Source organism: Impatiens glandulifera, chromosome 5 (genome assembly GCF_907164915.1).
Source record: "Impatiens glandulifera chromosome 5, dImpGla2.1, whole genome shotgun sequence".
NCBI lineage: Eukaryota > Viridiplantae > Streptophyta > Magnoliopsida > Ericales > Balsaminaceae > Impatiens > Impatiens glandulifera.
In genome coordinates, this window is record NC_061866.1 from 33,801,245 (window position 1) to 33,873,333 (window position 72,089).

Genomic DNA, 72,089 nt, shown 5'->3' on the forward strand with positions numbered 1-72,089 from the left:
AGGTGAAATATTGGTAATATTGGTATGTTTGGTAATATTGGTATGTTTTCAGGACATGACCATGTACAGGACTAATTGGTCTCAAACATCCCGAATATGGCCATGTACAAGACCAATTGGTCCCGAACATGCCCATGTACAGGACCAATTGGTCCCAAACATGGCCATATTAGGGACCATTTTGGATTCCAACATGGATTGGTCATTATTCTTTTTATTAATACAGTTTGTCTCTTATTCTTTAGCTCCATGGATCCCGAAGTTGAAATACACGATGTTTAAATCCCCAGTATTTGAATGACTTTTCCTTCTGAAAAGGAGCTTCGCAAATTTTACAACGCATATGCCCAATCAAAGGGTTTTGGCATTTCTAAGTTAAGAGCAAGGAACGGTCCAAATGACAAACAAAAGTGGTTCTCCATCGCTTGTTCCAAAAGTTGTGCATGTTCTACAAATGGAAAAAACATTTTACAATGCAGACCTTCCACCAAGATGAACTTTATGGCTAAGATAAATATTGAAGTTTAGAATGAAGGTGTCGTTGAAATAACTAGTGTCATCCATGACCATAACCATATCTTGAGTCCTGGAAAGTCTAGACATCTTAGATCTCACAAGGTTTTAGATCCAAGTGCGAAGAAAAAATTGGATTTAAACGACGAAGCTGAAATTACTTTGTCAAAAACATATCAATCACTTGTAGTTGAAGCTGGTGAATATGATAATATGACTTTTAATGAAAGAAGCTACAAAAACTATATTTCAAAAGCTAAGCGGTTGAGGTTAGGAAATGGTGATGTTGAAGCGCTATATCAGTATTTCTACCAAATACAAAGTAGATGTTTAAATTTTGTATGTATATGATGTGAACGAGGAAAATCAGATAAAGAATGTCTTTTAGGCTGATGGAAGATGAAGGGCTGCATACAAGTACTTCTCGGATGTCATCATATTTGACACAACATATTTGACAAACCGCTATGATATATCATTTGTTCCTTTTGTTGGTGTTAATCATCATGGACAATTAATTTTGTTAGGATGTGGCTTACTATTCAGTGAGGTTTCAGAGTTGTTTATCTAGCTTTTCAAAGCATGGTTGACATGTATTAACGGATGTGCTCTAAAGGCAATAATCACTGACCAATGTCGATCAATTGCATTGCAATTGAAAATTTATTTCCGAACACCCATCATCGATTTTGTCTTTGGCATATAATGAAAAAACTCCCACCAAATTGTTTGCACATGCTCATTATAAAAGTATAAAAAAGACATTCAAGAACTTTGTTTACAACTCAATCACAATCCAGTATTGTGAAGATATATATAGTTGGCTGAAAATGATAGATGAGTTTTAGTTGCAAGACAATAATTGGTTGAAGTCCTTGCACGTAGAACGTACAAAATGGATTCCTATGTATGTTAAATGCTACTTATGGACATGCATCTCAACATCTCAAAAAAGTGAATCTATGAATGATTTTTTTTTTATGATTTTGTTCATTCTAAAACATCCCTAAAATAATTTGTAGAGAAATATGACAGGGCCCTTAAGAGGAACATAGAGAAGGAAAAAAATGGATTTTCATTCTTATAATTCTACTATTCCAATTGTGAGTGGGTATTCATTGGAAAATCAATATCCGAGTGTATATACAAACAATATTTTTAAGTTGTTCCAGAATGAGGTGAAAGGGTTAATGTTTTGTAACACCTCCATACTTGAAGACGACCGGACAACAACTAGACCATATAAGGTCATGATGGAGAACATTTGAGAGATATTTTTGTAAAGGTAAGCTTCAACCAGACGGGGGTTTCTGTAAACTGTCAATAGAAAATGTTTGAGTACAAAGGACTTATGTGTGGACATATTTTGGCGGTTTTGAGAAGAATGAAGGTGAATATGGTGTCGGGTAATTATATCTTCGACCACTAGCGTAAAGATTTGAAAAGAGGTTATCAAAATATCAATAATATTTATAATTCTAATATGGGTGACATTGAAAGAAAGCGGTATAACTATCTTACTCCAATGGTGCAAGAGATCCAACATATTGCAGCTCAATCTGATCATAAAACTTCTTTTTTTGGCTAAAGTGGTCAAGGTAGTGAAGGAAAAGTTCATTGCATATTCAACAACATCCGCTTCTACACCAACAACTTCTACACATACACCTTATGCACCAACACCTTCTACACATACACCTTCTTTACATACACTTTCTGCACCAACACCTTATGCACCATCACAATTGTTTCACTCTCCCGTGAGAGTGAGAGCTAGAGGTCGACAATTAACCAAACGTAAACAATCTATAATCGAAAGAGTTATGAACAAAAGGGGTCGAAATAAGGAAAATGAGACAACAACAACAATAGTAAAGGATTCAACACAACAATAACAATGGAATGATCTAGTCTCGACTCAATATTCTTTCGCATAACTTTTGTCCTCTCAAACATATCCAGAAGATAATACTCGTGGGGACAACATTCAACAAAATTAGTAATTGTATGAAAATGTTGTATGTTGTAATATAATACTTGTGGGGATAACATTCAACGTTAATGTTTTAATGTAAAAAAAATATAGTTTAATATAGATATAAATTAGTCTTGTACATGACCATGTTTGAGACCAATTGGTCTTGTACATGGTCATGTTCTGGACCAATTGGTCTTGTACATAGCCATGTTTTGGACCAATTGGTCTTGTACATGGTCATGTACTGGACCAATTAGTCTTGTACATGGTCATGTTCTTGACCAATTGGTCTTGTACATAGCAATGTTTTGGACCAATTGGTCTTGTACATGGCCATGTATTAGACCAATTAGTCTTATATATGGTTATGTTTGAGACCAATTGATCTTGTACATGATCATGTTCAGGACCAATTATTCTTGTACATGGCCATGTTCGGAACCAATTAGTCTTGTACATGGCCATGTTCAATACCAATTGGTCGTGTACATGTTCATGTACTAGACCAATTGGTCTTGTACATGTCCATGTACTGGACCAATTGGCCTTGTACATGGCCATGTATGAGACCAATTGGTCTTGTACATGGCCATGTTCATGACCAATTGGTCTTGTACATGGTCATGTTCATGACCAATTGGTCTTGTACATGGCCATGTTCATGACCAATTGGTCTTGTACATGGCCATGTTCGGGACCAATAAGTCTTGTACATGGCCATGTTCAGGTAGGGTTGGCCAAAAAATTCGATCCGTTGATCTGGCCGATCCGATCCGAAAAAATCTAAATCCAATGGATCAGATTTAGATATCGATCCGATCTGCTATTTTTACCAGATTTCTGGATCGGATACGGATCGGGAAAAAAATATTCAGATATCGGAAGTCGATCTGATGTGTTTTAAAATTTAAAAATAAAATAACATATTTATAAACAAAAGTTTGTCTATTTTTAATATTTGTCTAAAATAACATTTTGGTAATTTTCAACCAACAACCTTTGTCAATTAAAATAATTCTTTATTTACCCAAACAAAAATATTATTAAATAATTAATTATCAAACAAGACCTAGCTAATCTCCTTTCCTTTTTATATATATATTACAATTATGAGTTGAATTCATAACTGAGATCCTTAATAGAACATTTTCTATTTTTTAGCAAATGAAAAAAAATAGAAATATGAAAAATATCGGATCAGCGAGTATCCGGTTGGCTGATCTGATCCGGTATTTTCGAATCGAATAGTGGTCGGATACAGATCGCAATTTTTTTTAAATAGAGGCGGATATCCGATCTGAAATACCAGATCAGATCGGTAGGTTTGTCCATCCCTATATTTAGGATCAATTAGTTTTGTACATGGCCGTGTTCGGGACCAATTAATCTTGTACATGGTCATGTCAAATATTTTTCCTCACATGGAAAATTTTCTAGCAATGGTAGGTTGTCAAATAATTGGATTTATTTTTGTTTCATGTTGATGCAGTACAATTAATAATGAGAATGTTCTAAAATAGGGAATAGCTTGCATGTGATGTTTGGACATAGAATCGAGTCCTTGTAAATGGGCGGAGCCAGGTGCTCTTATTTTTCGGACCATTTTTTCATATGGTTAGGTAGTCGAAAAATGAGATTATTCTAAAATATTGGAGATGTTACTTACAAGGTTAACCTTCTTTAAGTTTTCAACAGATATATGAAATAAATTCATTTCTTCTTTAATTATACCGATAAAATTTTCAACATCACAATGATGTGAACTCTACAAATGAACATCATATTTAAAAAATATATAATAACCATGGCATGTTAGGGAACCAATTCAATTGCTCCCGAACATGGCCATGTTAGGGAGTTTTCATATAAAAAAAACTTCCATATGTAAAAGTAGAGAAGGAAATTTTCTGGATGCCTTTGTCAGTTTTCTTAAAAAGGTAATTGATTAATTGACTCTAAGAATCAATTATTCTAGATTCTAAATATGTATCAGTTTTGAAGTTTTGAATGTAAGTATGTGTTCTCTGGTCAGCGTGATTCGGTCACTCTGGAATAACACTTCACTGCAAAGACAAGTGAAGAAAACACATCCTAATAAGAGTTAAGAAAACATTAAAATGACTATAAATAGTTGTAAAGATGTTACCTTAAGTAGGATTCTGCAAAAATTAGATCGACAACATTACGATCAAAATGTGAAATTCTGAAAAAATGGAAGACATGGGATAATTTCATCGTAGTTATTACCATGTAAGGAGAGCAAAGAATCGACCTAGGTTTTTTAATCCTCTACAACCTCTGGTAGAGTAGGGAATGCACATGAGCTTCTACTTTAACAGCCGAATGTGGTAGTGTTTCAACTCGAACCGATGGCTCATCCACATCCGAATTGTTAATAATTAATTCCCTCTTCCTCTTCGGTTGCTCTTCCTCCACCACCACTTCGGGTGGTACCACTTTGGTTGGTACCACTTGGGGTGGTGTTTCAACTCAAACATTTGATGTTTGATTATCTTTGTCAACATTCACATCATTATCCACCATCACTTGGGGTGGTGTTTCAAATCGAACATCTGAGGGTTAATTATTTTTGGCAACATCCGTAACATCCATAGGGGGTGACTTTGTGAAATAATTAATTTGTGTTCATAGCCTCGTAGAAGACATGGATGGATGAATGAAATAGGACAGATGGGTTGACTTCCTATTGTTGTGATGATGTTATTATATCTGCCAACACCAATGTTGTTTTTGCTATATTTTTTGCATATCTAGTCATGTTCTTTGAAGATCTAGCCATGTTTTGTGCAGATCTAACAATAGTATTTAATGCATTTTTAACAATGAAGGAGGTTAATATTTGAGGCTCATCCTCTCCAATTTGAGCCCCCTCCACATTATCTATCACACCATCACCAACATCAACATCCACATTATCATCCAAATCATCATCCACATGATATGCCTGATGATGATCCACGTGATCATCCAACTAATTTAACACCCGATCTCGCACCCCATCTGGAAGTGAAAGGCGTCCAACATCTCTTCCATATTTAAATCCTCCTCATTTAATTTATATCTGAATCCTACTAAACAACATATTCTCATACCAGCATGACAATATCAAAAATTTGTGTTCGTAAGTCAGTTGCAGTTTAGGGTTCACAATTCTATCCATGTAAACAATAAACAATATGTTAGAACATTTATATTGAAATTTGAATAAAACACTAAATTAAAATACTGACAAAAATTACTTACAATGAGAAATGAATGTGGTCCAATGAAATGACACCTTTCAGTCGCCTCCCACTTCTGGTAGCCTTCAACTAAGTTTTTCACTGTGAATTTGCACCATTTTAAGTTTCGGATATTATCGACATCAAATAAAGATTTCAGGATTTTAAACATGTAGTGTATATTCTATGTGGTCTAGAGAAAAATGCTGACAACATAGACACCAAAGTTTATCTTTAAATTATTGTCAACTACTCTGTTGTTAAGAATCATCTTTGACATTACAGTTGTTCTTGGACCGGAACTATTTTTTATTTCCCATTGTCTCCTCCATTCCCATAACCGTTGATCATATTCGCGCACTCTTTATCGTTTCCAATGGACTCACCAATTTAAATTTCTCCTCTCGAGATGCCCAGTACGCACTAAACATTCTCTTCTTCAATTTTGACTTTTTGACCATTCCATAGGCTGATTGTACAATTATCGCTTTTGATGTCGAATTTGAATGACCTGACAAGGTGTCAAGAGATTTCGCTTGAACATTTTTAAAGATCAAGTGTAAGAAGCCCTCCGAAGTCTATGGCCTTCATGACCTTTTTTTGTTCTTTTGTCAATTGTTGAATTAGTTTGAAAAGGTCATTTGACGAGGTCCTAGTGAAGAAAATGTTGTGTTCATATATTCTTGGGGAGAAGTGAGGTGAGGGAGCGGGAGATGAGGGAGTTGAGAGAGTTGAGGAGGCTTGAGATGAGTGAGCGAGAGATGAGGGAGTTGAGGAATCTGGAGATGAGTGAGCGGGAGATGAGGGAGTTCAGGAAGCTGAAGATGACGAAGTTTAACATGAGGAAGCTGGAGATGAGGAAGCTAAAAATGAGGAAGTTATAGCAATAATGGCAAGCAATGAAAAATCTGTTGTCGAGGGCCGACGACATTTCCTTTTATATACTCTACAAAATAAACAGATAAATGAAGCACGATTAACATGTATAAAAGTGTTGAGCCTGAAAATTCAAGTTTTATTTACCATGTTCAAGACCAATTGGTCTTGTACATGGCCATGTTCAGGATCAATTGGTTATGTACACGGCCATGTTCGGGATGTTCGGGACCAAATGGTCCCTAACATAATTCAACTAATTCAAGTTCCTAATTAACAAGGAGGTTTCATCTTTTCCAAACATAATTCAGCTAAGTTTTCAATTTTTGAATTTTCATTACTGTATGTATTTACTATACCATGTTATCAAATCTCCTAACTCAAAAACAGAAAACAGAAAACATAAACATGAATAAAAATAGTTTTAAAAATTAAAATCAAGTTCCCAAACTTAGTCATGTTCAGGATCAATCCCTAACATGAAATTCAAGTTTTGTCATGTATCTTCTACAACTGTTATTGATAGTTTTCTGAATTCATTCATAACAGTTTCCAGAAACTAATAAACTAATAACCTAATAACCTAATAAACTAATAACCTAATAACTCATATTTTCTAACTCAAATACAAAAATCAGAAACACAATTAAATACTGTTTCCAAATATTAAATAAACCATAACTACAGGTAATCATGTTCGGGAACTTACCTTCCGTAAATTTTGGACTTGAATGTAATTAAAGAAATCTGATTCTCCTGAAAAGTATAAGTAAAACGATTATAGGGTTTTAGTTGTTCGTTAATATTGTTGTTTGACATTAATTTTAGGGTTTACCATTTTCGAAGCTCGAAAGAAAGAAGAAATTGCCGAAGTTCGAAGTCGCGGAAGAAGGAAGAAAAAATCGCCGAAGTTCGAAGTCGTGGAAGAAGGAAGAAGAAATCGCCGAAATTCGAAGTCGCCGAAGAAAGAAAAGAAATCGTCGAAGTTCCAAGTCGCGAAAGAATGCACGGTTCGAAAATGGAGAAAAAATCACCGAAGTGGGGGAGGGGAAAAAAGAAGACGAACAGTTCAAAAATGGAGAGAGAGTGAGAAAGAGAGAGGGATTAAAAACAATTTTTTTTCTCAGAGTCATACATCCACCGTGACTTTTTTTTCCACCGTGGCAGTCAAGTGGAGCGTCGCTGCCCCAACCTCGCTCTACCTAACATTTTTTCTTTATTTAAATATTTAATTTTTTATTTTTAACTTATATTTTTTTACATATAATAAATTTACAATAATGAATTACATTAATAAAAAGGCTAAAAAACATAATTGTTTTTTCCATTAAAGTACCAGATAAATAATAAAAGTGAACTAAAAACAAGAAAAATATAATTAATAATCTGATAAACTATCACCACTTCTTCCAAGATTATTGAAATATTGCAAAAACATATTTAGTTGTGAATGAATTTGATTGGCTTGCTGTGTAATTTGGATTTATTTAATGATATTAAATTTATTTTTTTAATATATACAAATAATTGATTTATAATTAATTTTATCATAATTTTCTCTAATTAAATAAGAAAGATATTAGAGTTTAATTTGTAAAGTTGATAAATATAAAATTAGTATTGAAAACATTAAAAAATTTGTATAAAAAATATATATCAAGAATATTGTTTTGAGTTTAAAAATGAGTTTTTAAATTTTAAGAAAAATATTATATGATGTGAAATGTAAAAATAATAGTATTTTGAGTTTGAGAGGGTCTTAATATAATGTTTTGTTTGTTTGATTTTCTTTTTTTATTTACAATTATTTGGATTCGGAATTAAATTTTCATATTAGATTACAAAATGTGAATAAAATTATAAATATACCATAGTTCAATAATAATCTCTCATTTAAATTAATATTTAAATTAAAGACATAATAAAAAAAATGTTTTTTAAGATATGTATGTCTCAAAATTTGAATAAAATACTTAAATAAATGGAAGTGTATTAATATTGATTTTTTATTTCTTAACAAACATTTAAATTACGTTTAAAAAATTCATATAAAATTTGTTTAATAATTTATAACTAATATTATTTAAAGAGATAATTAAAAGTTTTCTAGATTTGTATAAGCAATAATCTAAAAATATATTACAATACTTAATTATTGGTAACTGTGCATAATTAAGAAAGATGCTCATTTTATGGTACTCGCATGGTTGGCTCTCGTTCCTCACATCGATTCATTTGGATATTTGTTTTATATATTTATTTTGTCATAAATAGATTGATAAATATACTGATTTATAATTAGTTATATTCATTAATATATTCAAATACAAAATTTAAATAAAAATCAACCCATTTAAATAAAAATCAACCCATCTTAAATAATTTAATGATTATGTCGAGAGGAGGATGACCATGATGGTGGAAGAAGTGTTGTATAGGAGAATCATTTGTCAAATGCCAATTTAGAGAAATTAATGGTTTTATATATGAGAAAAGACATGAGATAGATAACAAGGAAAACTTACTATTCAATGTGAAAAAATAAATAAATTGAATTAGTATTCCTTTTGTGTGAACAAATATTTAAATTGAATGTGTATTAAAACCCAATTTTATATTTATTAAAACAGTATATTTCAATATTCTTACTTTGTGAAAATTGTTATGTCATATTTTATGTTAAATTATTCAATCTCAATTGTAGGTTATATTATTCAATCTCAAATGTGGACCTAGTTTTTATTTATTTATGGGGATAACTAACAAGTGATAACATTATCTCTTGAAATTCAAATAAACAAATCAGAGATTATCTAATTTGAGTTAAGAGGGGCATCTTAAATCAATTATTATTCAATACATTATAGGAAATGTAAGCAAATTAGACAAGGATAGATCCTTCCATTACAGAAATAGCCTTTCCTCGAAGAAGTACCCTTTGGTTTATCTCATCGAAATGCAAGTTTAGAATGCCTCCTCTAGACGATGCCTAAAAAATAAGGTTAAAAAACAAATAAGAAACATAGAACAAAAAAACACAATCAAGATTCAAGAATATGAAAAGGGTACTGAAATTTCTTACTTGGTAAGCAACAAAATCACATTTCCCAAGTTTTTTTGACCAATATGATGCTAAAACACAATGTGCACTTCCACAAACAGGATCCTACAAACAAAAACAATACAAATTCATGTTAACATAAGTAAAGATCATACTCGGAGAAAGATGGTTACATTAATTGGATTAAGAACCAGATCGAGACCTCATTCATCCCCAACTTGGGGCAGAAGAATCGACTAATGAAATCAAACCCTGATTCGGTAGGAGCAACACCAGTTATAAGTAAACCTCTACCAGGACATTTTTGTATTTCATCAAATTGAGGCTCAAATTCTGATACATTCTTTCCTGATGGAAGAACAACTAAGAAATCATCTGCTGCAGTCTTCTTTATTTCAATTACAGAAGAAACATTCATGGCTTTGCGAACTGTAACTTCACCAATATGATCATTTTCAACCAATAGAACTACTGGGAAATCCATTTCAATTGAGAAGTTATCATCTGTTTCATAAACCTTTTTAGCAGTTAGAATTCCAGAAAGGGTTAGAAATTCGATTTTATCAGTGTGGGATAAACTAGTTGTAAAGAGAAAGTGTGCAGATGCTAGTGTCCCATGTCCACAAAGTTTAACCTGTAATTAAGTAGAAATTGTTACCACCATACAAAATCAGTAAATCTGAAATGATTTCAAACCTAGTTAGATTCTAGCCTTGTTGTTCTACGCAAACAAACCTCTGCAACGGGAGTGAACCATCGGAGATGAAAACGAGGAGTTGTGTCTGAATTAGGTATTGGAATCAGGTAAGCTGTTTGGGAAATGTTGAACTCAGTTGCTACAGATTGCAACCATTCGTCATCTTTCTCTTCCTCGAGCAGGCAAACGGCAGCCGGATTCCCCTTGAATGGCGATTCAGTGAAGGCATCAACCTGAACGATGATTGCTCAAGGTCATACACAAACTTGAATCAAGAACAGGTAAAACAGCGAAAAAGAAACTGATTCAATCAATCAATCGATCGATCATCGATGAATGAATGAAGATACAACAAGAGATTGATTATTACCACTGTATACTTGATCGGCTTCTTTCCCATTTGATTTTTGAATTCTGATCAGAGATCTTCTGTAAGAACAAGATGAACTTTGATTGTGTTTTAAGCCGTTGACATTGATATTATAATATTTAAATTATATTTCATATTCAATTTAAATGATAAACATATCTACATATTTGAAGTTTAATTATTATTTTATTATATGAACTCAATTATAATATATCAAAAAAATTATAATGCATAAATTAAAAAAGAGAGCATTATTTTAACTTAATTCTTAAATAATATAGTACCTTATAATATCATGCAGATTAGTCTATAATTATACTAATTTTTTAAATTTACTCTATTTACTACATTTCAATAATTTAATTAATTACTTTTGATAAAAAAAAACAAACAAATAATCTTACGAGTTTAGTGAAGCCTAATTTTAAAGAGACGACTCACGTGAAATTGTTGTAGAGTGTAAAGCTAATTTTGTAAAAAAAAATAATAATAAAAATAATATTTTTTTTTTTTTTTAACATGGAGAAGGAGAATACACTATTTTAATTTTTCATGCTTTTAATTTTAAATCATAATAACAACCTTAATTATTTAGTCTAAAACATAATAAACCTAAACACATATATCATCTCAAAATCTCAAAAGTGGAAATAAATTACCTGAGAGGATAGAGAATTTAGAATCTGAAAGAAGTACTCCAAGAGCTTCAAGAGTGAAATCAACTATGAAATTGAAAAAGGAAATAAGAGTTTTTTTTTAGGAAAAGAAGAGCTTATCATAAAAAGAAATACTATTTCACTTAAATAGCCAAATAACACTAATTTGGTATGGACTTTCTAGGAAAGGGGAGAAATGAATTTAGATTAGCTGTTCCCTCTCATGGGCAAAACAGTAAAATATATATATTTAATTATATTAATATATATAATAACAAAACATATTTATATATATAATTTAAAAGTATATTTAAATAATATTTTTATAATTTTAAAAGGTCATATACATGTTTTTAATTTAATTATATATATAATTAAAAAAATTAAAAATAGAATTAAAGTTTAAAATAGTTTTTTTTTTAATTAAAATATTAAATAATTTAATAACATAAATTGAGAAGAGACATGTAGTAACTCATTTTGGGATGAGTTCATGTTTTTAATAATTTCACTTTAACTCGTGATATTTTTAAGGAAAATAAGATAGGACATATTTTTTAAATTTTTAAACAACATTAAATAAATCAAATTATATAAAAAAATTCACAAATTTTGTTTTTGATATATAAATAATTTATTAATTGATAAACTACATCATTTTATATATATTTATGTTATTTTTCAAGACAAGATTTCTAACACCACGCATATGATTTTACTTGAGCACCTCAAGTATAAGGACAATTCACTATAGAATTTACGAGACGCATCATTGACACATAATTATATATATATATATATATATATATATATATATATATATATATATATATATATATATATATATATATATATATATATATATATTACCATGAGTGGTCTCGTGCAAGACATTCCAATGCGTTTTTAACTCATTAGACAGTTCACTATAGAATCTACGAGACGCATCATTGACACATAATTATATATATATATATTACCATGAGTGGTCTCGTGCAAGACACTCCAATGCGTTTTTAACTCATTAACAATCACTTGTATGTTCAATCAAATTTATTAACTATAATCTCAAGTTATAGGGACTCGCTTGATCAAATCAAGTAATGTAACACACACTAGTCTTACTGGTTTAATGATGTCATATCTCAATAAACCTACGACCATTGATTATTTTGATATGAACGTTATGCAGCATAATAAGAGACCTATATTTATGATTGCTATCATAAATACCTTTATACTAGTAACATATCAGGGACTTCACTTGATTCATATGCTCGTTAAAGACAAAAGTATAAAACAAGGAAGATGCCTTTATCAACTGAAATTAATAATATTAGATTACAATACCTTAAATATCAAAGTGATGGCCATTGAGCACTCTTATCTAATGTATCATTTGTATCGTTTGCAGATTAAGGCTTCTACTTTGATTTCTTTGTTATTGTTCGACATTATTCATAGTGATGTATGGACGTCTCCTGTGTTAAGTTCTTTGGCCATATATATTATATTTTGTTTCTCGATGATTTTTCATCTTTTTGTGGATATTCCCTTTATCTCATAAATCCTAAGTGTTTAGTGTTTTCTTGCAATTTTGACACTCGTCAAAACCCAATTTGAGAGGGATATAAAATCTTTTCAATGTGATAATAGGAGGGAATTCTATAATCATTCGTTTAGAGAATTTGCGTCCACGCATGGGATGCCCTTTTCTTCTCATGTCCTCACACTTCATCTTAGAACGACAAGGTCAAGAGACAATTTCGTACTATCAATAATATGATTCATACATTACTCACTCATGCCAAAATATCCACCTCATTTTGGCATCATACTCACCAAATGGCCACATACCTCCTAAATATTCTTCTATGTAAACACATGACATATGTTACTCCGTTACAACGTTTTTACTGCAATGTATGACCATTTACGCGTGTTTGAGTGTTTGTGTTACCCTCTATTTCCATCCACAATGATTCATAAACTTCTTCCACGCTCTACTCTATGTGTCTTTCTTGGATACCCACTGAATCACTAGGGCTATAAGTGTTTGACATATCAAATGATAAAATCAATATTTGTCGTCATGTCATCTTTGATGAGTCTCATTTTTCTTTTGTTAAAATTCAGTCCCCTCCACTCTTGTATGATTTTCTCGATGATCCTCCATCATCATATGTGATTCATCATCAGTCTACACTTTCATCTCCACCTCCAACTCCTCCCCCTCCCGTCCATCCTCCCTCTTCTCTTCGACCGGTCACTCGAAGTCAATAGGGGGTGTTTCAGCCCCAAAATATTTTTAACTTTCTTTTTACTGGGTTTAAATCTCATTTACCTCGTAACCCTGTAGATGTCCTACAGGATCCAAACTGGAAGTTAGCCATGCAGGAAGAGTTAATTCTTTAATTACTAATAAGACAGAGGAGTTAGTTCCTTGTCCAAGTGATGTTAATATTATTCATTCTTTATGGGTTTTTACTAAAAAAGATTGTGATGATGGTTCTTTCGAGAGGCATAAAGTCCGTCTTGTAGGTGATAAAAAAACTCAACATGTTGATATTGAATGTGGGGAGACTTTCAGTCCTATTATCAAAGCGACCACTATTTGATTGCTCCTCAGTCTTTCCCTATCGAAGAAATGGTCAATTCACCGACTTGATGTAAAAAATGTTTTTCTCCATGGCGCTATTGATGATGTTGTATACATGCATCAGCCCCATGGGTTTAAAGATTCCTTATTTCCTAATCATGTCTACCGCTTGAAGAAATCATTGTATGGTTTGAAACAGACTCCTCGAGTTTGGAACAAACGCTTTACAAATTTTTTTCTCCACACTTGATTTTTCCCGAACTATTTCAGACCACTCATTATTTGTGTTTCGTCAGGGTGAGCACTTGACATACTTCTTATTGTATGTTGATGATATAATATTGATAACATCCTCTAACTCTCTCCGTCGATTCTTCATCTCCAGCTTGAGTACGAAATTTGCTATGAAAGATTTGGGTCTCTTGCATTATTTTTTGAGCATTTTGGTAAGGCCTCTACAAATGGTATGTTCCTCTCTCAACGATAGTATACATCTGAGATTATCGACTGTGCAAGTATGTCATCTTGTAAGTCGTCGACTACACCAGTTGATACCACACCGAAACTTGGGGCTTCAGTCTTTTCTCCTTTGTCAGATTTTTCTTTGTACCGCAACTTGGCTGGTGCTCTACAATATTTAATATTTTCTCATCCTGATATCACGTATGCGGTTCAACGGGTTTGTCTATCATGCATGATCCCTATGAGGTACACATAGAGACTCTAAAGAGAATTATCCGGTATATTCAGGAAACTCTTGATTTTGGCCTCTCTAGTAATCTCATTCAGCACCAACGAACTAAACACATTGAGATGGATATTCACTTTGTTCGCGAGAAACTCTCACACGGTTAGGTTCAAGTTCTTCATGTTCCATCTCGCTTTCAACTTGCAGATATCTTCACGAAAGGGTTTCCAAGAGTTCTTTTTGAAGAATTTCGATCCAATCTCAGTATACATCGCCCACCTACTTCGATTGTGGGGTGTAATAAATGTAATCAATTAATAGTTATATTAGATTTTCTATATATGGTTGGCCTACTTAATATATTGAAGATCTCTAAATTAATGGCTAGATTAGTGGATACATTAATTGATCTCAATGATATAATCTTGTATATATATAGTTTACATTTTGGAATGAACAGAACAACGTATTGTATTCTTTTATGTATGTTTTCATAGTCTACATTTACCACTTTTATTTTATTTTATATTTATTTAAATTTAAGGATGTAAATAAATCTACCAAATAGTTCAAACTGAATCGAAACTGTTTAAAATTTGTTTACCACTAAAACTGTTAAGCTTGCCAAATATTTAAAAAATAATATTTAAATAAGACATAAACAAACTTTGAATTTTAAATTGACAATGATGAGTAATGTATTATCACTATTAGGTTCTAACACATTTAAACTAATAATAATTAGTGAATATTACTTAATATAAATTTAATTTCAAAATTTTGACTTATTTTTAGTATAATGTTTAGTAAAAAAAATCATAATATAATGTATTTATTTTTTAAAAATTATGCTAATAATTTAAGAATAATGTTATAGAATCTTATTTTTATATATATAATTTATTTTAATAAATTTGTCACCGGATAAAATTGACCAAACCAATTTTCTAACTTTTCAAACTGAACTGATCAAACCGACGATTTGAAATTTAATAAACCGACGGCAACTTGAATTTGCATTTCTGTAATAAATTGATAAAACTGAATCACCTATATGTTAATTTTTTTTATTCATAATGTGAGATGTCTCATTTAAAAGATCTCTTTTTTTTTTCTTCTTTATTAATGTAACTCTATCTTATTTATTCTATAACATCATTATTTTCTTAGGAAAATAAAAATGACAAGGAGCAAAATTCAATTTGAATATTAGTTCTACTTGTTTATTGTTTATTGTTTAAGTGCCTTATGGATCAACCACATAGTCAAACCTATCACTTTCTCTCTCTTCTCCAGGTATTCTTGATCTCGACAGGTAATAGAAAAGATTGCAAAATTTAGTCTTATTTAATCTTTCATTAATTTATTAGACTATCTCTACCTAAAAAATCAATTATTAAATTAAAAAAATGGCACGTCAAACATTAATTTATTTTCAATCCAATAAATATTTTTAAATTAAAAATAATACTTTACAAATATTCTTTTTTATATTAACATTTTAATATTTTAATAACTGTTATATATTTATCAAATTTATAAATTAAATTTCAACATTTTTTCAAACTAACATCTATTAAAAGAAATTTATGATAAATTAAACATGATTAAATAAACGTAATATTAATAATTTAAATACTTTTAAGAAATGTAATTATTATATTTTTTTATTTTTTTATCAATATTATTTATTATTATAAGTTTATGATATGTAGAAAATATTAACAAAAATATATAAGATAAAAATACAAAATTAAACATATAAATAAATTATATATAAAATTAAATATAAAAATTCAGTTAAATTAAAAGTTAAATGACCAAATTAAAACATTGAAATAAATTATATAAAAAGTTAAATATCTAAATCAAAATATCTAAAAGTTTGAAGGACCTATTTGTAATTTTGTTAAATTTTGAATTTATGGGAATGGGTTATTAGTAGAAGAGCTTCACGAAGAAAGTCTAGGAGATGGTCTTAACAATATATAAATATACATATTTATATGGTAAATTGTAATAGATGATTCCTATACCAAATGGGCATGAAATATTTTACAGCAAATGATCAGTAAAATTATAATAATGGTAAATGTTTAGTTAATACTCAATATTAAAATCAAATTTCTTTTGAAATAAAGTTGATGTAGTCAAACATAGAGAGCAAAGTTCAATTTGATGAACATTTCTAGTTCTTTATTGTTTTGGGTCTTATTTAAATCTTTAATCAACTACGGTCTAGTCAATAGTAATAAATTATTAACCAATTAATTCATTTGGTTGTTGAGTTGTCAATAAAAAAAAAAGAGAATATTGAATTTTATTTTTATATAATCTTGATTGAATGAAATAAATTAAACAAAAGAAAAAGGTGATATTTTGTTAGGATAACATAACTAGAAAAAAGTATTGTGACAATATTTTGATTTTTTTTTTAAATATTAGTATTGATCTATTTGATGCTTATTTAAAGGTATAGTCGGACACTTAAAAAATTCGAAGTCTTTGCAAAGCATTGCTTTCAGTCTCAGTTTTGTAACGGTTAGGGTTTCAAAGGACCGAGTGTTATATAAACTTGTATCATAACCCTAGTCTGTCATGAAGTAATATATGTTATGATCTCATAATAATATTATCTCTTTTTAGTGGACGTAACTAAGTTTTATCTTTGTGAACCACGTTAAATCAATGTCTTTATTTATTGTTTACTACATCTCATGTATTTCAATTACAACAAAATGGTATCAAAGCTTCAGGTTATTCAATTATTTGTTCTTTCAATTGAGATGACAATAGTAAGCATTAAGATCGACAAGTTCTGAAGGAGAAGGCAACGTGGAAGATCAAAATGCGGGTTTTGCTAAAACAACAAGGCTTATGGGATCACTAAAGTTATCGACAGAAGCATAAATAGCACTAAGATGACCACTTTGAGGAGAACATGATGTGGAAGATCGAGGTGCGGGCTCTACTGAAATAATAGGACTTATGGAGTCACTAAAGTTGTCGGTAGGAGCAGAACTAGCCGTTGAAATGGTCATTCTAGAGGAACAAAATGACAGATCAAGATACGAGCTCTACTGAAACAACAAAGCTTATAAGGGTCGCTGGTATTTATGGTAGGAGCATGAATAACCGCTGAGATGGTCATTCTAGAGAGAAAGCACATTTAACAATTATGTTGTATCATATAGATAATGTTATCATTGGGGTATCAGAAAAGGAGACTAATACATATAAGACATCTTATAGTATTCAAGTCAAGGTGAAGATTTGTTGAGTAAACTTGAATTTGGGTTAACAAAGAAGTTGATAAGTTGTCTTAGAGATAACTCTGGATCTAGAAAAGACAATAGATCATTTGGGTCATCTCGTATTGAATAATGCATCTCGGTTATTTTTGGCATTGACTAATGCATCTCGGTCATCTCTAGCATTGACTAATATGTCTAGGCCACCTTTGGCATTGGCTACTGCATATGAGTCACCTCTGACATTGACGAATACATTTGGGCCATCTCTAGCATTGAATAATACGATTGGGCCACCTCTAACATTAACTAATGCGTTAGAGCCACCTCTACCATTAACTAAAGCGTTTGGGTCACATTTGGCATTGACTAATGTATATGGGCCATCTCTAGCATTGACTAATGCATATGGACAACATCCGGCATCGACGAGTGCATCTGGGCAATCCGACATCGACGAGTGCTTCCAGGCCATTCGGCATCGATAAGTGCTTCTAGACAATCTAACATCGACGAGTGCATTTGGGCCATCCAACATCGACGAGTGCATCTGGGCAATCCGACAAGCATCTACGCCATCCGATATCAACAAATGCATATGGGCCATTCGGCATCGGCGAATGCATCTAGGTCATCCAACATTGAAGAGTTCATATAGGTCATTCGGGATCGGCGAGTGCATATGGGCTATCCGGGATCGACGAGTGCATCTGGGCCATCTAGGATCGGCGAATGCATCTGGGCCATCCAACACCGATGGGTACATCTAGACCATCTGACATCAGCAAGTTCATCTATGCCATACAACATCGAAAAGTGCACGAGCCATCCAACATTGACAAATGCATCTAGGTCATCCAACATTAATGAATTCATCTATTAATTTGTCTTAAGGTAACTCCGGATTAAAGAGAGAGTGATCAAATATATGGGCATTTAATAATGTATTTGGGACATTTGGGAGAATTTAAGTCAATGTGGAGATTTGTTGAGTTATCTTGAATTGTTGAAGCAAGAAAAGAGAATATTGAACAAAAAGAAAATATATCTTTTTTAAGGAAATAAGATTAACACAAAAAAAAAAATGTGTTATTTTGTTAGGGTAATATAACTAGGAAAGTACTATGACAATATTTTAGAAATTCTTTGCAAAGATATTAGTGTTGATCTAGTTGATGCTTATTTAAAGATGAAGTCAAGCACTTAAGAAAATCGAAGTTTTTGTTTTGAGAGCATCACTTTTAGTCCAAGTTTTGTATCTATTAAGATTTTAGAAGACTGAGTATTATATAAAGTCGTATCATAACTTAATCTGTCATATGACATAATCTATGTTTTGATCTCCTATAATAATATTTTCTTTTTTGATAGACGTAACTATGTTTTATCTTGATGAACCACGTTAAATCAATGTTTTTCTTAATTGCTTTATGTCGTCTCTCGTATTTTTGTTACAACACTAGTAATAATTTATCAGCTCATTGATAGCTCAAGTTTAAAAAAAACAAATTTATTTATGAAAATAAGAATAAGAATTAAGAACACGAATAAAAATTACTTAATTTCTTTTACTATTATATTTAATATATATTGGTGTTAAGGTCGACCACTCGTTTTGTTTTCCGACGGAATCCCGTCGAGGCCTTTGTCGAGTGATCGACAACCACGAGTGGTGCCATAACATTATCCGCATCGCAAGAATTATTATTCTTTCATAGGTCAGACACTAAGATCAATTTAGAAATCCAAAAAAAATAAATGAATAAAAATAAGTGTAAAATATTTATAAAAATGACTAAAAGTATAAACTATTTCTAAAAAGGCACTTTCTCATTTACACGGGAGAAAAATATTCACAATATAAACCTTTTTTTTTATGAAGGCGTTATTTTCACACATCAAAATATTTTTTTCTAATATTGTGAGAAAAATTAAATGACTACTATTAAGTTACAAACTAGTTTTAACTAATTCTCCAATTTAATTTAATTCAAATTTTCAAAAAAAGATTTGCATTTTATATTAAATTTTTTGGGATGAATGTCTTAAACGATGAAAAAAATATCACTAAGACAATCGATTTCTAGTCATCAAAGACTAAGAATATTATTTATAGTATAAGAATCCGAAAATATAAATTCAACCTAATTAAGATGACGCATATAATAAGATACGGTGAAGAAAAACCATTGAAATAGTGAAAAGAATATATAATTTTTCTATAAGCTTCTCAAAGTTTATACTTTGCTCTCAAGATCATCTACCAAAATTTCACATAAAGTTGTTCCAATGTGTATGCTACCATTTATGTATCTATTTTCACAAGTCACTCTTCTAATTCTCACGCCCATCTCAAATAGTCTATTTTCATGCCACTTCTTATTTTCAGGCACATCTCATGTAGAACTTTCTTGCCTTCGTTACAAACAATTAACAAGTTGTATACCAAAAGAGTCATTTGGTATATAATAACACATTTTATAATTTATAAATTGAAGATCCATTGAAAATAATCAATGACACAAATATATGTAAATTGAAGAAGATGCATTTATCAATTGAAAATAATCAATTATAATAACCCTGGTATCAATTTGAGCACCCTACTCTTAACATAATATATATTTGGCAGTTATGTTCCCTAGCTAGCAAAACCCGGAAAAATCAAAATCTATCTTTCAATACACGACTCATTTGACACTTCAAATTCAATGTTCAACGTTCAACCCTTGATCTTCTACCAAATTTTATATTACACAATCACACAAGAATACCTCATTATGATTCTACTTAGGTTAGAGAAAGCCAAATCTATCTCAATATGCACTAAAACACACAAAGTTAGATACTTCCTTTAACTACTGAAATGGTGAGATTTTATTTCACAAGACAATAAACAATTTCACAAAACCAATTTTGCACAGCCAAAACAATCTGACAAATACCATTCAAAGGATGTGTTTGAGTTGTAGAACTAAATTACACATTTATGTACAATGACAAGAACATATAATCTTTACACAGTAATCAATCCCCAAGGCAAGTAATTCACATTGGAAGGATACAAATTCCTGTCAGGCAAACCAAAACAAAATCTATATTGTGGGCTCTTCTGACAACAAATTCTAAAAAATGGTAAGACTCTCTCGATGCGCATAAGTCATTGTACTAAAGCACAGTTCCGCAACTGCATTTGCAGAGGGAGAAATAGAGAACACATATATGTACAATTCCCGCAACCAGCTTATTGTTTTGACATCATACCTTACAACTTACAAGACAGGAGAATTGAACAAGCTGCAGCAGATGGGTTTCACACCTTCAATCATAGAAAATGGTGCAAGTGTAATCAATTCAATAATATGTTTTTTTAACCGTTATTCAATATATTATTGAGGAAAGAAGTTCATTTTGCTTCCTTGCATCAAAAGCTCATTTTGTTTCATCATCGTGATAGGCTTGTTAAGTTTTCTGAACTTTTAAAAATGGCTCAAATTACAATGTGGCATAATTTTTTGGTTAACTCCATTACTGTCTTGATATGGAGTTAAGAAAAAAGATAATTGAGCCAATAAGTGAGATTAATGAGCTGCAAAAAGCATGATTTAAGAACTCAACGGAACAAGCTTTTGATTCAGAGCAAGCAAATTGAACATTCGTCGTATCATTTAGAACCTAACATAGGGAGAGAGAAGTATACCACATAAGTTCAACATGGTAGCTCATCTAGGTTGCCAAAAGCATGGAGCTGAAACACACAAAAAAAAAAACATAAGAACCTAACATTTGAACTTTTAAACAAAAGTTGAAAGAAAAAGGAAATGTTTTATGAACTAAGGTCTGATCAAAACTTATGGAAAAATAAGAGGATTCAACGACAAACCTCTGATTGCAACAGACATGGGTCCTTCGGCTGGTGGCCTATGAGGAGTGAATTCTCGATGGTTTGTATTCCATTGAGGAAAACCCCATCCATGGCTGTTAGGCATTTGTGGAGATGGATCACAAGGAGGATAAGGTGGTGCATAAGATCCTCCTCCTGAACAATCAGGATAATATGTACCTGGAGGAACAGCTTATAGTAAAAATAATAGAGCATATATAGAAACTAGAGTTTTGTTACAATCCAATTGTAGTTTGTATTCTTGTATTTTTTTCAACTTTGTGTGGTTTGTATGCTTGAATGCATCGTAACAATAGGACTTTTGAGGATGATACCATTTTATTTATAGGACTGTTTTTTACAGTTTCTCTAGACAGGATCTTGTAAGGGGTTTCATTTTTCATCTGATTGTAAAAGTTCATCATTGTGCGTAAAAGAAGTCATTTTATTAACGCGTAAGCAGATTATTTAAGACGAATAATTCGGTTTTTTTCAACAACAAAAATATACTTTGTTACAATCACATTAGAAAAAGTGACAGTAATATTTTTTGTGTTTGGTATGAAAAATGTGATTGAATAAGATAGAAACATCATTTACTGGTATAAACATTTTTAGCTACTTCTTTATGACATTTCACCATATCAATTTCATTTCTTTTACTTTGGAGCATTTGGAACACTAGGCCAAAAGCTGAGACAAATTTTTTCTTGGTTCAAGTGTTTATGTCAAATGTATAATTTATTGTATTTTTAGCAAGTTGACGAAACACCATACCAAAACAGGTACACCATATAAAGATCAATGCATAACCCTGTCTAAAATAGTCAAAGCAAAAGCGTACCTGAAATAGGGGGCGGCCCTGGAAGCCTCCAGTTACTTCCACCACCACCATGCTCATGCAAGCCCATGTTCCTCCTATCAAAGTCATTACAGAAATTCCCCCCAACAACTCCAGGATAGGAAGGATGTGGAACCTCCCTTTGAGATTGCAACAGAATATAAGAGAATTGATTCGATGGTGCAGGCTGTGGTGGGCGCATTGGATAAGCTGCATTATGCAAACTGGTTTCATTATTCTCTTGTATCCCAATTGCAGGCTGCACTGTGTGATGGGGAACTGGTTGACTGTTAAATACACCAGAGTTACAGGGATCTGGTACAGACGGCCGAAGGGGCACTACTTCTGGGTTCACTAATGCCATACTCTGCCCAATTGCCTGCAAGGAGGCTTGCATTAGTATTTTAGACTATTTTTCACCTTAATACATTGTTGTTTCATTCAAGATTTCACAAGGACACATTCATGAGAGCAAGATATAACTATGATGAAACTTAGTTTTTAGTGTATTATATAGTAAAATTACATAGAATTTACTTTTTCTTTAAGACCATGATTTTTCCCTGGATAGTGAGAATCGAACTTGAGACCACAACTTCATAAGCTCAGGACTCTTATCTCACTTGAGCTAACTTGGGTTACACTGAATATTTTTTGTATCAATAGGAAATATGTTCTTTGGGAAGTTTTTGATAAAATGACATATGTATCACTTAAGAAAGAAGGCAAAAGAAAATGACAATGGTCTCATCAAAAGTGGGGAAAGACTTACATGAGCATCCACATAGACATTAGAATCAAAGGGGACTAGGCTTGCGCCAGTTGGAGGTAGAGGCGGAGGCGGTGATATAGGCAAGGGAGGAGATGATGGTGGCATGTCTACAGGTAGGGGAGGGAGAAAAGGCAGGGAAGCTGGTTTGTCAAACTGATGTAAGACATTAGAAGGACCCAAGCCAGCATTGCTAATGGAAGCCGTCTCAGCATCACAACTGGGAGCGACATCCTCCATTTCAAGCTCACCATCAACTTCTTCCAAGACACGAGTATGTTTTTCAGCCATTGGCAAGACAATTTCTTTTTCTTCATGAGATTGGCATTCATGCTCAGGTGTAACTGCTTCAAAATTGTCACCATCAGAGTCACTCCCTTCTTCTTCCACATCCTTGAGCATAGGAGGCATATAAAGTCCCACAAGCTTTAAACTTGAATTGCTACAGAACAAAAAAACAGGCTCAGCAAGAAGATTTGGGGTGATGTGACTAATAAAAGGCAAACGAAGTCTCACCTGCCGTATTCATCAACAAGCATTCCCGCCATTTCTCTAATGGGGTCGTCAAAAGGCCTTTCTGTTCTCAGAGAACGCCGAGAGAAAGCACTACCAGAAGAGGAACAACAGAGGGACTCAAGCTCACGAATATGGTGACGTATAATGGGTTCTGGAAGGATTCTTCTTTCAAGCCATAGCCTCAAAACCTATATAGTGCAATGAAAACTAATTAAACATGTCCAGAAAGGAATAACTTAGACAATTCAAAAAAGGAGAACAAATAGATGAATTAAGATTCAATGCCTTCAAACATTGTCTGCGATTTTCAAGGGCACTACTTCCAGGTGGAGCTGCAGCTAACAATAAGCGTTGTAACAATTCTTGGATTACTGAAGGATATGTATCACCAACTTCACCTGTACAAATCAAATTTCAACATATTCACAAGTGTACTAAAGCTAAGTCAATCTCAACAGAAATTAATAGTGTTAAAAATGCAACATAAAGTAAAATAGAAAAATTATAAAGATTAAAGACGTGAACATGGTGATGGAAAATGGTGCTAAATCTGAAATGTTAATATCGTTAAGAGGGCCAATGAAGAAAAACCAAACAACTTGCAGAATATTAGCAATAATGTGAAAAATCATAACAAGACCTTGTAGTCTAGAAAAAAAAAGTTCAGCACCAAAACACTAGGTTCTGAAATAAAACTATCCAAACTAAAGCAATTATCTACAAAGTTTAGCATGAGGAATCCTTTTCATTCTGAAACAGGTACAGAAGTAGAATCGCGATTTTGAAATATCATATATGGCGATCAAAGAGTTGAAACACAATGGTGTTACAAACTGAGATGGCTTACCTTTCAAACCACGAGAACATTGCGCGATTGAATCCACCAGGAAAAACAAGTCAACTCGTCGATGTAAGCTTGGCTCAGTTTCCAAATTACGAGCAACAATTTCAACCACCTAATATCAAGTATTTTTTTTAAATGCCGAAGTGTGTACTATTAAGTTGTGTAATAATACAAAAGGTGTCTTCAACAAACCACATTGTGAGTAAATAAATACTCATGAGAAATTATTAAACGATGCATATGTGAAAATGCAGAAGGAAGAGAAGGTTCACCATCTACAACAAAAATGAGTAGAATTTTGAAGCAATCTAACATTCAGGCAAGGGAGTTTTCTGAATTAGTATGTGGCCAAGAACCTTACAAAAATGAAATAAACAAGTGTGCATACAAGGAAGAGAAGGTTCACCATCTATAACAAACATGAGTAGAGTTTTGAAGCATTTAACATTTAGGCAAGGGAGTTTTCTGAATTAGAATGTGGCCTTACAAAAATGAAATAAACAAGTGTGCATACAAGGTCTGTTACAAATGAAATAGAAGTTACATTTAAGTGGATTAACAATTAGATAGAGTTTATTCATAAATCAAGTGAATGCTAAAGAGATTCTTGACCATAATCCTGTTGGGTTGGATAACGTTTCAATTAAATCCTACTCATTTATACCATCTGATTGGCCTGGTTATATCACTCCCCTTCATCCCATTAGAATATTAGAACAAAAACTTCTGTAAGTCGATCTGTGAATCAACACACTTTACAGAACATGACGATGAAGAACTTTAAAGAACAAAATGACAGGTTCATATAAGATCTCTTACAAGGGAAATGAAGGATACATTTAAATGAAAACTAACTTCAAACAAATCCTTCAGAGATTATGTGCCAGAAAATGGTAAGGGTCATTTTGCACTTAATTCGACTCCATTTCACAATCTGAATTAGATGAGTGAACCTGCACAATGATTTTCCAAATGATTCTACTCCATTTTGCACTTAATTCAACACCACATTAGAGATTTAGGATTTGACGAGTGAACCTACACAATGATTTTCCAAATTATTATATAATAAAAAGTTTAACATGAGTAATGGACAGACCATACATTGGGGGGGTAGAAATCAAGGAATCTAAACCAACATTTTGGAACCAAATCATAATAACGGCAGTTCCAGATGCTATTTTTATTTTGTTACCAATAAATGATTTAGTTGTTGAACACAAGCTTTTTTATGTTGAAAAAGTGTGTTTGCGGGCTATGTGCTTAAACAGCGGAAATTCGCACTCCAAAGGAGAAGCGGAACCCAGCGTTCTCAAAAAAAAAAAGTCATGACATCATTTGTCAAAAATTAAAATACAACCTGGGGGGCCAATTAAAATTCAAAGCTCTAAATCAAAGGAGTTGATGTCAATATCGAGCTCAAGACGGATGGGAAATGTTGCACAATTAAAGGAGTTTGTGGTATATTTGCATTTTCATGTTTTATATATTACCTTATTTTAGGAAAGTTACTATATATATAGATGCCCTGAGGTCATGGGTTCGAGCCCGTCAGGCGGCAAGTTCTGCGCCTGGTTAAGTGTGTTTGCAGGCCATGTGCTTAACTCACGGAGATTAGTCGCACTCCAAATGAGAAGGTGAACCCAGCGTTCTCAAAAAAAGAAAAGTCATGACACCATTTGTCAAAAACTAAAATACAACCGGGAGGCCAATTAAAATTCAAAGCTCTAAATCAAAGGAGTTGATGTTAACATCGAGCTTAAGACGGATAGGAAATGTTGCACAATTAAAGGAGTTTATGGTATATTTGCATTTTCATGTTTTATATATTAGCTTATTTTAGCAAAGTTACTATATATAGATGCCCTTTTATCCCAAAACTGGTTAACATTTATCTAGGAATGGATTGAGATGTTCAAAATAGTATTAGGAAGGGACTAACATAACATAGTTAGTTCATTGAGATCCCTAAAAGAACATTAATTAGATTGTAGGATCATTTTATAAGAATAAATATATATTGTATACTAGGATAATGCTGTAAAATTTGGGGAGTTAAAAATCTTGTATTTTATGTGTATTCTTCTATAAAATGCAAGAGCAAGGAATTTGCCTCCATAAATGGTGCAGTCTAAAATATGCAGAAACTAGACTTGGCCATTAAGGCAATAATAACTGGAATAAATAGTTTGCATACCTTAGAAGCATTTCCATACTTGGCACAGTCAATAGCGATCCGTGTAGCTCGGCCAATAGTCTCTTTTGTCCTCGTTAAAGATACAAGAGCAGCCTCAAAGGCTGTTAGTGCAGCAGACGGCTCAGTCATACTGCTCCTTTTGTTTATGTCTTTTGATTTTACATATTGTATATGAGAAGTTAGAACACAACGTCCTGTGTCTATTCTATCATTTTCTATTGTGGAATCATTACAGACAGATGTGCTTGGCGGAGATTCACATGCAATGGAACCTAACCTATTTGTCATGGAAGATGATGACCCTTGCCCTGATATATCCCTTTCACCAGTATGATCCAAAGAAATGGAGGTGGAGCCAGATAAGTTCTGGAGAAATTCAGAAGCTGCTATATCCTTCAGTGTAGTTGGAGAGGTAATAGCATCTGAATCTCTAGGCACTTGTTTGATATCTCCAGTAACATGAAACCTGAGCAACAAAGCATACCAATAGATGAGGATAGCATATCATGAAAACTTTATGAAGAGGAATTCAATTTAAGAAATGACATAGAAAGGTTAATTGTCAACATTGGAAGAAGTTGCTAAGATGTAGCAAGATCATACATTTGACTAGCTTCTTTCTTCTTAATAAAAGGAGAATTGGAAGGCTTCATATCTGAACCATCACCCTCTCCAGGAAGTTTCTCACCAATTTCTGCATCTCTTGAACCAGGATAAGACACCACTTCTAAATCATGTGAAGTATAAGGTTTGCTCAAAGACTTCTGAATTTTATGGTGGTTGTCAATATTTTCGTCTTGGCCTCTTCCCTTTGAAGGCAACAGTGGTTCAAGTGAACCTTCATCACATCCCCTATTGTCTTCTTGTATTCCAGTAGAAGGCAGTATGTTTTTTGGAGTTGTAGCCACAGCTACCTTAATGATTGATTCACCCAAGGATGAAAGTGGAAGACTTTTCAGCTCGTCACTTTCAAGATTCTCCAGAGCCCTAACTTCACAAAACTCATTATTCTGGCTACTATTCATGCTGACAAGTTTGCTGCAATTTAATTTTTCTATGGGACTGTTTGCCCTTTCCTCCTCCTCAGGCAGCTCAGAACTAGTAGCTATCGTAGTACAATTGATACCTTGAGAAGCATTCACATTAGTAAACTCAAAACTTTCTGTTGCAGGACATTTCACTCCTTTGCCACCGACAGATGTTTCAGGAGATTCCCTGCTAGAAATACTTTTATTTATATACGTCTTGATGGTCAATGAAACTTCAGATTTAGTATCTTCAGCAGTATTTGCCGACATAGCCTCCAAAGCTCGATGGAGCCTCTTAGATGGAGGTAAAGCAGCCTCACCATACACTGGACAACCCAACTTTGCACTGCTCCTTCCATCCGAAACCTGAAGTTGATCAACTGAAGACTGAGAACATACATTTGGTAGCACTGGATCACTTGTGTTAAACTTGACTAGAAATGTTTTTGTATCCACATTGCAATCTACATCAGGAGTCATGGATGTGCAAACAAGCCCAGGAACCTTATTTAGAAGTGGTGAAGATTTCTCTTCAAGTGGTGAAGAAATATCCAGATCCTCCTTGATAGATGACGATCTTCCCAGCCGAACCCGTGCTCTTTTCACAAGTGGAAGATGTTCATCACCATCACCTTTGTCTAGCGGAGATCGCCTTTCATCAGGAAAATGTTGACCAGCTCTAACTGCTTCTACCTCTGAACCTGTATCCTCAACTACTTTGGCAGCATCAGAAGCATCACTAGTTGCTCTTTTTCTATTTTGCTTCCTTTTCTTTTTAACAATGACAGCCTCTTCCACAAGAACAGATTTTTGGTTTAACTCAATTGCATCACAATGTTCAAGAACAGACTCAGACTGTTGTAAGTTACAGCCAGAATCCAATGTACTTCCTTCGTTCAAACTGATAGCTTCTGAATCGACTGTCAAAATTTCAGAACCATTATCTTCAGAGCTACCATTTAATGGCATGGCATGTAGATTCGTCTTCTCATCAGCTACATTTGGTGATTTCCACACTCTCATGCTTCTGATTTCATCACGTAAAAGTGAAGCAGGTACATCTGTTGCAGCCTTACCATCATTATTAGATATGCATTTTTCAAACTTAGAAACATCCACTCTCGACAAGAATCTGGACCTAGGAGCAGTGACTACCTGTTTCTGGGAGGAGCAGCTATTTGGTTGTGCACCTCTGAATCTCTTTCTTGAAAAATACGTATTTCCTTGATTCTTTTCCTTAGGGTCTTTTGTTATTGTCACTTTATCAGGAAAAATGTCAGATTCCTTAACTATCTCTACAGAATCTTCAACAGCAACCTTTAACTCCTTACCATCAACAATTAAAGGAGTTTGTGCACACAAATCAAGTGCTACATTAGAAGCCTCATTCCTATTCTGCAGTCCTAAATTGTCCCCTGAGCTCCCTGAATTTTTCCGAGTAACATTACCCACAGGGTTAGAAGAAACTTCACCTTCTTTCTTCAACTGTTCATAGCTATCAATTATCTCATGCACTGCACGTACAAAATCAGCACCTTTGCTATGACGCTTTGTGAGAAGTGTTTCTTTCATCTCCTCTGTAAATGGTTCGACATCTATAGGATTACAAAGGGCTCTGCAAGCAAATAAAACTCAGCATTAAATATGCAGACATAATTGACATCATAATGTCCATTCACAAGGCATATTATCCATTCAAGGTGTATAGCATTCACACACAAACATATTATCCATTCAAGGCATCCAGTTAGTAAACTAAACAGAGAGATGAAAACTATAGGAACAAACTTAATATACTAGATTTGAAGAAAAAGACTAAATATATACTAGATTTGTATGTGCAACACTTTCTGGTCAATGCCATCAAGCCTATTAGATTCTGAACCTAAGTAAAGGATACCTATTCTGTATTGAGGGAAGAGGGAATTTTCAGGAAAAATATCAAACATGGGTATTTAACATTAAACTACTTGACTAAGAGGTTTTGCTGGAAAAAATATATGTGCATGTCATGATAGTAGGGTCAAAATCCAAATTAAACCCTGAACTTGAGTGAGATTCAATGAGAAGCATCAGCTCAATTTGCAATAAATTGAAACAAAACCATACTTTAAGTGTTGAAAAACTAACGTTGTTAACTTGCATTATAACCACAGGAGATTCTGTTACGAGAGGAAAGATTTAGGTTGGTGATAAGGATCTAGTAACTGAGTCAAAAGATTCAGTTGACACCTCATCAAAAACTGCAAGATAAAGAAGGAATTAGTTATTAGCACAGTTAGCAATGAGTTATCCTTTCAGTTTATTTTCCTTATTTGTCTCTATCAACTAATAATATAAATAGATAGGCTTATGATCATAGTAATTAATCAATTATTCCAATAAAACAATTTAATCTTTCTTTTCAAGAACTAAATCAAATAGTTCTTATTCATTTATCTCTTCTTTACACTATCAATTATAAATCAAACTTGATATCAAAGCTTGATAAGGAAAACACTTTCAATGGCAGAACAACATCATTTCTCAGTTCTACCAACAATAACGGGAAACGTAAAGCTTGACATAAACAACTACATCTACTAGAAGTCACAAGTTCCTATCTTTGAAAAGTTTTGATTCTAGAAATTCCTACCAATTTCTTTCAAGAAACAGATGATGAAGAAAACACAATTATAATCAATAATCCAAAATGTAAACAATGGTGTGCCCTAGGTCAAAGGCTACTAAGCCTTTTCCAACAATTACCGACAAAATTCGTTAACGAGTCTCAAGATCATCTTCTGCACAAAAGCTTTGAAAACTCTAAAGAAGACTTATGTTGCCCAATCTAAGAGTCAGCTGCTTCAGTTACGAAGTCAACTCCAAAACGCAAAGACTCTCTTCATAACTTCATTCAACATATCTGGAACTTGTCGAATACACTAATCATTGTCTGACAATATGTTTCCGATCAGATTTGCAATTAACTCTACTCAACCGGCGCAAATGATAGGTCATCTAACCTCTGGAAAAGATCTCTCATGACATCCTTCTAAAGCACGAACAACGACAATATTCAAGGAAAGAAATCTTATCCTCATTCTGAAAATATTTCACCCTAGTACGCTTCAATGAATGTTGCATATTCTTTGGGGCGTGGAGGCGGAAAGATCAATCGTTCTTACTTTAGGAATTCGATAGTATCTGCTTTTGCAGTACATAATAATTGTGACAATGGGTCCCAAAACAATAATCGTCATGAATGTACCTTTTGTCAGAAAATTGGTCATTACTCCGAAAATTGTTTATATAATACACCTTATCAAATATGTAATGTACAAGGGCACTCATCTCGAGTGCCCTCGCTTTAAATACTTCTACAAATTCTACGACAATGTTAGATACACCAATTACTATTGAGGATGCGACTCGATGCCCTGATTCAGATGTCACCGACCATATCACTTCCGACCATTATCTTCATGTAAATGCTCCTCATACATGTACTCAAACTATTAAAGTTGAAAATAGTACGCCTTTAAATATTTGTAATATAGGTACCACTAAATTTTCAAATCAACAAAATTCTCTTTACATACACGATATATCTAACATGTTTCGGATAATAACGTCTCTTTTGAATTTCACCCGTCAGCTGCTTCAGTTACGAAGTCAGGAATATGAAGTGCTTCCTAAGAATTTTATTGCTTTGACCCTATTGAAAATTCGCCTTCAGCTTGTTTTGATAAACAAGTGTTCATTGGTACTCAATCTTCGGCCCAAACTTGGCATTCACAACTCAAACATCCTTCTAGCGCTACTACATTTAGTTATATCAAATTTTTTAGTTAAAATTTTAGCTAGTAGTACTATTTCTTTGTGTGGAACATGTCACTATGAAAAAGCACAAAATTTACCCTTTTCAACTTCTAACCACTTTAGACCTAATTGATTTGGATGTTTTAAGGGTTTGCTCCTGAATTTGCGGCTACCAGTTGTTGTTATTTCGTACATTTTGAGAATGATTTTAACAAACTTACATGGATATATCCACTAAAGAAAATGGCTGATGTTTTGAATACATTTATCAACTTTCTTCGACTTGTTGAAAATTAATTCGGTCGCAAAATCAAATTGATTGGGGAGGATAATAAAGGAATTTCAAACAATTAACAGATCATTATGGTATTTTACATCACTTATCTTGCCCACACTAGTGAGCAAAACAATATTATTGAACGAAAAAATCGTCATATTACGGAAACTGGTCTCACTTTATTGGCTCATGCCTTTATGCCACTACATTAGTTTGATTTATAATAGATAGTGTAAAGAAGAGCTAAATGAATAAGAACAATTTGATTGAGTTCTTGAATAGAAAGATTAAACTAACATGTTTTATTGAATGAATTGATTTATTACAATGATCATTAGCCTTTCTATTTATTATATTAGTTGTTGAGATAATAAGGAAAGTAAACTAGAAGGATAACTAATCGGTAACTGTTCAAATAACTAATTGCTAATTATTTGTTAAGGATAGCTGATTGCTAATTGTTCTAATAACTAATTGTTAATTATTTGTTAATTTATCTTGTGGCAACTGAGTCAAGACTCAGTTACTAGGTCTCTATCAATTGGAGTAGTGGTTAGTGAAGGTCACAAATAGAATAATACAAATAGAATAGTAGTGGTTAGTGATGGATACAAATAGAATAATATAAATAGATTAGTACTGTTTATCTCTATTTCATCCCAATTGTATTCTCCCTAGCATCTAAAGTTCTATCTTCCCCCATTAATTCTCAATTCTCTTCTCATCTCAAAGTCTATTGTTCATCATTCAAGTCAAGGTATTATTCTACAGCTGAGCTAGGTTTTACTATCGATTCATTGCCATTATATCAATTTCCTATCATCATTCATTAATGATGCAAATGAAATAAAACATATGCTAACAATTAAAAAAAAGTTAGTTATAGAACTCTCATTCTATATGAAGTGAATTTGAATTCAAATTAAAATGAATACCTTGCATAAGTTTAGGGTTCATTATAGATATTAGGCCATTGTGATTCAACCAGTTTTAAAGCCACTATGATGGCACTTTCCTTAATATTTATAATAGAGACAATGGAAGTTCATCATCATATCTTAATTCCTGATATGGAACTTTCCCAATGAAGAATGAAATGTATGTCGTCATGTTGAACATAGCCTCAATTAACTCAATATCTTAATGTCATCATGTAGAACACACGAGCACTATCGTTCTTAAAAGTATTTGGTTTTGGAAAAATGATAAGCTACGATGGCTAAAAGAAACCTTTTAGATGTCAAGTATAGCTTTGAAAGGAAAGGAATAAACATACAAGACTATATAGCAGTATAATTTTTATGAGGTATTGGAGAGTTTAGGCAAAATAATGAGCTGCAATAGCTAAAGAAAATGTTCTTGTTATGTGTTCACTCTAAGTCCATGTTGGAGAATGAAGCCACATGAGGTTGAAAAATCTTAGTTGGGTGAAATATACACTAATTTATGTTGTCAACAACTCCCTTAATGAGATAAACATGATTTCCCTATCTCTAGATCTCTAACAATTTCAATCAATAAATGAAGAATAATCTTGTAAAAGGCCAATCAATTTAGTATGCACATTCCAACCTACAACAAGTAAATTCTCTAGAGAACCTGATACCACATACTATGCACTAACTTATTAAACATTACTAGTTGGATAGCTAAATGATTTAATTCAACATTGTAATGAATCAAGTTAAACAATTCTATGTAAACTGATAGTTGTCAAGGTTCATAAATGGAATTACCTAGAAGGTGAAGACATGTACAACAATTTCAAAATTGAAGCTTTTTCTTCCTAAATACACTAATAAGCAAAGGACCGGATATGAAAGTTAACTCATATACATAGATTGTCTTGAAGACAATAATATCATGTTGATCCTAGCTTGCAATCAGTAAGAGAATGAAGCTTTGGTGAGGCATCACTCAAGGAAATTAAGATTTTTTATAATGGTTTAACGTATCATGTGAAACCGTCGAAGCAGTTTGCCAGTACACGAAATTCCATCAACAAATTCTCAATTTCAAACCAGAATACCCTCTTCAAGCATAGGACACAATGAGAAATTTTCAGTTTCCAATTTAAGCTACTAATGAAATAGGTCCTAGGACTTAATTTGACAACATACGAAAATCGACAATAAGGAATAGAAAATATACACTGCATAAATAGTTCATCGTCTTAGAAAATTAATTCTAATTGTTTAGTAAAGTCTATATATTGCTCCATCAGCCAACTGACATTTGCATCAAAGTAGTAATATGAAGGAAAAAAGAGTTTAGCATTCAGTTCAAGTACTAGATGGAAGGCTATAGAACTTGCTGACAATGTAATACAAGCACAAATAAGAAGTGAAAAGTTGGCTACCAAGAATCAATAGGTAATACTTTTTCTTCTCAAGTATAATCAGCTCAAACATCATTCCTTCCTATAATTCAATACATGTCATCCCAAAAAAATAACGTTGCATAGCACCATCCATATAGAAGACGAAAAGATCATGCAAACAGAAAAAAGATTGATATAAGAGAATATGCTTACATTTGCTGGGTGCCAAAGAAGTACACAAGAACTTTCTTGGCATCAGATGAGTAACCCCACTTCTCTGGCTCACTTACCTGCCATTGCAAATAGAAACATTATTATGCTTTATGAGTGTTTTCTAAGCTATTTTATATCAATCACAAGAACAAGCCACATAGTCACTTATACAACCAAGCTATTGCATATAAATAGTTTTTCATAAATCCATTAGGACTTACTCAATCAAAGTTCAAGATTTTAGATTTAGACTTCAATTTGCATTGAAATCAACAAAAGTATTCTCAATCAGACATTTCCATTGAACCTGATAATTAACTTTACATACATTAGATCCATCAAACTACTAAGACAATATGTTCATACCGTTGCAGGCCAAGCTGGATAACCTTTGACCTTGGCAAGAACAAGATCCCCAACCTTCCACTGCCGACAAGCAGCAGCGGCAGCAGCAGCCCTGACACAGCCTTTTCTTCTACTTGGCGCCATGCCCAACTAGAAGGGTTAGCCGCCAAACGAAATTAGGGCCAAATCCGTTTTCTGTGGAACAACAGCAAATGATAAAGTCGAATGCTGTATCGAAATGTCAAACCCACTGAACAGAGAAGAAGCAGTTCCAAGATAGTCAATGTTTAGATCCATCCATTTAATGAATGGAATTCTAGGCATTGACAAAATAAATAGTAATTGAAAGATTGATTTGTAGAAACACCGTCGGCGTTGAAATCACAAACAATACAAATTTATAAATATTTCAGTACTGCATAACTCCTCTCAAAACCCTAGTTTTTAGATATAGAAGAAGAAGAAGATAAAAGAAACGAATGAGAGAGTGTGGATTGGCGATTTGACGATATGGTGCAGGTAGATACGATACGCGTTTGTTGTGGTGGCAGGGCTTTTGCTATTTTGCGCACTAAGTGATGAATTTGATGTGAATTATTTTAAATTTTTTACTTTTTATTTTGTTTTGTTGTGGTCAAAAGAGTTATTTTAGGTTATTTATAATTAATTAAATAAATAAATTTATTAGGAGATGGCACAATCTCTGGTGAGCTGAAAAATAAAAAATAAGATCTTGATCTTTATATATTTTTATTTTTGAGCTAATGTAATTTGAGATGAGAGAATTTGAGAGCGAGAATGAGGGAGGAAATGATGTGTTACTATTGAAAAAGGATAAAAGTTGAAAAGAGAAAAAAAATTTATTATTTTTTAGACAAATCAAATTGCCGTGGTTACATAATTTCCTTCCAAATTTTCTCTCCCAAATTATCTCATTAATCATTTCTTTAAATTTATATATATATATATATATATATATATATATATATATATATATATTAAGGGTAATAACAAAGGATAAATAAATTAAATAATTAAATATATATATTTTAAAATATATATTATATTTTTTTAAAGTAATGAAAAGAAAATGAATAAATAAAATAAAATATTATTGAAATAATTTGTTAGGATTATATTTTAAGAAAGAATATTAAAAATGAAATAAAAAAATTAATTCGATTTTCTGGTAATAATTAGTTATTATACAATTTCAAAGTCAATATATTATATGTATATTAAAATTGTTCAAAATGAATTAAAAATATTATAGTTTAACATGTGAGATTATTAAAAAGAATAATGGACAATTTTAATATTGGAAGGCATAATGATTAAATTTTGCAATTCCTTCTATGTCATTTAATATAATAAAAAATTAACTTCATAGACCAACCGCAACTTTTTTTCTTTTTTTACATGGGCCTCTCGATTTTGTTATAGCAAAATTCTACCTTAAGCATATTGGATATTTTTCGATTCAAATTTGGTCGGTGTAGTGTTGGGCATTAACTTTCTTGAATCGAAACATATCTCTTATTGTCTAGCTGTGATCTCATTGTAATTGCATACTGTCTATTATGTGAGAAACTTTAGTATTGTAAGTTGAATAAATGTTCTTTTGTTCTAGATTAGTGAGCTGTATTTGTTTCAAATTATTTAGTAGATATTCTTTAAGTTGTGGAAGAATGGGTGACTTTATCTCCGAACATCCATAAAACTCCTAGTGTTCTTTATTTTTGCCATTTATATTCAGTTGTCTAAAACTTCAAATCCGACGAACACTTCCGTACTTGAATCTGTTTCAAGAGTTTGGAGGATTTATGAAGAATAGAAACAGATATTAATCCCTCACAGGATTACTATCGAATAGTTTATCGTAAGCTGTTAACAATAGTTAGACTCTGGTCTCTATTGGTAACACCGATCCCAACAAGTGGTATCAAAACCTCGTTTTATATTCTCAAGCACCAACAAGAATCTGAATCATGTATATGACCGCTACAACCAAGGTTCCTATGTTCTCAAAAGAGAACTATGTCGTGTGGAAAAAAACAGTCCATGCTCATCTATCTGCCATTGATGATGACATGTGGCTTGTCATCACCGAATGCCCGATAAAGATTGAGAAAGACAGATCTGAGTGGACCACTGAAGACAAGAGGAAGAACAACCTCGACAACCTGGCCATGGACATTATGTACAAAATTCTATATGACAACATGTTTAACTACATCATGTCTTGTAACTCTGCCAAGGAGATCTGGGAGAGGTTGACTCAACTCTGTGAGGGCAACGAACAGATCAAAGAGAACAAGTTTATGGTTGTTACACAGCAATTTGATAACATCAAAATGCGTCCTGAAGAGACGATGACTGAATTTGATGGAAGGTTCAACAAGATTATCATCACTCTCTCCACTTTGGGTAAGACTTACAACAACCGAAAGGTTGCAATCAAAGTCATGCGTGCTCTGCCTAGGGAGTGGGATATCAAGACGATGGCGATGAGGGAGTCTAAAGACCTCAACAAGATGGAGCTCTTTGACTTGTTAGCCGATCTGAAGGCCTATGAGTTTGAGATAAAGTCTAGGAATGAAGATGAACTCTCTACATTTGTTGTTGCGACTAAGGCGTTAGTGATTGCTGAGGAGTTACATGCTGCCACCAATGTGAAGACTGTTGTCGAGCAGATTAGTAGCGATGTCATTACTCTCTTCGTGAAGAAATTTGGAAAATTCATGAAGAAGAGCAATTCTAACTCAAGCTCTTCAAACAATAACAGTGATGATAAAAACAACTAGAAGGCTAACTTAAAGTGTTTTAACTATGACAAACTAGGACACTTCAAGTCGGAGTGCAAGAAGCCAAAGCGAGATAAGAATAAGAAGGACAAGAAAGAGTCGAAGGCTCTAATGATGACTGATAGCAAAACCAAAAGGGGCCAAAGCGATTCAGATGACTCATCATCCACTCATAGTGATGATGAAGAGGTCACTTGCTTCATGGCAAAAGAAGAAGAAGACTCTAAAGTATTTAACTTCTCCTCTGAAAAATTTACAAGAGATGAACTAACTGATACACTCAATGACATGGTTAGTGAGTACAAGAAGTTGTCAGACTCTTGTAATGAAATGAGATTAAAATATGAAACTGATAAACCTTCTTCATCTCAAACTTCCGAACCAAAAGTTTTTGAAAACAACATGGTCGAGCTCTCATTAAAGAATGAGAAGCTCAAGGAAAAGTTTTAAACATTGTTTTTTGAAAACCAACGGTTGACATATGTGGTCAGTTCCTGGACAAAGCCTGGAAATGCAGTCATACAGCAAATAAGTGTGCTGAGGCCTTCCAGATGTAAATCCAGTTTAGGATTTAACAATGCCAGCCCAGACCAGTCGTCAAAGAAGTTAAACCCGGTGAAAGACAAGCTTAAGACAATAAGCTTTGTTAGAGGTAGTTTAACTGATAATGGAACGAATCCAAGCTGTAAGAACTTAACCTTAAAGGATGAGATTATTTATGTTCCGCCAACTGTAAGCTAGCTGAAACCTAGGAAGGAAGCAACCAACAAGCCTGACAAATTAAAACCTGACAGGAAGTCGAGGAGTTTTAGACAAAAACCATCCTCTAAGGTTAATAGTTCAGCTGCTAGCAGGAAGATGTCTGGTAAGCCAAAATCATATGCATTAATCACAACACAACATGGGAAATCCATCAAGATAACTCAAATATGGATTCCTAAGGGACTGATTGATCGATGATTCAAGTGAATGTGGGTACCAAAAGATTGTAAATATGTATTTGTATAGATACAATAGATAAGATGCTTGGAGGAATCAATATGGTATCTGGATAGTGAATGTTCCAGACATATGTCTGGAGATAGACGACTTCTGATTGAAATTATGGATTTCTCAGGGCCTAAGATCACATTTGGGGACAACAACAATGGTAAGACCATGGGTAAGGTAAGATTATCCGTGGTAAACTAATCATCAACAACGTGCTACTTGTTGAAAACTTGTGTTATAACGTGATTAATATAAGCCAATTATGTGAAAATGGATTTATTATTGATTTTCAAACGCATGCATGTCTGGTTAAGGATCAACAGAGTAACATCATGTTGACCAGAATAGAGTAGGAAATTCTTACAAAATAAACTGGAAAAATAAGATATCTAATCCCATATGTATGATTGCCAAAAATGATCAAAATTGGCTATGGCATAAGAGATTAAATTATCTTAATTTTAAAACCATTAACAACATTTGTTCGCATGATTTAGTTTTTGATTTACCTAATCTAAAGTTTTTAAAGGACAAGGTCTGCCCTGCTTGTCAGTTAGGCAAGCAGAGCAAATTATCATTCAAGAGTAAAGGGAAATCTCAATCCAACCGGTGCTTGGAACTTTTACATATCGATCTATCGGTCCAATTCCTGTAAAGAGCTTAGGAGGAATGAGATTCACCCTTGTGATCGATTTTTAAAAACTTTTTTTGATCGACTAGTTTGAAAATTCTAAGACGCTCTTTAAAATTTTTATTTTGAAAACGTGAGGGAAATTAATTTTAATGTTTGAAAATTTTAAGTTTAAAAAAATGAGGTTATAGCAACTTCATATCTTACTTTCCCGTCGAATCTGGGAGAGATTGAGAGTTTTTTAATGGGAAGTATGTCATAGGCCTACTTTAACTTTTTTCAATATTAATTAATCCTCACGATTAGAGAGTCGCCACCTAATTTCAAAAATTAGGAAATTAAGATATGTGAGTTCGGCGTTTGGTTACGTGTGAGAAAGAGTTTTTTAGACGCTGTGTCCCACAATGCTCCTAAAGTCTCTACTAATTAATTTTGGTCTTTATTTAAAACATTTTTACGCTTTACATTTTAGAATTTTCCCATTTTAAACATTTAAAGGGTTTGCATGAGATCAAAAAAAAGAATAAATAAAGACAAAAGAAAACTAAAGCAAATAATCCACACATAAAGTTATCCTAAAAATCAAAACTAGGTAAGTTATTAACCAAAAGTTAATTGGCCTAAGTCTAGATTAATTTTCAATAATTTTAGTGAATTACTTAAAGGGTCTAAAATTTAATTATTTTGGGGTTTTTATTTTAAAAGAACTTCAAAAAAAAAGTCCTAAGTCTAAGATTGAATTAGGTTCAATTTTAGTTAGGGTTTAATTTTAATTTTTTTTTTCTAACTTAGGATCAAACAAGCCACAAACTTCAAATTCAAAATAAAAAAAAAAAGCAAAAGAAAAAAACAAACCTAAAGCTATACATAAATATAAAATATAAAATAAAAAATAAAAAAAAAAGTTGAAGGAAGGCAGCAAGCGTTAAGCGTCGGATGAAAAGCGTCAAGCATCGGATGAAAAGCGTGAAGCATCAGATGAAAAGCGTCATTATCCTGATTCAGCTGCAGCAGAGTAAGCGTCGCCTACAAAGCGTCAGTAGGTCGTCGTCTAAATAGAATTCAAATTACTGATCTTCTAACTTGTATATACAAAGAAATTATAATATTTACAAGTTGAATTTTTAATATATATCTTATAAGAAAATAAATTAAGAAAAAAATAGACTTTTAAAAATAAATAAGAATAATAAATTTAAAAAAGAGAAATAAGAATTTAATAAATCATATATATATATATATTTAATTTCTATTTTATATATACTTATATTTATAATTTAATATATATTTTATTAATTTGATTTATTCATTCTATTTATTATTATTTATATTAAAAATACATAAATTAATTAATTAACTTTTAACGCAAAATATTAATAGATGAAAAAAAAAATAATTAAATTAAAAAAAATTAATCATATTCATATTTAACTTCTTATTCTTTTATATATATATATATATATATATTAATTTTTTCAATTATTATTATTAAAAATATATAAATAAATAAATTAATTTAAATATATCAATATATAATTATAAATTAATAGATAAAAAGAAGAAAAAAATATATAAAAAAGAGAAAATATTAATGAAAAGAAGAGAAATAAATATTTTAAATTAGGCTTACTCATCCATCTTAATCACTTTTACACGTCATTATGACTGTGCACTTTCGTTACAAAATTTTCTGCCCCTATAATTACTCTTAGTTATATATTACATTATTAATCTTATTTTTTCCTTTTTCCTTTTGCTTTTCTTTTTTAATATTAAATATATATTATACCATATATATATATATAACTTTTTTTATTTCCCTTTTTATCACTTTTCTTTTCAAAAATATAATATATTACTCATTTATATCTAATTTTATATTATATATAAATATTAGTTGTTAATTATTATGGTACTTTTTTTCGAAATTTATTATATTAATATTTTTGTATATGAGATATTGTTGCTATATATTTAATTCGGATATATATTTTTTTAATTATAATATTTATAATTACTAATTCTTAAAAATAAAATAAAATTATAAGGGCACAAAATTTAAATTTGCATTTTGACCCCAATCCTCATGGACGGTCTGTTGTGTGAAAAAGATTAATAATATGAGAGGTCGATTAAGGAAGAAATTATATGTTTGGCTAAATAAAATTTTGTCGGTTGACCGAGAAATGAGAGTAAGAGATCGAAGAGGAAGAGGTTGGTGAGCTGATGAGAAAAAAAATTAAATGATGTTCTTTTTATCAAATTTGTTATCATTTATTTTTCTTTGATGAATAACAAAATCAACGATGATTGAGAGAATGAAGACGGCAACTAGGTTGCCCCAACTAGTAAATCCCTTCATTTTCATACCATAGATGTTGAAGACGAAGTGGATGATGAAGGCGATGATGATAGAATACACAATGATGACGACGATCATAATGACAAATATGTGAGTATCGTCTATTATATATGTTGTATTTTATATTCAATTTTTGTAATTGTCAATTTTGTTTTTAAGTAAAAACACTTTATGACCATAAATATTGACGATTAAGGAGATAACAAAAATGAAGATGATTGAAATAATGACAATGAGGATGGAGATGATACGACAAAAATGAAGAAGACAATATAAATGCGAATTTTATTAATCCTTGTGCACGATAAGAGAGTTGTTCAGCGAATTATTCATGTCATTATAATTGATCATATTACTCCTTAACGGGGCAATTTTCTAAACACTGGTGTATCACATAGTAACATTTCAACAAGCAACAATAACACGTAGCTTCTCCACATTTTCTTTGTTGTTTGCAACTATTAAGGTTAAGTTTTTTGTTCCATTGTTGGTTGTTTATGCCTGTTCAAATATAAAATAAAATATTAAATATGTACTCAACAATTTTAATTGTAAGATATACATGATATTATCATTATAGTCTAAGATTTTTTTTTAATTGAAAACTAATTATGATGCCATTTTATGGGTGAAAATAAAGGTGTAATTAAATGTATTGTAATTTTAAACGTGTCAAATTAAATAAATAGTTATTTAAATTTTGTTTTGACTAAGAAAAAATCAAATATTTATGTTAAAATGAAGTAATAGATCAAATAAACTTAAAACACAATAAAGTTAATTAGAACCTCTTTAGATAATATTAAAAATTAGCAAAAGAAAAGATTAAACAATTAACTTTATTATGACTATGATTTGAAATCAGAAGTATATACGCGATTTCTCATTAACTCTTCTTAAATTAAATAATAATATTAATAATGACTGAAATACTTTACCTTTTGCTTTGTTGTTATCTTGATAAACATGGTTTTGTTCTCCATGTATATAGATGGTAAAATCTGTCATTTAAATAAATATTAATTAATAATAAATATTAAAGAATAATAAATAAACATTTTTCTATTTGCATTATAAACATTTGTTTTAAGTAAATGTATTCTATATGACTTCATAAATAATATGATTAAAAGAATGAAAATATTTTTCAACATTTAAATTCTTCAATTAGTAAGCTTACAATAAACTATCTTATCATAATTACATAAATAAACTCAGCTTCTTTAATCAAATAAACGTGATATGACTATTATATAGACCAAATAAAAATTGTAAATATAAGACAATTTAATAGTAAATAATCTAAAAATTATACTAATTAAGATTCTGATGAACAAAATTTCAAATCAATAATGTTGAAAGGATTATTACACTTAAATAAAGGCTATTTTAAATTTATATCTATTATAATTTGTTTTAATATTTTTAATAAAAAATCTATATTTAAAAACAATCAATTAACAATGGATATATAATTAAAAATATATTTAAATCATTCATAATATATATATAAAATAAAAACAGTTAATAAAATCATTTAAGAGAAAGAAATTAATATATACATGAAAGAAGTAGCAAACATAATATAATCTTGTTCATTTCAATTCTATAACAAATTAACAATTTAAGTGGAGTTCTTATAAATCTTTATATAGAATTTGAATAATTCATTTTTTCTAATACTGGTTTAATACAATAATAACAAAAGTAACTTACACAATAAAAGATTTACATAATATTCTTAAAGAATTAACATAATCTCTTAGATATATATCTATATCTATATGATCTCTATATATATAAATATATTTACATAATATCCTTAAAGAATTAACATAATCTCTTTAATATATATCTATATCTATATCTATATCTATATCTATATATATATATATATTTACATAATATTTACATAATATTCTTAAAGAATTAACATAATCTCTTTTATATATATCTATATCTATATATCAATATATCTATCTTTATATATCTATCTATCAATATAACTATATATCTATCAATATATCTATCTATATCTATATCTATATCTATATCTATATATATATATATATATAATATTTACATAATATTCTTAATGAATTAACATAATCTATATATAATATTTACATAATATTCTTAAAGAATTAACATAATCTATATATATATTATATATATATATAGATATATTATATATTATATATATATATATATTATATATTATATATATATATTATATATCTATATAGATATATATATAATATATATCTATATATAATATATATCTATATATCTATATTGATATAGATAGAAAAGAAATTATCTTAATTCTTTAAGAATATTATGATATATATAAATATATATATATATATATATAAATATATATATATATATATATATATCTATATATATATCTATATATATATATATCTATATATATATATCTATATATATATATCTATATATATAGATAAATAACACCCTTATACAACATTTTTATACACATTTTTATATAGTATCTACCTGATTTGACAAAAAAAAAATATATCTTAAGAAAATACAAGAGAACAATATTTGCTATTTTTTTCAAATATGATTTTGTATAAAGGTGATGTGCTTGCTGTATATATCATTTATATAGATATTTTCACGTAAAAACCAACTCCTGAACAATAAATCCCTTTTTATTTTAACCAACCAACTCCTCCTTAACTGACTTTTTATTATTTTATTTTGGCCAACCAACATCTCATAAAAAAAACCACTTAGACTTATTCCCTATAGGAATATTTTAGTGATAATTCTATAGAATTCTTAAACGACCTCTATAGGAACTTCTATAGGAACTGAACGATCCTATTTTTATTATTGATCAAATGTCTGGTCCAACCATCTTCTCATTTACTAACCAACAAATCCCACTATTTACCCAAATTAAAGTATTAACATTTTACCTCGACCAACCAACATCTTATTGAAATTTTTTTTGAGTTGTTTAACTTATCCCTTAAAGAGGTATTTTACTGATAAATTTTATAGGAATTAGAAGATCCTATTTGATCAAATCCATGCCTCAACCAGCTCCTCCTTTACTAATCAACAAATCCTCTTATTTCACCCAACCATCTCCTCATTTACAAACTCTTACCAATTCATTTCGGTCAACCAACATGTCATAAAAAATCATTTTCAACCCGGTTATCCTTATCCCCTTTAGAGGTATTTTAGTAATAAGTTTTATATTATCTTTAACCGATCTTCTACCATTTCATTTCGGCCAACCAATATTCCATAGAAAACCTTTTTCGACACGCTTAGCCATATCCTCTATAAGGGTATTTTACTAATAGGTTCAATATGAACTGGATGATCATATATTTTTTTATATAGTTAATCGTACAAATGCAAATAGGTATTAAATTCTTAATTACTAATTAAATTTTTTACATAATTTATTATATATAGATTAATGTAATAAATATTAATATTACATTATTAATTACTATACACAATATTCAATTTTAGTCCAATAGGTAAACACAAATATATATATATATATATATATATATATATATATATATATATATATATATATATATATATATATATATATATATATATATATATATATATATAATAATGTTTAATATTAGATTATAGTGTTTTCACACCACAATATAAACACGTTTTGTGGGAGTAAATGTGTTGGTAATTGGTTGTATGTTGACCCATTCTTAAAACCTTTAAAAAAAAGTATTAAGATTAAAAATAATATATAAATCTTGATCTTTTAACTTATGAATATATGTGAAACACTCTAACCAACTAATTTACTTAACTTTTATATTTTAAAATTAATGAAATTATTTTATAAACAAACACCAACATATTTTTCACATTAAAAAAAAATCTTATAGATTATTTTTGTAATATTAGAAGTTGAAGTTTATATTTAATGTGAACGATGAGATTGAACAAATATCATGTTTGTAGTAAAAATGTATTTAGTATTTATGTTTTAGAGACCATGGTCTTGTGTCAATATTTGAAATTTGTGTATATATTAAAGTCAAAAAATGATGTTTTCTTTTTGTTTTTTAATTAAGAAAAACTAGCAATACACCCACAGTCATGACCCCGTTTTAACACAAAGCAGATTCAGATGGAAAAGAAAGAATGGTTATAGTGAGAAAAATTAAGTATTTAACATAAACGATTGTCGCGACTTTTTTTCATCCAATGTAATTTATCTCTTTTACCCATGAATTTGTAAAAATATATATATATATATATATATATATATATATATATATATATTTAAGAGTAATAACAAAGAGGAATTAAATAATAAAATATTTATATTTTTTATAATATATATTATATTTTTTAAGAATAGTAAAAGGAATAATGAATAAATTAAATTAAAATTATTGAAACAATTTTTTAGAGATTATATTTTGAAAAGGAAGATTGGAAATGAAATAAGGAATGAATTTCATTTATTTCAATTTTATTATTCTCGTAATAATTAATTATGATATAATTTTAAAATATATATATCAAGCATAAAACAGTCCTTAATGAATTAATCTAGGTTAATGTCCCTACAAACACCACCCCTGAAGAACTTGTAGGAATCATATTTGCTAGTCGCTAGTTCGCAACACAACATGATAGTCTTCAAATACAATGATCTTCCATCAGCCGAACCAAATCATGACAAAGTCCTCTACATTTTTGTGTAAATGGAGGGAGAGACCATTCCAATGGTCTTAATATATAATGGATCCGCTCTCAACATATATCCTTGAAGGACTCTTGAGAATATGGGTGTAACCTGAGACAAGATCATGCCATCCGACATATGTGTCAGACATTTCGACAACTATCGCTGCGAGATATTGGGTTGCTTCAAGTGCACTGTCTAAGACGCCGATATCCTATTTCAAATTGACTTTTGTATCATCAACATGCAATCTTGATATAACTTGATTTTAGGAAGGCCATGACTTCATCATGACAAGGCTTTAGCCTCTACCCTACATTAAAAGCTTAGGTTCATTGTCAACGACCAAGTTATTACAGTATACGACACAACTGACACTACATTAGTGATTAGGTCTACCCACATCGACGCTCCGGAAGTTGAACCAAGAGGGTTCGAGATATGTCCAATCCTCTTAGAAAGTATAGACTCATCCAAACACCCTAACTTTTGTACATTTAGCCTCCCCTTCTACAAAATGATGCGCCACTTAGGATATTTCCCATGCATGGGCTTATGCCCGAACGCCAACGACATGACATCATTCTCACAACCATGTGGTAACATGGATTGACCCGGTTTAGGATATATCCCTACGAGATTCGAAAAAATCCATACAAAAAGGATATCTAAACGACACATAGATGTTCTGCCAACCTTGAATGGATAGTTTATCCGCGAGGGAAAAAACACCATATGTTTTGACTTCCCCAAAGCCTTTACCAATCTAGATTTGTGAAGATGTTTTCCAGGTCTCAAAATATTTTCAAATTGTCCTAAAAATCTTAACTTTTCTTTTTGCATGATTAGGAAAAAAATGGACTATTGGTGCGACGTCGTTCAAAACTTGGCTCGTATTCCTAAGACAGTTACTCTATCTCGAGAATCTAGCTATCTCGGTTATCTAAAAAGTGACTCCCTTTCATCCATCGATGCTATGATCGATGAATGTACTCATTGTTCTCTCATGTGTAGAGAGATGTTAAATATTTTACATTGTAAGAAACTCAAGAATATTGATCTTGTTGGATCATCTTCTCTTAAATGTAATAAATCCCTCAATATAATAAAAGAAGTAGACTTCGTATCTATGAGTAAAAACGATCTTTCCTTTTACTCTGACTTACTTCAAAACCAAACACTTCTTAGAAACTGAGGATGTGATATTCTCTATAGTGGAAGAGCGATCGAAATCAATCAAATCGTATTAATTGGTCAAAGTTTAAACCCTTAAGAACGTCTGAAAATTGTTAAGCTACTAACAACCAATAAAGATGTCTTCACCTGGTCAAAGAAGGACATGCCAAATATTTATCCAAGGATCACACGATATCACATTTCTCTATATCCTGACGCTAAGCCTGTGAAGAAAAAGCTTAGACAAATGAAAAATGAAGTCGTGAATAAAATCCGAGTGGAAGTCCAAAAGCAACTCAATGCTGGATTCCTCGAGGTGGTGGAATATCCTACTTGGATAGCCAACATGGTTCCTGTCCTGAAAAAATGGGAGACTGTGTGTGTATAGATTATCGGGATCTAAACAAGGCCAGACCTAAGGAGCATTTTCCGATACCACATATCGACATATTGGTCGATCATGTCACCACTCATAAAATATTATCGTTCATAGACAAATTCTCAGTATACATTCAAATCCTGATGGCCTCGCAAGACAAAGAAAAAAACACATTCATAATAGAGGTTAGAACTTTATGTTATAGGGGTAATGCCTTTCAGACTTAAGAATGTGGGATCCACCTATCAAAGAGAAGACACTATGATTTTTTATGACATGATCTACAAGGAAGTGGAGGTATATGTCGATGACATGATTGTCAAATCAAAGGATCGAGAAGGGCATGTCCTAAACCTCGAAAAAGTCCGACATCGAATCAGGAAATATCAACTATGAATTAACCCCAAGAAATGCACAATTAGAGTGTTATATTAAGTTAAAGAAAGAAAAGGGGGGAATTATTAAATTAAGATTAAAAGGGAAATCATTAATTAAGTTGAAAAAACGATTTAATTGATTAAAATGAACTTAGAATAATTAAAATCAATACGATATAGTTTTGATGACGCGTTGATGAATAAAACTAAGTTCTACAAATGTTTTAATGCGCAGGTAAATCTGAAGAGGCACTAACATCAGGCTTGCTCAAGAAGAAGAGCTGAAGATGCACTGACAACAGACTTGTTCAAGAAGTAGAGCTCTAAGAAGTATTTCTCCATCAGCAGAGCTGAAGAAGCACGCTTGCTCCTTCAACAGAGCTAAAGAGGCACTGTAAACAACTTTACTCCATCAATAGACTCACTAACAACTGAGTTACCCAACAACAGAGTTGCGGTAACATCATTGTTGCGGCAATAATTGTGTTGCGCTAACAGCAAAGTAGGAAATAATAGTGTTGCGCTAACAGTCGAGTAGGCAACAACAGTGTTGTACCAATAGCTGTGTTACGTTAATAGACGAGTAGGCAACATCAGTGTTGCACCAACAGTAGTGTGTTACGACTTAATTTGTAACTTCATGTTTATGAGTTTTTGATTTCAAGAATCGAGTTCTTGATCTCTAGGATCGGGTGGGAAATATATAATCAAAGTGCAGTAGAAGGGTTTTATAATGAAGAATTTGAGATGAGGGGAAAAGAAGAAGCAAGGATGAGAAAAGTATACTGCTGGTCTATACCAAATAGTCCAAAACAAAGGTTCAAAACATAAAATAAAATAGGGGTGAAGAACTTTCACAAGAAATTTGATATATTCTTTATTCGATCGGTCATTGGGGAAGAGAGATCAACCTTATATAAGTGTTGATTTACCCTAGAATATTTAGTTATAACAACTAACATAATTCAGTTTGAGAAATAACAGAAAAGGGAAACAAAATAGAATATAAAACTATAAAATAGAAATCCAAGCCCAAGTGCTCAATTGGACAGATGAAGGGTACTAAAATTATTCTGGGACCGTAGTATTAATTTTGGGGACCGTAACATTATCTCCTCATTCAAAATTCATTACCCTCGATGATAAGACCGTTTCCTGGTCAGCCTCTAATTCACATCTTCAAAACTATAAAGAGAATTTTTTCATCTTACTGTTCGGTCTGTTTTTCAGCAGGTCCAGCAAGGGTCGAAGCATAGGACCATAATCCTTTATAAGCCTTTGATAACATCTTTTCTGTAGTGGAGCTGGTCGGGTCCTTGTCGTCTTTAGTTTTTCCTAGTTAGTTGCCACTCCGCCCATGTGAGAAATTTGTGTGCACCTATAGATATATATAAAACTTTTTCCAGCTCCGATTATACTATAGAGTGTCTTCAAAAATCTAGGCCAAGTATTTTTCCGGACCAGCACCTAAGGGACAGAAAATGAGCCATGGTTTCTTATTATTCTCTTGACCGGTGGTCGGTCTTCGGGTTGCTAGAATAGAGTATTGAAGACTTCAAATAGTTTATGGAGATCTTTAATAATTACTTCCAACGTCATTGTCGCAAGTGAAACAGTTTGTCCTTAATGCTTGTTTGTTATTTGCACCATGGCCGTAACACTACATTTTTCCAAGGTCTTATCGTGCTGGTTGCCATGCATCATATTGACTTGTGCCCGAGGAATACCCTACAAGACTATGGTTCTGCCTTGCTTCTCATAAGAAATTGTCATATTTTCGAAGTTCCAAGAAGAACGACCTAAAGTCATCAGCCATTCAATGGCCATCACAATATCATATCCGTCCATGGAAATTACCTTCATTTCTGTCTAATAGTCGTTTCCCTCTATTGACCATTTGAGGTCTTGACAGATGCTGAAGCATACTATATTAGAGCCATCAACCACTCGGACCGATTGCGCCTTGGTTGCCATGCTTTTGTGGCATATTTTCTCCAAAATCGTATTGTTGATAAAATTATGGGTGCTACTTGTATAATTCAGAATCACCACCAGCAAATTCTCGATTTTCACAGGATCTGGTGCGTTTGAAAAGTTTTTGAACCGGTCAAAGCATGTAGAGAAACAGTTGGTTCATCCCCTACCCCAAGCAGCAAAGGTGGATCATCAAACACTAGTTCTTGAGTGGGTTCTTGGCCATATGGTGTGACTTCTTGATGATTGGCCAAGACCATAAATAATTTGGATTTGCACGTATGGTTGGGCTCCCACTTTTTATTTCAAGTATATAGAATAGGTATTTTTCTTTTTTTCATCTATTACAGTCGGGTCTAATTACTTCACGTATCCCTGGTTTGTGATGGAAGAAGACGCATGAGAAGAATTCTTGATGTCGGTATTCCGGTTGGTGCTTGGCCAAACCGTTTTAATATTGGATGGCTTGGGAAGTAGCGGTGCTTCAGCGCTGTACAAGTGCCCGCTACTTAATAGGGACATGTACGTCACTTCTTGGACTTTATCCATGGATATGGCTTCATTTAGGGACCCAGGAAATCACAGTCGAATGTAGTTCGCAATCTTCTCCATCAAGCCGAACAAGTAGCAATCTATAATATATTCCCTCGGCATGCTATATATTTTTTGAGAAATCGACATGTATTGCATATTGTATTCTTGAACAGAACCAACTTGTTTCAGATTCATTATTTGTCTCATTGGAGTGTCATGTATAGAGGGCCCGAATTTCACCAAGAGGTCTCTCTTAAACACATCCCATGTCTATGGTTGCGGTTATAGAGATATGCCCCGTACCATATTCTTGCTTCGTTTGTAAAGTGAATGGGGGCAATGTCTAGTTTTATGACATTGTTAGTGTCGTCCACCCTAAAGAATTGCTCGGAAAATATTAGCTAGCCCTCTACATCGGTCCCATCAAATTGAGGAAAATCAACCTTGGTGAGCCGGGGTGGAGGAACATAGTGTTGGCTGTATTAGTAGGGCTTGTTCGGAGGAGGACTGTAGTAAGAAGCATCAACATAGGGTCGGGTGCGGGGATCTTGGCTATTATTAGGCGCACCACTCTCAATAGCTGTCAATCTTTCTTCAGCGGCATTGAACCTTCTGTCCATATTTTGCTGAAAGGAAATGTACACAACAGTCGATTCAGTCATGTGTTGTTGTAAGGTAGCTTGCATAGAGTCTAATTGTTGGGGGCAGCCCTTCGATTATTCTTAAAAGATTCCATCTCTACTTGCTGGCGGGTTTCTATCATTTAAGAATCGTCTTGCTCGGATACCAAGATATTATGACTTAATTTGTAATTTAGTGTTTATGGGTTCTTGATTTCAAGAATCGAGTTCTTGATCTTTAGGACCAGGTGGGAAATATATACTTAAGGTGCATCGGAAGGTTTTATAATGAAGAATTTGAGATGAAGGTAAAAGAAGAATCAAGGATGAGAAAAGAATATTACTGGTCTATACCAAACAGTCCAAAATAAAGGTTCAAAACATAAAATAATATAGGGATGAAGAACTTTCACAAGAAATTTGATATATTCATTATTCGATCGGTCACTGGGAAGAGAGATTAACCTTATATAAGTGCTGATTTACCCCAGAATATTCAGTTATAACAAATAAAATAATCCAGTTTGAGAAATAACAGAAAAGGAAAACAAAACAGAATATAAAACTAAAAAACAGAAATCCAAGCCCAAGTGCTCAATTGGACAGATAGAGGGTGCTAAAATTATTCTAAGACCGCAACATTAATTTTAGGGACCGTAACACTGTGTTGCACCAACAGTTGTGTTGCGCCAACAGTTGTGTTGCGCTAAAATAGAGTAGGAAACAATTATGTTGCGCCAACAATTGAATTCAATATCAGCAGTCTTCTACATCAGCTTAATACGCCAAAATTTACAACTACCACGTACAAAAATATTCCACTAGTCCACGCACTACTATCCCGTTCTACTTTAGATCACCCATAGGATTTTAGTTAGTTAATTTCTCGAATCATAGCCTTCTACTATAGATACCCATGTGATCGTAGTCGGTTTGTATTTCTTCACAACTATATACTATGGATCCCCCACACGATCGTAGTTAGTTCATTTCTCGAATCACAACTATCTACTTAGGATCCCCCATGTGATCGTAGTTGGTTTGTATTTCTTCACAACTATTAACTCTAGATCCCCATAGAATCATAGTCAGTTCATTTCTTAATCACAACCTTCTACTCTAGATCCCCCATGTGATCGTAGTTGATTTGTATTTCTTCACAACTATCTACTATGGATCCCCACACGATCGTAATTAGTTCATTTTTTTTCCAATATACAATCTTCTACTCTACATCCTCCACAGGATCGTAGTTTGTTTGTATTTTTTCATAATTATCTACTTTGGAACCCCCACATGATTGTAGTTAATTCATTTCTTAAATCACAACCTTCTAATATGGATCTCCCATAATATTGTAGTCGGTTGATCACCATCAATCACTCACTTGATTCACAAAACCTTAATCACCCATTTGATTAATAATACTCTAGCCCCACGTGTTAGGTAACTTCTATTATTATCTTGTTTCTATCATCATATCTTTCTCAAAGATGAGAAGAGAAGAGGAGTTCAGATACAACTTCATTAGGTTAAAAATGTGTTCTTTGAACCTCGTCGATCTTTTATGAGATTAATGAGAGGTACTGTTTATTTGCCTTATCATGGATATCACTCATTTGATCGATAGACATCTGTCTAACCAGAAACCCTTTATCTGATCACTCACTAGATTGATAGATTCCTTGGCTACCTATATAAAAAATTTCACTCACTCATTTGATTGACAAAATCCGATTACTCATTTGATTACTCATTTGATTGACAAAATATGTCACACCTTAAAATTCATATTTGACCGAATGCCTTCGGTCCTGGCCAAGACCAAGCAATCATGTGATTGGAAATTAGTACCGAGGCAAATCTGAGACTTAGAACTGATGATTTATATGTTAATATAGATGATGTATGTGTTTGGGCCGAGGAAATATGTGTTAGGGCCGAGAAATAAGTGTAAGGGCCGAGATATATGTGTTAGGGAAGAGAAAAATGTGTTAGGGCCGAGAAATATGGGTTAGGGCCGAGATATATGTGTTAGGAAAGAGTATATATGTGTTAGGACCGAGAATATATGTGTTAAGAACGGTATATATGTGTTATGGCCGTGAATATATGTGTTAGGACCGAGAAGACCGAGGGAAATCTATGTCACGACCGATAGGGTCTGACCGAGGGAGTCCAACCGAGACTTATACCCTTGCTTTGCTTTGCCACCTCATGTTTGGACACCTCATGCTTAAGTACACCTCATGCTTAAATACACCTCATGCTTAAATACACCTCATGCTTAAATACACCTCATGCTTAAGTACACCTCATGCTTAAGTACACCTCATGCTTAGTCACCTCATGCTTAATTACACCTCATGCTTAGCCACCTCATGCTTAAATACACCCCATGCTTAGCCACCTCATGCTTAAAGTACACCTCATACTTAAATACACCTCATGCTTAAATACACCTCATGCTTAAATACACCTCATGCTTAAGTACACCTCATGCTTAAGTATACCTCATGCTTAAATACACCTCATGCTTAAGTACACCTCATTCTTAAATACACCTCATGCTTAAATACACCTCATGCTTAAATACACCTCATGCTTAAATACACCTCATGCTTAAATACACCTCATGCTTAAATACACCTCATGCTTAAATACACCTCATGCTTAAGTACACCTCATGCTTAAATACACCTAATGCTTAAGTACACCTCATGCTTAAATACACCTCATGCTTAAATACACCTCATGCTTAAATACACCTCATGCTTAAGTACACCTTATGTTTAAGTACACCTCATGCTTAAGTACACCTCATGCTTAAGTACACCTTATGCTTAAGTACACCTCATGTTTAAATACACCTCATTCTTAAATACACCTCATGCTTAAATACACCTCATGCTTAAATACACATCATGCTTAAATACACCTCATGCTTAAATACACCTCATGATTAAGTATACCTCATGATTAAGTACACCTCATGCTTAAGTACACCTCATGCTTAAGTACACCTCATGCTTAAGTACACCTCATGCTTAAATACACCTCATGCTTAAGTACACCTCATGTTTAGCCACCTCATGCTTAGCCACCACATGCTAGGATATGCCCATACTTTATTATCTTAATTGTTAAGTATAATCCACCTCATGCTTCATCCATCCCATGCTATGACAAGTAGGTGACCAACCCTTTTTATTAAACCCATGCCATGACAAGTAGGTGACCAACCCTTTTTATTTAACCCATGCCATGACAAGTAGGTGACCAGCCCTCTTCATCACCTTTTTATTAATCACATGCTTAGGACCAGCAGGTGACAAGATGGTGACCAACCTATTTATCATTTCCATGCTTATGACAAGCCCTCTACATTAGTAAAGTGTCCTCCCCATGCTTTGACAGGTCTATGACCAACCCCCTTAATGATTAAGTATCCACCTCATGCTTCATTAACTGACCTTAGTCTTTATATATATATACTTCACCATGGATTGATTAAATGATATCAATTCATCTTTCCTCTTCACTAAGAATCATTAGACGTCCTCTAGAAGCCTTGAAGAACAACCACTCTTCAAGCAAGATCAAACCTTAGCATCTTCAAAGTATAAGGCAAGAAAACCTTTCTATATCACTCTTTAGAAACCCACACATGCTTATATAATTCATGTATATTCTATAAATTATGCATACTGTTTTTATAGCATGATTTCATTGCATAATCATATCTTTAAAGATGAACCAAGTATGATCTATTTCAAAAAGACATTCTGTTTTCCAAAGGCTAATCTGTTTTATAAACAAGGGTCTGTTTTCTAAAAGAAGGGTTTATTTTATAAACAAGGGTCTGTTTTCTAAAAGAAGGGTCTGTTTTATAAACAAGGGTCTGTTTTCTAAACAAGGATCTGCTTTCAAAAGAGGGATCTGTTTTACAAAGTATGAAACGTTTTATGGAATCATTGTGAACAAGGATGTATGAGTATTGACGGAATGGGAGGAGGGCTACTTAAGATGAACTCTGGTAGTCTGGTTCCAAAATATGTGCTGGATGTTTCTATTGGGACCGGACTTCTAGGACGAGTTCAAGAAGATCCTACCCACACAGACAAGTGTCGAACCAGGTTGTGGGCTTTAGGGATAGACTCCGAAGAGTGCCTATCCAAATATGTGCTCAACAGGATTCCTAACTTTCAGGATCAGCTCTGAATTGTAAAAGGCCAATTATGTGCTCAAGATCTTACTGTATTTTCACAAGTGATGCTTTACTTTACAAACCAGCAAGTGGACCCAAAGAAGCTTTTAAAATATCTTTTCTATAATCTGTTTTATAACTTGTTGGGTCTTTAGACTCACTATGCTTGTGTGGTGTAGGTACACAGCAATAGACTTTATTTGACAAGTGAAGGAATGCTTGGAGTGGGGCAAGGTGAGGGGATGTGTGTGAAAGGAGGGACCAAGGCAGAAGATCGAGCCCTTTGTTGGGTCTTTTATTCAAAATCTGTATTTTATAAGTAGAGGATCTTGTCTTGATTTTATAAACCGAAATTTTATAGCACCATTTTATACTTAACAAAACGCTTCCGCAACGTTTCTGTTTTTCCGCTTTATGTATGCACGGTAAAAAAACACGTCCCTCACTCGGTCTGAGTAGATTAGGAGTGAGGGGTGTTACAAAATATGATCATTCACTTGATCAATCCAATCACTAATTTGATTGGCAAAACCCGATCACTAACTTGATCAATCAAATTACTCATTTAATTAGAAAAAACAGATCACTCACTTAATCGATCCATTGATCACTCACTTGATCAATAGAACCACTCATTTGATTGGAAAAACCCGATCACTCACTTGATCGATCCAACGATCACTCATTTGATTGACAAAACCCTCGATCACTCACTTGATATATCCAATCACTCATTTTATTGGCAAAACATGTTCACTCAATTGATCGATCCATCGATCATCAACTTGATCGATCCATTAATCATTCACTTGATCAATCTAATCACTCATTTAATTGGTAAAACTCGATCACTCACTTGATTGATCCATCGATCATTCACTTGAATAGTCCAATCACTCATTTGATTGATAAAATTCATCACTCAATTTATCAATCCAATCACTCATTTGATTGGAAAAATTCGATCACTCACTTGATCGATCCAATCATTCATTTGATTGGCAAAATCCGATCACTCACTTGATCAATCTATCAATCACTGACTTGATCAATCCATTCACTCATCTGATTGGAAAATCCTCAATCATTCATTTGATTGACAAAACTTGATCACTCACTAGATCGATCCATTAAATTGTTAGATTTACAAAACTCGATCACTCATTTGATTGGGAAAAACCGATCTATTTCTTGATCGATCCATCGATCACTCACTCGATCAATCCAATCACTCATTTGATAAACAAAACTCGATCACTCGTTTAATCAATCAATCCATCGATCACTCACTTGATTAATTAATTCACCCATTTGATTGGTAAACCCTAAATCAATCATTTGATTTACAAATCTTCAATCACTCACTTTGTTGATAAAAATCCAACCACTGATTTGATTGAATAAACTCAATCACTCACTTCATCAATCCAATCACTCATTTATTTGACAAAATATAATCAATCACTTGAACAATCCAATCATTCATTTGATTTGCAAAATCCAATCACTCACTTGATCAATCCAATCAATCTTTTGATTGATAAAACTCGATCACTCAGTGGATCGATCTAGTCACTCGTTTGATTGACAAAACTCGATCACTCATTTGATTGGCAAAACTTGATCACTCACTTGATCGATCCATCGATCAATCACTTGATCAATCTAATCACTCATTTGATTGGCAAACCCTCAATAACTAATTTGATTGATTAATCACTTTATTAATAAAAATCAAATCACTCATTTGATTGGAAAACCTCAATCACTCACTTGTTTGATCCATTGATCATTCACTTGATTAATCCAATCACTCATTTAATTGGCTAATCTTCAATCACTCATTTGATTGATAAATATTCGATCACTCATTTGGTTGATAAAATATCCTCACTTATTTGATTGGATAAACTTGATCACTCATTTGATCAATCCATCGATCAATCACTTGATCAATATAATCACTCATTTGATTATAAAACCCTCAATCATGCATTTGATTGGCAAATCTTCGATCACTCATTTGATTGACAAATCTTCGATCACTTATTTGATCAATAAACAATCACTCACTTGATCGATAAAATCATGACCCCCTATCCAATCTCCCTCTTAATTAGATATTTAATCACTCCATTGATCAATAAGCCTTTGATTTATCATTTCTATAAACACGGATGCACCTTGGTGACCGTCCTAATAAAAACTCAATCACTCATTTGATCATAAAACTTGATTTGATATTTGTCTAATCATTCATTTCATCGATAAGTTTAATTGTCTAATAACATAATCACTTATCTGATCGCTCATTCGATTGATAATCACTTATGTGAAATTTCTTCTTGTCAAGAGTCTCTCATGTGGGAGTTGACAAGAAAAATGATTCACATGATTCATTAGGTGTACTTATGATTGAAAAAATGTGAATTTATTAATGTTTTATTACATGTTATACCATCCAGTAAATATGCCTCTTTCTTTATATACTGGTTTTTCTATCTCAATGTCAAGACACCGTCCAACGGGTATTTTCATGAAAGAAACGATGATATTGGTCTTTTACATTGATCCCATACATGATCAATTGTAAATCTCAATATATTATTCCTTATAAAAATACCACTTGATGGGTATTTATTCAAGGATGCATCTGAAAGGTACGATCCTCCTTGAATTATGACACAGTCCATTGATCATTTATAGTTAGAATATGTAACTGAAATTATTATATCATGTTTTCTCACACAGTTCATGCTCAAGTTCTTCCAGAAACGACCACATCAAGTAAGAAGTTCGGATAAGAATGCAACACATCAGGTTGTATCTCTGTATTTTCTTTGTATCTAATTGTTTGGGTTTGCAAATATGCTTATTTGTTCAAACTTGGACATACGTTTTACTAATGAGACTATTTTCTCCAAATTCTATCCAAGAGTGACATTTTATAGACACATCATTTTTACATCCAAATAATTATAATAAATATATCAGTTTTAACATGATGGATCAGAAGATTTTAAAATAATTAATTCGTGAAGGTCATTTTTGGCCTATTCCTAGTTGATTAAAACTTCACTTTTCAAAAATCCTCAGAATTTTAGCGTTTTGATGCTTCCACAATGAGCAGATCGAAAAATGTGGAATTTTGAGTATAATATATCTATTGGACATTTTCAACTTCTTATGGCCATTTTTTGAAAATTTAGCCTAAATGCAATTTTTTGGTAAAACACGAAATCTGTGAAAACTAATCCGTGTATGATGTCTTGAATTTCAAAGAAAAAAAATTGAATATAAAATATTTTTTTCAAATTTTGTGTAATACACGAAATCTGTGAAAACTAATTCGTGTATGTGAAAATTCGAATTTTGTCGACAAAATGGATTTCCTGCCACATGCCACGTCATCGGCGTCGCCGGTCATCGGAGTCGTCGCGCTCAGCCAGTGACATATAGGTTCAATTGAAGGTGGAAGAACATGTTCTTCATTTGGGTTGATTGAAAACATTCAAACGTCATAGCGGTCCTAACCTTGATCCCCAAAAGTACGGTACCCGAGAAAGTACAAGATTTCAGACCAATTTCCCGTTGCAATGTGATTTATAAAATAATTTCAAAAATCATTTCCAAACAAATTAAAAATGTCATATGAAAAATTATTAATCTTAACCAATCTGCATTCATCCCTGGTAGGACAATCTCTCATAATATTCTTCTAATGCAGAGACTTTGAAAAGGCTACGGGAAAAAGAAAATATCCCCAAGAGTGGCTTTCAAAATAGATATCAAGAAAGTTTTCGACTCTGTTAGATGGGAATCCATTCGGGGCTTTCTAGTTGTTTTTGCTTTTCCTTTGATTTTTATTGATTAGATTATGCAGTGTGTTTCATTATCCTGCTTTGTTGTTAGCGTTAATGGAGTCCATAGAGGCTATTTCAAGGGGGAAACGGGATAAGGCAAGGGGACCCCCTCTCTTCTTACCTTTTCGTAGCTATCAGGCGATCTTTGAGAGCATCTTTGCGCTATTCCAAAAGAATCGTCCATACATCTTTCACTCATTCTGTGAGGTACATGAGGTAACCCATTTATGCTTTGCTGACGATTTGTTAATTCTAGCGCACACAGACATTGATTCCATTAAAACTATTAGTGCTGCACTAACATTCTTTTCTGAAGTTACATGTTTAACTATTAATGAAAGCAAAAGTGTTACATTTTATGGAGGCGTGAAGGACGAAACAAAGTAGGATATTTTCAACATCATGGGCATCAAGGAAGGCAACTTTCTCGTAAGGTACTTAGGAATTCCGTTAACCGCGAAGCAGATCGAGATCTCACATTGCAAGCCGTTGATTGAAAAGGTAAAAAACACGATATCTGGCTTGGCAGCGAAAAAACTTTCTTATGCAGGGAGGATCGAACTTATCAAAACCGTGGTCATGAGAATAGTTGGCTACTAGGCGCAGCAGATGGTCATTTCGAAGAAGGTAATGAAGGAGCTCGACACGCTGATGAAGAACTTTATTTGGGGCAGTAGCGGAAGAGGAGGAAAGAAAGTCAAATGGACCGCTCTTTGCAAACCGAAGGACGAGGGAGGCACCAACTTGAAGAACTGTATAGAGTGGAACAAAGCTCTCACCTTCAAGCATCTATAGGATTTGGAGCACAATCAGGAGTCACTATGGATCAAATGGATGCATACGAGGTTTATGAAATACGAAACCAACATCTGGACTTGCAAAATTCATGAAGGTATGAGCTAGTCTCTAAAAAAGATTCTTAAACTAAGAAGCAATATTGCAGATCTTTATGACATCTGGCTAGGGGACGGGAAATGCACTCTATTCTGGCACGACCCCTGGTACGAAAACAAGTTTATCATCTACAAGGAGGAGTTTCAAAATACTCGTATCAGAAGGGACTACGCAGAAGCGAAAATCAGAGACATTAAAAACGAGAATTAAGACTCACTCCTGAGAAGAAATCTAGAAGGACAGAGGATACTTGATCATATAAATAACATACAACTACACGAAAGACTGGATATTCATGGATGGAAAGCTGAGGACAATGAGAAGCTGGTATCGAAGAAAATATGGGAGGTAACTTGGGAAAAAGCGCAGAAAGTAAAATGGACTCCTCTTGTATGGTCAACGAAGATTATCCCTCGACACCAGTTCATCCTATGGCTCGCCTTCTAGGAAAGACTCAACACTCGTGATCGTATCAGCAAGTATATGAACATCCCGGACGCGAGCTATCTTCTATGTAGAGTAAATGAAGAAACTATAGATCACCTATCCGGGAGTTGCTATATTGTTTCGAAGCTTTGGGACAAATTCTATAAAAGTCTGGAGCTGATCAGTTTCCCGAGCGAATGGAATGAAATCAAAGAAGCGACACTACTCAAAGCCAAGGGAAATAGATTTGCAACAAGCGTGTTTAAGTGCGGATTTGGAGCAGTGATGTATAACATTTGGCAAGAACGGAATGCAAGGGTATATGGCAGAACCCGTAGGAGCGATGAAGAGTTATGAAAAGATATTGTATCGGATTGTAGCGCCCTCGTGGGAACGTGGAGAAGAATTCCAAGTACGGAGCAGAACTGAAGATCTGCAAGAATTGGAATTTACCGTTTTTTAAACTCACTAGAATTGAAAGCATTGTACTCAGATAATTTAATTACATTTTTAACTTTTTAGCTTTTTAGCTTTTATTCAAAATGTTACGACTTCAAAATCATTCTAGGCCTGTCTAGAATGATCTCTTAAACTTTTGGTTTTTTCCCATTTTTGGAAATTTTTAATGAAATGACGTTAAGTCGTTTTTTCCAAAAAAAATAAAAACATTCAAACGTTCAAAAACGGACATAATGTTAGCCTTCATTAAAAACGCTACATAGGGCTCAATTCTTAACATTTTTGGGTGATTCCAATTGAGTTGGAAAGTTTTAGATTTATCTATCACTCTAAGAAAGCTGATCAGCAATCCAAATTTTATATCTTCATGAAATTTGAAAATAGTTATAGGTGTTCATCATGGAGTCTAACCTTAACACTTATTTATCTAAACTTTTTGTAGGTCTCAATTCTTAACCTTTATGGATGAATCTAGTTGGGTTGAACAATTCTCATTTAGACCAAAGTTCCATTGGAATCTCCAAATTAATCACATTCTAAAACAATGTAGTGCATGAACATAGCCCAACTCCAAAAGTTAATATGTGATAGGCTCTACTTCACACCGCCATAATTTTGTCTTCACTCAACCATTTTGAGTGTATGACCTACCATTGGAGAGATTAGCCTCTTAAGTATCTTTTGACACTAAGTAGGACTCCCAATTCGGGTCACAGCCCATGTGGGATCTCCCGTACTGAAATATGTCCGAAATGGGCAACTTTCATTAAATTGAAGATTGAAGGAACTACATCCCACCTCTATAACAAGTTTTATACCAAAATTGTACCTAAGAGACACACCTTACAGGAGGGAACCAAGCACCAGACCCTTAAAAATAAACCATTGTTTTCTTTCCTAGTTTCTTTGATAAGTAAACTAAGATGGCGACTTTCAAAGTCAATTAGCTTATTACGTCTCAATACGTGCGAATCTAAACCTTGTACAAGACAAATGAAGAAACTTTATGATATAGAACTTTATTTCGATTCATCATCTCAAAAGATAAGACAACATCCTATATGGATTTGTGAGATTCGAGAGGAAGGTATACCAATGAGTTTTATAACATAACTTCCGTATAAATATTTTTTCCTAAAATAGTGCACGGTTTGAGTCTATAATTTAAATCATTCATTGTGTCCCCTTCATAGGCGGAACACACGAAAGAATAGGTAAGGAATGTGACCAATTAATTTTGGATCACACAAACCGCCTTTAAAGATGGGGCATTCGAATGTGAAAAACTATAATAGTTAAGATCCTTCCAAACAAAGAAAAACTATTTTCTATAAACGGTAAGATTGAAAGGACGAGAAAAAATGCGTACAATGATATTTTCCTTGTCTTACAGGGTCACTAGTATTTGGTTGTATCATGAAAATTCATCCATAAATGATAATAGTTCATGATCGGTAGCGTGGTCGATAATTATATTGATGTGTGGTGATGAGAAATAGTCTCTAGGGTTGGCCTTATTCAGATCCCGATAGTCCACACACACACACACACGTATTTTCCCGTCTTTTTTTAGAACAAGAACTACATTGGTTATTTAGGTAGGATAATTCATTACCTCAAGAAATTTAGCTTTGAGTTGTTTTTGGACTTCTTCCTTTATTTTGGCCACAACATCATATTTTATCCGTGTAAGCTCTTTCTTTATTGTCATAGTGTCTAGATAAAGGGGAATATGATTTCGTGTGATATTTTGATCGATACCTGGCATGTCTTTGTATGACCAGGCAAAAACATCTTTATTGGCTTTTAACAACTCAACTAGTTCGAGACCTTCTTTTGAGTTTAAACTTTGAACGATTAATACAATCTAAGAATCATCAGCTGTGTTTATATTTATTTCAATTGTCTTTTCACAAAAGAGACAATTTTATCCTCATTTTTTAAGAAATGTTTTGTTTCGATGTCTAGATCTGAGTAAAAGGAATTTCTTTTACTCATATATTCAAATTATTTTTGTGTAACATCATGTAGGAATAGATGATATCACAAGACAATCATTCTCAAGTTCCTTACAATGTAAATTATTTAATCTCTATATACATGAGAGGGTGGGGGGTTTTGATTTTATAGATCAAAATATCGGCGGATGAGGGGACATTGGTTCCATGTAGACTAGAGGGGCTGATTTCCTGAAATTAATTAGTTGTCGTGGGATTCTGAGGCAAGTTTTCTAGGACGTGGTGTTAATAGTCCGCTCTTTTCCTAATCATACAAATAGAAGGATTATAATTATAGGAACAACCTCGAAAACATCTTCATAAATCTGGATTGATAAAGAATTCAGGGAAGTCGAAGCATAAGATGCTTTGGCCTTCGCGGATGAACTGCCCATTCAAGGTTGGAAGAATGGGTATGCGATTTTTGGATATTTTCTTCTTGCGGATCTCTTCGAATCTTGTATGGAAATATCTGTAAACATGAAAATTTGACCTACCCTAATTTTCAAAAAATATTATTAATTTTAATAATATTAAAATAATATTTTGAATTTTTACATTCAAAATAACCCAAAGGAGGAATTAAAATCAAATTAGGGTTAATTATTGTGATAATTAAACCATAGTTATGAATATTATTCGAAAATCTAAAAATAATTTGAGGTTAATATATTATATTTATTTTACCCAAATTAGATAAAAGAAGAGGTTAAAATATTTAATTGTAATTTAATCATGAATTATGTTTAATTTATGACTTAAGACAATTAAATAAATACTCTCAAAAATTCGAAAAAATACATTATGATCATAATTTTTATAATGATTCTAGAAATATTTTTTTTAAAATTTTTGGTGAAGAAAAACATGAAAAGGGGATTAAAAATCAATTTTTATAAACCTTTTTTTTATAAAAATTAAATCTCATAATTCAGTGTAGTAGGAATTATTTTTTATTTTTGCAGTAGGAACTTAGGCCATTAGATTAGAGTCTAGGCATACAATTCCATGGAACGCGCCACACAATCGGATGCAAGCCGCGTGCGCCTGCACACACTGAATCAACTAACGGGATGGACTAACCCCGTTAGTCAAAGATGCATACTGCGGATGGAACATAGTGGAATCCCGCGCCCTATAAGGCGAAACGACGCCATTTCCTTCGTCTTCCTTGACAAGATAAGCCACTCGTCGAATTCGCGATCATCGTAGCCGCGATTCTCAAGAAGCAATAGCTTCATCATTTCGCCAGCTTATCCCTCCGTTCTTCTTCCTAAGTGTCCATCTCATCCTTATCTACAATAACCATATATCTAGGTTAGACACCTCGACCTAGAACTAAGCTTCCACTAATGGATAAGAAATTAGGGATATATTTGTTGGAGGGAAATTTCGACTCAAATTACCCCTCCTCAACCGACCTACCCCTACTATAAATAATTTCCTATTGTTTGTAAACCAAAATACAAACAAAAATTGGACAATTACAACATATAACCACATGAATCAAAGTTTTGAAATTCAGCCAAAACTAGTTTTTGTGAAAACCACCTCCTACGACTCTTGCTTCAATCTAGGATTCTAGATAGCTTCCAACACATCTAAGAAGTGTTCTCTAAGTGTTGGTATGAATCCATAACTCATGTGTATCAATTTATAATTGAAATTTTTTGAATTTTTTCAAATTTTATTGTTTGATCAGGTTTGATCTGTTATTGAGATTGATTATGTGATTTCCTTGTTTAAAATCATTTTATATATCATGTGAGAATTTTCAGTTGAAAGAAATCAGATCAAATCAATATGAATAATTTTTTTTTGAAAATTTGAGTTTAAAAACTGGATTTTTTTTAAATCTTGTGTTGAGTTTAATATGAATTTTTTATTTAATCAGTTATTATACATGATTGTTAATGTGTTAGGATGATTTCTAATAAACTGTAACATCGTTTTGATCATGTTTGATCAAACTCTAATTTTGAAAATCTTGGATTTTAATTTAATTTTCAAAAACTGTTTTAATTTTTGAATGATGTTCTTGTTTTGTTTGTGTTCAACTATATTCATTATTTTAAAGCTAATAGAAAATAAATAGGACCTTGAGATGGTCTAATTTAAAAAATTCCAAAATTTGACATAAAAATGGTGTTTTGAAATTGATATTTGTAAAGATCTAATAATCGTGATTTATGTTAGAATGTTCTTCATGATTATATGAACTAACTATAACTTACAAATCATGATTATATGATATGAATCAAATGTTATAGCCTTCTGAAATATTTGTCCAAAATAAAGAACACACGGGCCTAAGGCTTTAGCCTAGGACCGGTAATCCTCGATCCTGTTCTTCAACTGGGACCAGGAAAACTTAGCCTATAATCGTGAACCAAGACCGATGTTCTTTATCTAGGACCGTAGAATAGGACCAGTGTTCTTCCTCTAGGAACGTGGACCAGGACCGATATTCTTCAGCTAAGACTATAAATTAGGACCTATTTTTCGAACCTAGAGTTGAGTCCTCCCCTTAGCCTAGAATCAATTTTTCGAACCTAGTATCAAGAATCCCGACCACATTTTCAACTTAGGAACCAACCCTCCTCTTAGACAAGGATCAATGTTTCTAACTCTAGGACCGAGCCCTAACTTGACCTAGGACTAGTAAACCTGAATTTAACCCTAGACCTACGATTGAGCCCTAACTTGACTTAGGACCAATAAACTTAACCCTAGACTTAAACCTAGGACCAAGCCTTCTCTTGAACCAAGACCTAGGACCCTAACTTAAGATCTATGACCCTAACCTAAGACCTTAAACAAGTAGCTCGAGTTCGAGATTGCGCTTCCCGAGCCTGACCGAGCCCAGATTAGACTAAATGGACCCAAGCCCTAGGATTTTGATCCTAAGGCTTATTTGGTTCCACTTTTCATAATTTTGGGAATTCCGCTCTAATTTTAAATGGTTTCCTAAGGTCATAAAAAAAATATATCCGGGATGTCTCCTAAAAATAAATATTTTCAGCGAAGACCCCATTTGAATTTATTTTTAAATTCTAATACCTTCCTCTAACGTTTTCAGGTTTTGTTAATTTGATAACAGTGCAATAGGTACATACCCTTTTTAATAATTTTGTACAATTATTTACTCCATCTAAACCTATCCTTATTTAAGACCCTTGGAATACTAAAATAGAATAAAATTTTATAAATAAATCTTTAAAATAGCTAGAATCTTTGAAAAATAAGACTGTCCTTAAGCGGGCGCGGAGGTCATAGCGCGAAAGCCCTTTCACAAGCCTAACCAAAATCTGAACACCTTTTAAAAACTTTGGTATAAAATCGGTTTATACACTATGGAGACTTTATTTTTTTCAAATATGTGGTATGTTAAACTAATTATGTTTAATTAATTTAAAACGGGTTTCAAATCAAATTATCATTTGATTGCTACAAGTCCCCAAATTACAAAAATTTAAAATTAATTCATTTTACATGATTAATTTTACATCGAACAGTACTATCAAAATCTTTTAAAAATTAAATGTTTCATTTTAAAAGATGTATGACCCGCAAACCACTGTTGAAATCATCGAACCTCAAGCAAAGACTCAGGGCCCTCTCCTCATATTTCCACGTGTCCACAAGACACGTCCTAAGTTATGAAGGAGCCAAGGGGACCTAATCTGAGAAGAGTCAGTAAAATACAAGAGGGACGATGAAGTTCACACCCCCTTTCTTCGACTCCCTTACAATATCATATCCCGTAGTGGTTCAAATTGTAGCATGATCATGGAAATTAAGGTATGTTGTTGGTGTTCGGGCCTAAGACCATGCTAGGGAAATATTCCATTTTGAACATCATTTTAATGTACTAAAGTCCGGATTGTTATATGAGTCCTCACATTCTCTAAAGATTAGACATAACTCGAATCTACTTAATTCAACATTTAGGGTGTCGATGCGAGTGGACCCAATGACAATAGCAATGTATAATTTACTGTTGACTGTGATAACTTGGTCATTGACAATAAATCTTAGTTTTTTATGAAGTGTAGAGGTCAGATCCTTAGCTTGGTGCATCAATGGTCCTCCTAGAATAAGATTGTAGGAGGGTTGCATGTTGATGACACAAAAGTCGACTTAGAATGGTATGCCAACCACTTGAATGATGCATTTAAGTCTACTCATTATCTTACGTCTTGAGCTATTAAAAAATCTAACACATAAGTAAGATGGTAAGATCTTATCTCTAGATACACCTATTCTCTCATGAGTCCTCCAAGGGTGTTACATTGTCTATTAGGACCATTGAGATGGTATTTTCTTTCATTTATACATAAATGTATAGGTCTATAACATGGTATGTCTCGGTTGTCGGAAGATCTTGGTCGAAGCCGATCATGTTGTGATGTGAACTAGTGAAAATGATCCATACTAGTTCTTTCGGAGTAGTGTTAGCAGGGACATTATCCTTTCTTAAATCTTTGATGATAACTTCCTATGCTCAATAGAGTAAAATATGATTTATCATATGAAAATATTAGCGTTTGTCCGTCTAAGTTGAGTCAGGAGGCTGTCTCCAAGATTTAGAGCTCTAGGCTCATCTTCCTTCCTCTTCCATAATAGTTGTTGGGAAGTTGTGGGAACATTAACCATCGTAGTTTTCATGAAACTAGGTTGGAAATCAGTTCCACCACAATTTGTCGCAATATCTATCGGGGCGTGGAGTTGGGCAATCATTTTTTACTCATCTTTTACCCACCATTTGGATGTTTTGTCTGGATGGGATTTTGACTTCTTTTTAGGCCAATGGTCAATCATGTTGATTTCTGGCTCAGCATCGTGGATTAGATCCAACAATGCATCAACGTCTAGTGTCACTTCATCGGTTGTGATTACATTAACTTGATTATCTAGTAAAATGTTATTTACTATTTCAAGATTGATGATAACGTTTTGATTGATCGAGTCTTGAAAAAGATGCTTGAGGGCACTACAACTTTCATTAGAATGCCCCTTTGTTTGGTGATAGTCACACCAAGCATTCTTATACTTTCCAAAGAATGCTATGTATGTTCTAAGGGTAAAGGGTTTGATTTGTTTCTTCTTCTGAAGAATTTTCTTGACCTAACTAAAAGGCATACCTATGTCGTCAAAGACTCTAAGGTGTCTAGGTACCTTCAGAGTTGTAGGCTTGGTAGGAGTTTATGTACATGTTTTGTCTTGTGCAGGCTTGTTGGTGTTTGTCTTTGAAGGAGGATGTTCCTATCAAGGGGTTATAACCTTGTGTACTTTCGTCTTCTCCTTCTTAAGGAAACCACTCGGAGGTTGATAAACTTTAACCGATTTTCCCTCCTTTCTCTTTCTCGATCGCATCATCAAGATTATTTCCCGTTTCTAACAACTTTTTCATGTTCTAGAAGATTTTGACAGCAAATCCTACGAATTATCGGTAATTAACACTTTCTAAAATCATGTCAATTTATCGTTGTTCACTTATAAGAGAATCAATTTCTTCAGCAACAACCTTCTACCTATCTTTAATGACTAAGAATTTCTCATTTTCCCTTGCTTAATATTTTAAAGCTTTTTTTCTAGTCGTTCTATATTAAAGTGCATGGAAAAGCGTTTTATAAACGTTGAAGTCATTTACTTGATGGTTTACAAATATGCAACATTTTGTTGGTGATAACAACGTTGAGAGGCGTCATCGAGGTATTGGAGAAATAGGTGAAGAACCGTTGGCTCTCCGAGTCGCAATAAGGTCATTGTGGAGGTGTGCATCTTAAAGAAGACAGACGGGTCGCTTTTGCTAATATACTTGGATATGGCGGGTAATTTAATTCTTTGTGGAATGACTACTCATTATATAGTTTTCATGGATTTTTTCAGTCATAATGTTCATCAATGCTTTTGCTCTTAGCCATCTTTATATAGTTTTCATGGAATGACTACTCTTTATATAGTTGGGCTTGTTTCTTTGCCTACAAAGCTATGTTAAAAAACTAAACTTATCATCGATATCAATAACATAAATTAACCACAATAGTTAATTTTATCTCAAACAAAGCATAAACCACAGTTACTTTACTTGGGTATATGAAAGGTCACATTGATTAATGTAATGTATAATTATTAATCATTATATTATGTATTTAATCATATATGTAACTCCATGTACTCGTCAAGGAAAATAGCCAAAAGTTATTTACGGCTAAAACATATATTCTATCTATCTTTTATTTATTTCTTGGTATTAGAGCAACTTTTTGACTACTCCTTTATTTTTTTCGATCATATGGCTGATTCAAACAAAAGTCAGTTGTTTCCGAAATTTCTTCAACCGATCTTTTTTACCTTGATTGGCACAACTTTATAATCTGGAAAAGTCAAGTTATATTGGTTCTTAAAGGCAACCATCTTTTCTAATTTTTTACTGAATCTCACCCAGCCCCATGTGCAACATTTACTTCTACAACACAGGACAATGAAGCTATTACTGACGATGACGAAGAAAAACCTATCGTCGTCGTAAATCCTGAGTTTGAAGCATGGGAGGAGAAAGATCAGCGAATCATAAGTTGGCTTCTATCTACCTTATAGATTCCATTCTTGCTCAAGTTGTTGGCGACGCATGTGAGACCTCTTCGCGTCTTTGGGGTCCACTTGAAAGAATGTTCGCAACACAATGTAGAGCTCGTTTGGTTCAGTTGAGACTACAACTCCAGATTCAGAAGAAAGGTAATAAATCAACGAATGAATAACTTCAATCTATAAAATATATAGCTGATTCGCTTGCAATAATTGTTGAGAGAGTTTTTGAACTCGATTTGTTCACTCATACCTTGAGTGCCCTTGTACCAGAATATGAAGCCTTAGTGGTTGTTGTAACCACCCGTTTCGAACCGGTGAGTGTCGAGGAACTCATTGGACTTCTGCTCAACCACGAACAACGAATAGAACTATCACATTCTGTTGCCAACAATGCCTCATCCAATCTTGCTTTTGGACGACATAGAGGAGGTGGAAGAAACTCTCACAGGAATCCATCGCCATGAGGAAGGGGATCAAATTCAAGACCCTCTGAATATTATATGGCTAAAATTTCGTATTCCAATGGACTTGAGTGCGAGTCTGGTGGATGCTAGAGCGGGACGCCTTTATATAGGTCCAACAATAACATAAATAATAATCCGAGTCAAGATGGATCGAATTATGGGCCCAATAATCTTCAATACGGAAACAATTTATTTTGTCGTGACGGGAACCACCGCAGAAATAATAATGGTGGTAATCAACGTCCAAAATGTACCAATTGTGATTGAATTGGACATACATCGGATAATTGTCGCTCTCACCAACAATGTCAACTTTGTAATGGTATTGGACATCTTGTCAATACTTGTCGGCGTAGGTTTGATCATAACTTTCAACATTCGGCTCCGCCTACAGCTATGATGGCCAGCCCATCAGTGATCTCAGATCCTACTTGGTAACCAAACTCGGGTGTTAAGGATCATATTAAGGCTGACTTAGAAAATCTCCACACTCACTCGACATATCAAGGTACTGAACGAATTTTAGTTTGTAATGGTAACCCTCTATCCATATCTCACATTGAAAATTCTATTATTAAAAGTGAAAATCAAACTCTACATTTACGAAATATTTTGCATGTTCTACGAAATATTTTGCATGTTCCACAAATTGTCAACAATTTGATGAGTGTTGCTCGATTTACCGCTGATAATAATGTATTCTTTGAATTTCATCCTTCCTACTATTTGGTAAAAGATCACTCTACGAAGATGGAAGTTCTTCGAGGCAGACTTAAAGACGGGCTAAAGCATTCGTTTTTTGGATCATGATTTCTTAAAGCCGTATCAACTATTGGCATTCGTGGACTGTAATAAAGAAAACATAGATGAGTGTTTGTAATTATAACATAAGTACAATAAAAAGTGTATGCCTATAAAATGAATTCTAGAGAATGAACATCTCCTTGTGATTCTGAGTTTGAGAACATACGAGTTATTATACAAAATACTATCTTAGTTTTTACATGCATCTCTCTTGCTGGTATTTGCATAGAGAGTTATAAAAAAAAGTGACGACAATGGTTGTAGATTTTAAGTCCTACTATAGCCCTTTCCTACACTTGAAGCTTCCTCCTCTTTATTTTTCTTAGACTGCTCATACTCTTTGAGAATATCTGTCAGGTAATTCATTCTCTCCTTTAGGATTCTCATTTTGTAACAAGTTGTTGTTCCTCATCGACAATCTTTGCACATAATTTTTAACATTTATTAAGATAAAGCTTATGCATATGTTAGGTGTTGAACCTTTGAGATGTGCCTATTAAGTTGAAAACGTAATACAAACGTTTTTCAAAACTCATGTTTATGTTTTCAAGTTAAACAATTTAATCCCCAGCAGAGTCTCTAAAGAGATATAACCCCCAAAAACTCCTTGTCCTAGTAAAAGCTCGAGAATCGAGAAATTTAAATCTCAGTTTACGTGTTAGTCATATTTTTTAAATACAACATTATTTTAAAAGATGTATATATAAGAATATGCATGACCTTTTGAAATTAATTATAACAATGATTAATTTGTAATCAAATTTCAAATAATCTTTTAGATTTGAAATAATCAAATTAAAATTTGATTAAAGAAATTTAAATTAATTAAAAATAATTAATTTAGAA

At 32.8% G+C, this 72,089-nt stretch overlaps 3 protein-coding genes across 3 annotated transcripts; 1 reads left to right on the forward strand and 2 right to left on the reverse strand.

The window, feature by feature from the left end:
* Nucleotides 1-9,412: 9,412 nt before the first annotated feature.
* On the reverse strand, nt 9,413-10,817 carry LOC124938708 (uncharacterized isomerase BH0283-like). Its single transcript, XM_047479203.1, has 5 exons — nt 10,738-10,817; nt 10,406-10,600; nt 9,873-10,304; nt 9,692-9,775; nt 9,413-9,598 (listed from the first exon to the last, which is right to left on the reverse strand). The coding sequence occupies exons 1-5, from the start codon at nt 10,765-10,767 to the stop codon at nt 9,491-9,493; spliced, it is 849 nt and encodes a 282-aa protein (XP_047335159.1). The 5' UTR covers nt 10,768-10,817; the 3' UTR covers nt 9,413-9,490.
* A 10,014-nt stretch (nt 10,818-20,831) lies between these two features.
* LOC124938090 (protein HUA2-LIKE 3-like) lies at nt 20,832-35,428 on the reverse strand. The gene is made up of 12 exons (XM_047478461.1): nt 34,987-35,428; nt 34,621-34,697; nt 27,585-29,624; nt 26,982-27,447; nt 24,788-24,896; nt 24,226-24,338; nt 23,941-24,128; nt 23,428-23,866; nt 22,659-23,034; nt 21,815-21,994; nt 21,632-21,679; nt 20,832-21,250 (listed from the first exon to the last, which is right to left on the reverse strand). Exons 1-11 carry the CDS (start codon nt 35,107-35,109, stop codon nt 21,654-21,656), a joined length of 4,137 nt encoding a protein of 1,378 aa, XP_047334417.1. The 5' UTR covers nt 35,110-35,428; the 3' UTR covers nt 20,832-21,250; nt 21,632-21,653.
* Nucleotides 35,429-37,154: 1,726 nt separating this feature from the next.
* On the forward strand, nt 37,155-50,616 carry LOC124939246. The gene is made up of 6 exons (XM_047479738.1): nt 37,155-37,392; nt 37,807-37,958; nt 38,274-38,501; nt 38,787-38,936; nt 39,289-39,368; nt 50,451-50,616. The coding sequence occupies exons 1-6, from the start codon at nt 37,155-37,157 to the stop codon at nt 50,614-50,616; spliced, it is 1,014 nt and encodes a 337-aa protein (XP_047335694.1).
* The last annotated feature ends 21,473 nt before the right edge of the window (nt 50,617-72,089 follow it).

Coding starts and splice junctions, on each gene's coding strand:
- LOC124938708 (XM_047479203.1), bottom strand. CDS start 10,767: ATGGGAAAGAAGCCGATCAAGTATACAGTG. Junction 10,305..10,405: donor GGTTCACTCCCGTTGCAGAG/GTTTGTTTGCGT, acceptor ACTTAATTACAG/GTTAAACTTTGTGGACATGG. Junction 9,599..9,691: donor GTGATTTTGTTGCTTACCAA/GTAAGAAATTTC, acceptor CTTATTTTTTAG/GCATCGTCTAGAGGAGGCAT.
- LOC124938090 (XM_047478461.1), bottom strand. CDS start 35,109: ATGGCGCCAAGTAGAAGAAAAGGCTGTGTCAGGGCTGCTGCTGCCGCT. Junction 34,698..34,986: donor ATCCAGCTTGGCCTGCAACG/GTATGAACATAT, acceptor TTGCAATGGCAG/GTAAGTGAGCCAGAGAAGTG. Junction 27,448..27,584: donor AAGAAAGAAGCTAGTCAAAT/GTATGATCTTGC, acceptor TTTGTTGCTCAG/GTTTCATGTTACTGGAGATA.
- LOC124939246 (XM_047479738.1), top strand. CDS start 37,155: ATGGACATTATGTACAAAATTCTATATGACAACATGTTTAACTACATC. Junction 37,959..38,273: donor CTCATAGTGATGATGAAGAG/GTCACTTGCTTC, acceptor TCCTGGACAAAG/CCTGGAAATGCAGTCATACA. Junction 39,369..50,450: donor GGGAAATCTCAATCCAACCG/GTGCTTGGAACT, acceptor TGTATAATTCAG/AATCACCACCAGCAAATTCT.